Below are 72,089 nucleotides of genomic sequence, written 5' to 3'. Positions count from 1 at the left end.
GCTTTTAATAGCTTCGAAAAGGAAGGTTTATCGTTAGATTTTGAAAACGCTCCTAATCTCCTCGGTTGGTATCCCCGTTTAGCATGGCTAATTTTTGAGTGGAATGGTGGTTTCATTTCTATATTTAGTGTATGGCTCGACTTTGATGTGTAACCTTGGCTTTCTATTTCTTAGGTTGTGGTTTAACCGGTACCTACAAAGGGTAGGTTCTTCAGCTTCTATTTCAAGATCTAGTTCGACATCCGTGTAGGAGGATCGATGGGTAACTATAGGCATAGTTACTTTGTTATCAACCACTTTTCCGTGAGCGGAAAGTGGTGATGGCATTTAGGTCACCTACTATTGTCGCTTTCATACTAGTATTACCGCTTACCTCAAAGGTCGTGGTTTGTTGTTTTAGGTTTGGTATCGCTTTGTCCCGAAACACGCCTTTTGGTTGGGCTTTCTCTTGGGCTAACCGTTGTATGCCCCGATTTATGGATTGTAATATCCGCGCTGGTTTGATTGAGTCATTGATTGAAAAGTTGTTGGGTAACCTCAGATAAAGGCCGATACGGGTCCGGTTGTGTAGGTGTAGTAGTCACAGTGGTGCGACCGAACTATCTCACGCTGATTATTTATGGGTGGTTTTGATAGTTACTATTGTTAACCTAACGATACCTCTATTGGTATTATAATTATTATAATTATTCTGACCTTGTGCTACACCTTGTCGGGTTGCGCTTTGGTTGTTATAATTATTATAATTTCCCCTTGACCTTGTCCCCTGTCCCTGCCTAGGTGGAGCTTGATTATAGTTGTTTGTTTGCCTAACATTTTGGTTATTAAACCCCGAGTTGTAACTTGTTGATTGTTTCCGCCAACTAAAGTCGGGATGTTGTCTCCATGGGGCATTAGGAATAGGATAGTTATTAATGAAGCAAACATTATCTTGCTCTAATTGTTGTTGTTCATAGGCGAGAGGACAATAGAGTCGGGTGCTCGTGACTCAAACAGAAATTACATGGGTTGAGTTGACATTCATGACGGAATAGGCTTTTGTTGAATAGAAATAGCCTCTACTTTCTTAGTTAGAGATTCGATTAAATTTTTAAGTTTTGGGTCGGGTTTCATCTCAAACATACCGGGCTGCCTTAACTATTGAAGAAGAACCAGCGAGCGGATATCTTCACTCCAATTGTTATTAAGCGCTTAGTTTGTTCTTCTAAAATTTATAAGCCTCCGGTGCTCCTTTACATAGGAAACTACCCCATTCATTATGTCAAGGACTTCTTTATGGTGATGTTGAAGTCCTTTGAAAAGGCACGAACTAACGTGTCTTTTGCTAGGTTATGGTGTGGACACTCTATTAGCAGATCGGGTGAAACGATTCCAAGCCCTCGTAAAAATGATTCATGAGGGTTCTCGGAAGAAATGAATATTGGAAAGCATTTCATCCGTTTTAAAGGGTAAAAATGTTCCATAAATAGTCAACAAGTTTAGCCCACGAAGTCCACAGAAGTTAAGCGCTAAGGGCAGTTAACCAAGACGCCGCCTTATCGGGCTAAGGTGAAGGGAAATACCCTCAGTTTAATTTGTTCCGCACGAACCGTAGGATGATGGAATGTTGTAAGGACTTGTTCAATCCGACGCATGTGTTGGTAAGGTTTTTCATGGCCTAAACCATGGAAAACGGGTAACAAATTAAATATGTTTGGGGATTCAAAATCCCCAATCGGTCTACCGTAGAATGATGCAAGATTTAGCGCCATCGCCAAAGCTTTGTAGAAGCCGGGGAGAGAGGAGTCTCTTTCTTCACCCATTATGTCGGTATGGTTGGTGGAATAGTAGTTAGAGGTGTTATGATTGGTATACTCGATATGTTTGTTTGTTGACGGTTAATTACGCTCGTGTTTTTTCCCGACTGCACCTTAATCTCATGCAAGTCTAAGTCTAAACACGAAAATAACCCAAACAATCTTGATATATTAGTATGAACCTCTAACTAGAGATGCGAGGTATGGAAGAAAGGAATACCTGAAAGCGTCCTTGCTTCGCTTATGAATAGCATCTTGTTTACGCGTGTTCAGTGTAAATAACAAGTTAGAACACTGAAAAACTTAAAAAATCGAAGTTCGAAACAAACCTGTAGAAATCCGCAAAATTTTGCTTAGGGCGCAGCGCTCCCAGTCGGGTCACACCTAGTCCAGACATGAGCTGGTCGCTTTGGTAAGAGGGCTGGTCGCTACCAAAGTCGCACTATAGATTAAAGCGCCATTCTTATAGGCCGATCATCGCGACTCCATGTAATTTTTCCCGGAATTTTTTCAACGCTGAAACGAATAACCACAGTATGAATCAAACAAGGGTGTGTGGGTTTAATGGGACTTAAAAATGACTAATTCTACTATGAAAACAATGCTAAAGTGCAACTAAGATGGCAGCTGCACCATTTGATAAATGCTAAAATTGAATAGTCTACCTACGAAATGAACGATGAAACTCAAAACGTAAGTAAACTAAAACTAATCTTGATGATACTATTTGTTTATCAAAGTTTTCTACTCTCAAGTCTATCGAAATAGAGTGGAGTAACGAATTCGTTCCACTCCTAGTGCTCTAGCATGTAATTGTTTTCTAATCTAATTAGTCGGTCTTAAGTCAATGAGAGCTTTACGGGCGTGATATACTACGATACTTCTTATCGAATTTGATTACTTGAATTTAACTACTTAATGCTATGGAAATATGATTATGCTTGAATCTAGATAAAGGATTAGAGGGAATTGAATCCACCTCGAATCCAACTTAATAGCCTAACATAGATTCTTGTATCTCGATTCTTACGCTCTTATGGCAAGAAATCTGAGTTCTAATCCCTAGTGTTCATGGCATTTCTACCGAGTACTAACTAGCATGTGAGGTCGCCCACCCATTCTCATGGCTAATCACTTACCTTCTAGATTGAATAGATTCTACAATGTTTCTACACTATACCACTAAGTTTTCATCAACCCCTCTAATGGAGGTTTTAGCCTTGAGTCATCAAACCATCATTTCCCATTTCATTATAACTACCCATCATATTAAAATTCTAACTTAACTAAATTAACTAACAATGGTTTAATCTATTTAAACTACGGAATGATAATCAACAAGAATTAAAACCAGATCTATAAATTGAAATAACACAATTCAAATTTAAAACAACTATTTTATTTATCTAATCAATCAAGAACAATGATTCAAAACTTAATCTAAAACAAAATTTAAAATGGAACTAAAGCTTAATTTAATTAATGAAAATAGATCTAGAATTATCTATATTATTTTAGGTCTAACTAGCTACCATTAACAAAGAGCTAAACTTTGGTTTTATACTTTCAGATCCAAAAATCGTGCATGGGCTTGAGCCATGTTTTGGGCCGCAGAATCGCCCAAAACCCAATTCTTTCAAATCCAAAAAGGCCTTCAGCTGCAGTTGGCTTCCACAGACTTTTAGTCCACTTCTGCTCCTCTGATTGGGTCAAGGCTTATACCATTAGAAAGCTCTTTTGAGGCGGTCGTTTTGACATAAGGAAGGCCCAATTCGAGGTCCGAGTCCAAAGATACGGGCTTTTGGAAGTTCTCACGACTTGTGTGTTGCTTTCAAATTGGTCGACTTTTCAGCTTTTGACCGGGCTTTAGGAAGGCTTTATCTTCTTGAATCTTGGCCTTTAATCACGGAACTCCTTAGTAACCGAATCTTTTCTCCTTTATCTCACTAAAGTGGCACATTTCTGCACATAATGGACTTTGAAGCCTGAAAATGCATAAAAATACGAATCGAATCGTTAACTCTTAATTATTACTCACATAATCGGTCCAAAACTATTATCATAAAGGTTAAAACTACAGTTTTGGGCTCTTATCAGAGGGTTGATTTTATTTTATTTTTTATTTTGTTTTGTTTTGTAACAGGGTAAAAGGATTTGTGGGTTATGAAAGGCTAAGGAAAGGCTCTCGAGGGGCTTAATTAAGCGAAAATAATTCATAGGTTTGAATTTCTGGCTATATCGATCCAAAGAGGGCCTAAATTCTCGCTTTAGGATATGGAATAGTGATTAAGCAAGTGGACGGTGATTTCTCTATTCGAATATATACTTCTCCCTTGTGTCATTTCTCAAATGTTTTGCTCATATAAGGCTTTAGGCTATATTCTCACAGATTTGTAGAATCAAGTACTCTAGCCTAGATTTCAAAAAACTTACGCTAACAATCATGATACTCATGTAATATATTTATAGATAGATGCAAAGATTATTACCTACATATTAACCTAAGTTTCTAACAATTATTCTAATGCAAAAGCTACGGAGACTTCTAGATTGTTAAGAGCATAGAGAAAGAAAATAATACTAATATTCCTAAGTGTATAGCATAAACTTATTTATTTATATTTTTGAAATTTTTAACTTGAAAACAAATGCATATTATACATATTTATATCCTAATAGATGCCTTAATTACACGTTTCTATGCCCCCAAGAAGCATGCTTTGTCCTCAAAGCATTTAAATAAATAGGGTAGAAAAATACCATGGAAACGCATGAAATTCTTTGACATCCGCAAAACAAGGTTAGAACATACTAATATAGGGAAAATAAAATATCGACGCAACTCTATAAGAGTTCCACCCATTATGGGGCTAATGAATTAATTTGCTTGGGACATAAGCGCATAATAACAAAACTAAAAACTTACCTTATCTCCCCGCTTAAACATCCTCCTCCTCAAGAAAGAGATGAGGTTCCTTCAAGATCCCCACACCATTATAACTTGCCAAGCTTGCCGCCATTTATCATCTACTAATGCTAACCCGTAAGTGTTATTATGTCCGATGGGATGTAATGGGCGCACTAAAAATGAGGTCCGCACCGCCATCCCGCCAAGTCATTATTCTAATGAGCTTAACCACCCAATCAGGGTCTCATGACTTCAACCCTTTTCCAACTGTGAATTGTCCACGTATCACAGGTAAACAACTACGATGATGGCTTACCAAAACAGAGGCATAAGAAGATACTTTTACATGCTTTGGGCTCTCTTAAGACTAGCTTACTAAAACTCTGGGAATGTCATATCGGGCGATGTCCCTCGCCTAAAGCGCAGAAAATGTCACCCGCAGAAAGATCGCTTTGCGTAAATGAACCGCCATTCCCCAAAAAATATTAATCGAGATGAATAACATGGTGGTGCCTTACGCTTAGGGAAAGGCTACCAAGGGCAATGCTATATCACCTCGTCCATTACCAAATACGCCCCATAATACTCATGGAAATATGTATAATCATAAAGGTATGCATTATCGTTCATATATGCCCATGTGTGAACAGATAAGGTATCGGGTAATCCGAAACTAAAGTGACCACATTTTTATATGGTCAATGAATCGCACTCAGCTTAAACGAGATTAGGTAGAACTCCATTTTTGGTCACTTATTCTACTTTCATCTTTTGCTTGGTGACAAGCAAAATTGCTTGGGTGGTTTGATAAGAGCCCAAACTGTAGTTTTAACCCCTTAATAATCATAATATCGATTAAGTGTTTTTATGCATTTCGTGCTTCAAAGTCCATTATGTGCAAAATGTGCCACTTTAGCGAGATAAAGGAGCAAAAAGTCGCTATAACTTCCAATGCCATATCTTTTGGACTCGTGACTCGGATTGAGGCCTACCTTATATCAAAACGACTGCCTCGAAAGAGCTTTGCAATGGTCCAAGCCTTGACCCAATCAGAGGAGCAGAAGTGGACGAAAAGTCTGTGGAAGCCAACTGCAGCTGAAGAGGCCTTTTGGATCGAAGAATAGGGTTTTCAGTTCCCATTCTCCGCCCAAACCATGGCTCCAAGCCCATGCACGATTTTTGGATCTGAATGTGTATAAAACAAAAGCTTCATTCTTTGTTAATGGTAGATTAATGAGTAGAGAATTAGGGGTAGATAGCTTAGAATAGAAAGTAGCCATTAAAATAGCTTCTAGATCTAGATTTAATTGTTTTCTTTAATTAGTTTCAAATCCCTTTATTAGATTAAACCTTTGGATCTTGTTCTTCAAATTAATTAGATCAATAAAGTAGTATTTCTTATCAATTTCGATTTTGTCAAATCCAATTCTAGATCTAATTTCAATTCATGTCCTTATTTCAATTTAGTCATTAAATTAGATTTCATTATTGTTAAATTAAGTAAATTTCAATGCTTTATATTATGTTTAGTTTTAATCTAAAATGGAAATGATTATGAATGATTCAAGGCTAAACCTCCATTAGAGGGGGTTGTGAAGCCTTGATGAAAGCTTGAGTCCCATTATCGTAGAAATTCGTGATTTTCTATTCCACTCTAGAAATGATTAGTTCACCATGAGAATGGGTTTAATTGTTCACATGCTAGTTATGATTGGTAGAAATGCCATGTATAATTAGGATTAGGAATAACCAAATTGTTCATGGCTAGCTCATTCGATTACTTACATTCGTCGTTAGTGGATTGTTTGAGTTAAGGTGGAATCAATCCCCTCTAACTCCTTATCATAGAATCAACGAGCCTTCCCATAATTATTTAGATAACCCACTAGTTGCATCTTGTGGGTAGTTGCATCGTAGTATATAATTCCCTTCTTAAAACTCTCATGTAGACTTAAAAACGACTAGTTAGATTAGAAAACATCCATGCTAGAGCACTAGGAGTGGAACAAACTTATCTACTCCACTATATCTCATAGGATCGAGAGTAGAAATCTTTGATAATTGAAATGAAAAGTATAAGTTTAGTTTACTTTACGGTGAATTCATCGCTCATTTCGTAGAGGTAGACTATTCATTTCACTCTAATCGACACCTTCATACAAGTGAGCCAAAAAACTTTCCCAAACCATGGCTCAATCTAACCAACAAAATTTCTACAATCGGGCTAATAATTTAACCCAACAGTTGGCTCAAGATAAAGCCCAAACCAAAGGTGTGTTGCCGGTCACGCAATACCTAATCCTAAAACAACAAACACAGCCTTTGAGGTAAACCGATAATACTAGTAATTAATATGAAAAATGTAGGTGAGATAAATGCCATCACCACTCTCGCTTCCGCAGAGCAGAGGTTGATAACAAGGTAACTATGCCTATAGTTACCCCACCAAGAGTCCCTACACCTACTATTTTTTTAGATACAGATACCGCAATAGAAACTGAAGAGCCTACCACCGGTAGAGGTACCCGCCATAACACAACCTAAGAAACAGAAAGCCACGGTTAAACATCCAGTGATACCATTGCTAAATATAGACAAAACCACCGCTTCCACAAAAATTAGCCATGTTAACTAGGGATACAAATTATGAGGAGATTAGGACGCTTTTAAGAATCTAACTATAAACCTTCCCTTCCTCGAAGCTATTAAAAGCTACCACACCATGCTAAGTTTCTAAGGAATTGTGTACTACTAGGGCGTAAGACAAATATACCAAAAGACGCTTTTTAATGTAACAATTCCCAACCTTATCCGAACATAATGGAATTGTTAAGTACAAGGACCCCGGTCGCCCCCTATCAGATAATGCACCTTAGGAGATTCCTTATACGACGATCGCTAAGTATTAGACACGGGGCTAGTGTTAACTTACTCCCATTTTATTTGTATAGACAAATAGGTCTAGACAAGATGCAACCCACTAAAATGACGCTTGCAATTAGCCGATCGGTCTATTAAGTATCCTAAGGGTGTAGTCCTAAAATGTGTTCAGGTAAAAGTTCGTGATTTCTACTATCCTATTGATTTTGTAGTCCTCGATACGTATCGCTAACGACTGGGTCCCCATCATTTTAGGGCGCCCTTTCCGGCAACCGCCAATGCGCCATTAATTGCCGTGATGGTTCAATGTCCATGTCTTTTGGCCATCTTGTCATTGAAGTCAATGTTTTAAAACAAGGACACAAGCACCCGATTCGCCTATGGATGGAGAGGTAAGATGATCGAGAGCTTCCCGAGATTATTTCAACAACACGCCCCCCGATAGTCATATGCCCAAAATTCTTTCCTTTGGAAAGTCGACTAACATTTTCATCCCTACACTAATCGATACACATATTATTGATGAGGACCGGGATAGATGACTTTCTCAAAGATGTAGAGGACTACCATAGTAATGTGGATATGACCAATCTAGATGAGGAATTGATGAGTTTTTTTCGAGTAGGTGACAATTCACCCTATCAAGAACTAACTTGCACAACATCCACCTCGATTCCCTCCTTCCACCCTTTCAAAGGAATCTCGAGTTTGCACTCGATCCTTTTGTTTCTCCCCGTTGCTTCATAATTTTTAAATCCTCCTAGAAAATGATACTTGAAGGACAAACTATTTGACACCTTCATTTTCAGAATTGAGACAAATTCCCTACACACACAATGAATGAAGTTCGGTGCTAAAACCACATCCCTCATTGTGTATTGTGCTGTCTTTCTACAACTTATCCATATCCACCATATTCTCCACAACCATTCACTTTTCCACCCTTATTTACTAAAACACCCACTCATTCAAAAATTAAAAAAGGTGCATGATAGGTTACACAATAGGGTTATCCGACTTCGCTTTTCATTCCACTAGGCAAAAGTCAGAGGAAATCTTGGTGCTTTGGATTGTGTTTGGATATGTTTTCTGTGATATTTATTTATGGAATGATCCACAACTATTTCTCGGTTGTTGATATATGATCAACTGCATGTTCATACATATATTTTAGATAAAGTCTCGAAAGTATCCGACTATAAACGACTCAATTTCTGGTTTGGTGCACTTCCTTTCACTTTAATATATTGGTGAGTGCACCATTAAGGTAACCGGCCCTCCCTATGGAGTGTGTGGATGTAAGTACGGATCCTAAGTCCACGGTTCACATAGTTCACGCTTTTCCACTCTTGCATGTTTTTCTCGGATTTTTGAGTCATGTTTCTCTATGGTGTGAATTATGTCTTTATTGCTTATTGTTTTTCCTTCTAAAAAAATAAATAAATAAAAAATAAAAATAAACATAGTAATCTAGGAAGTCTCGGAAATCTGACTTTAAAAGACCCACTGCTAAAAACAAATTTTCTAAGCTTCGTTGTAAAAATTTGTTTGGGGGTGGGGTGTTCGTGTTTCCGTACTAAAAGGTTTTATGTCCCATTAGAGCTGGTTAGGCCGTTTAATTGTATTACGATTCGGATTGACATAATCTATTAATTTAGAGTTCATTCGTTCGCATAACTTACATCATGCACGCATTTTCGTTTTCCACTATCTCGTATGTCACTTGAAGTCGAATAGAGTGTTTTATGGATCATTGATAGGAAATTCTCTCCTGATCATTTCCATATCTCATTCGCAAAAAATCGACCGGTACGGGCAGAATTTTGAATTGAAGTTCGCGAAAAATCGAAAAAAATCAAAAATTTCGATTTTGGGCTTGGGCCCAACCCGCCACGACCACCACTCAGCCATACCTTCTCTTCTCAATGGGGTTCATCGCTTTTCATCTTCCATGCCGCCATTAACAAAGCTCCAAACCTAAACAAAATAAAAATTAAAAAAGAAAATACAATAAACCCACTTCAAAAATCAAATCCTAACCCCAAATCTTCTAAAACCAAACCACCACAACCCCCACCGATTTAAATCACTAAAACCACCGAAATTTACAAATTTTGGTGTCATAGCCGCCACCACTCCACCACCACCACTTGCTCTTTCAGTCGGTCAATTTAAAACCACCACCACCACATCATATTTAAACCCTCACTCCATTCCAAACACTAGATGGCTTAACAACGCCAATTATACCGAGCAAGTTTTCGCGCCGACCACTTCGCTACCGCTTTTACGGTGACGAAAATGGCTAGTAGAGACTGGGTAGTTTGGTATTTCGACCGCCTTCTACCATGAAGACTTGGTCCGACGGTTCTACAACACCGGGAGTTGGAGGGGAGTAGGATTTTGTGATGGTAAGGAAGAAGAGGAGGAGTTGACTATCGATCTGTTGGTTGTTGAGATTCTAGGCATTCCGCCTAGAATCCAAATTTAGATGCCACTTTACAGGAGCCCCAGCTTGATTTGGGTAGAGCCTTTGATGGGCGGATCTGTCATCAATAGGAGCTACAATACAAACTCCCATTGTGTTTGCCAGCATCCTCGGGACCAACCAAATAGCTACCCGATGGATTGGGTCGGAATGTCCTAGGGAAGGACAAGGTCGGTGACATCGGTCGCCCCGCTCTCCACATCTTATGGGTACTCCAAGAGCGTAAGTATGATTTCGTATCTTGGAGTTTTTGCCGGAGCATGATTAGGGGGTCGGAAAGTCTTTGGCACCTCTTCCGTGTTAATCACCAAGATCATGCCGAAGATGAAAGCAACTCACCGGACGATAGGATTTACATTACCCCGCACCGTAACACGCCATTCTATAGGGAGTGTGTCCAACAAGTTTGGAGGAAGGCTGAGGATAGAGAAGAAGAAGAAGAGGATGGTGGAGCTGAGAATGAAGAGGAGGTCGGGGACATCGGGATGCCTCCGGTGATGAGGAAGACTTGACCCGCTTTGATCGCGGATGCCTTCGAGGTGTTGGTCGATGCGTAACGCATGGCTATGCTTCATAGGGGCATGCGTTCACTAAACACTATCCTGCGGCAGACCTCCGGACTCGGCGCAGCTTACTATTCATCACAACTTCGAGATCCGCACCTGTAGAGAGAGGATGAGAGATGGGAACAAAGCGAGGGCTGAGATGGAAGCCCCAGGTTTAGAGCTGATATGCTTGCACGCTTCCCACCTCATACAGACTCAGCTTCGGAGGACATTTAGGCATGAGCGTCGTCGACGGCGACTCCACCGCTGGACCGGACCTTCGAGCCCGTGAGCCACCACTAGAGAGTGCCCCTCCGCCACCAATGGGGAGGGTGTTTAGAGTGTGAGGATTGATAGTGGTTGTTGTTTTATTTATTTTTGTTGTTTTTATTGTAATGTAACTTTTATTTTCGTAATTTGAATTTTGTAGTGAAAGGTACTCTGAATGAAAATTTTAATATAAGGGTTATTTTCAGTATGTGTGGTTGTTTCATATTGATCCCACCTTCCCAACTTGTTTGGGGTGGTTTTATCAATTCAAGCTTTATTTTTATATAACCCTATCAAGTTAGAATTTATTAAGCGGAGTCAAGGTGAAAATATGGTTGTTTAGGCAGAATATGATTAAGTATCATTGTAGGATAAAATCTAGATTAAATAGGTACATTCAATCATATAATCAACCTAAAAGATAATGGGTTTGAATTAGAATCAAGAAAATGAGTTGTTTCCGCTTTCGGTTTGGAAATTTTAGGATCTCCTGAAACCGCCGTAATTAGTTTTGGCAACTTTCCCCCCATTTTAGCAACTTAAAACCTATATAAACTTGATACAATCTATCCTCACAACTCACACTACACCTAAACTCCATCACGCCTTTCACACCCCGCGATTCCCACGCTTCGCCTCCATTTTTGCAAATCAGCAATTTCCGGGCCTACGCTTCCCCGAGGAGCTTCGCTCTACACTTCCGACAGAAATTTTACTCGGTAGCGCCCAAAGGCGCGACTCAGCTTAAAACACCGAATTCCAAAATACAAAGAGCGACTTCGCCCTAGTTGATAGCCTTTGACTTCCGTGGACCGAAAATTTTCCAGTTTTTCGCCGTAGTACCGGTTGTTTTGCAGCTGTTCCAGAGCGTAGTTTTGAGATGACATCTCCTATAATAATACCGAACAGTCTTTCAAGATTTGTTCCAAAGCACTACTTACGGTGCTTGGTTTCATGCAGGTGATCGATATACGTTGGCCGAACCTCTTATGGTAAGACCGGGCCAACTTTATTCTCCAAAGACTTGCATCTTATTTTTATAATAACTGCATTTTCTTTTTGAGACCGGATGGAGAACAAGTGTTCTCCATCAACATTGACAATGAACCAATGGAAATTACCGTGTTCTTGCTAGCATTTGTTCTTGGACTTGTTATGCCCGGGCGAGATACAAGACCCATGGTGCTATTGGGTCGATAATATGCATGTCTACACTTATGAGTCTTTGCACGAGGCTTATGGGGCGCATTTTCCATTGAGGACCAAGGGGACTATAACGTTGCCGCGGGTAGCCTATCCATGAACATAGGAACTGTATGTTTTGGATTATGCTAAACATTTTTAGGGAATGGCGTTTTTCTTACGGAATGACGCCACTTGCAGCTTTTTCCTTGCTTTAGCCAATGGACGGTTCTATGACCTTCCCGAACTTTGATGTCTAGTTTAGCACGAGCCCGTACCATGAGGCATAAGTACCTTCTTATGCCTCTAATTCTAATTCACGATATTATGCTATGTTTCTTTCCTGCTTTTTTGTACACGCTTTCACGGATTGGATTAGGGTAGACACGGTCGCGACCCACCAATAGTATTATTCGATCTTTCCGTGCAATGACTTGGCAAGGGTGCGGATACAACCTCACCAAAGTTGCACCCTACACCCCATCGGACCAAGTGGCACTTAATAGGTTAGCAACCATAGATGATAAATGGCGTGAAGCCCGGCAAAATTATCATAGCATGGCAGACGCCGAAGGAGCCTCATTTCTTTATAGAAGTGGAGGATGACGAAGATGACGAATAATAACAGCGGAGTGGAGGTAAGTTTTAGTTTCGTTGTTAGTGTCCGCATTTATGTCCTAAGCAATTTAATTACATTAACCCCATAATGGGTGGAACTCTTATAGAGTTAAAGTCGGTTTTATTTCCTATATTAGTACGTTCTAACCTTGTTTTGCAGATGTTTCAATTTCACGCGCTTGAATGGTATTTTTACTACCCTCTTTATTTAAATGCTTTGAGGACAAAGCATGCTTTGTTCGGGGGGCATAGAAACACGTGTAATTAAGACATCCAATCTGGAGGATATAAATATATATAATATGCATTTGTTTTCTAGTTAAAATTTCAAAAATTTAAAAATATAAATAAATAAGTTATGCTATACACTTAGGAATATTGGTATTGTTTCTTTCTCCATGCTCTTAACAATCTAGAAGTCTCAATGAGTCAAGCGTCGGAATAATTGTTAGAAACTTAGGTTAATATATAGGTAATAATCTTTACATCTATCTATAAATATATTACATGAGTATCTATGATTGTTAGCAAGAAGTTTAAATCTAGGCTAGAGTACTTTATTCTACAAATCTCGTGAGAATATAGCCTAAAGTCTTATATATGAGTGAAACATTTGAGAAATGACACAAGGGAGAAGTAAAATCCGGATAGAGAATTCACACGTCCACTTGCTTGATCACTAAACCATATCCTAAGCGAGAATTTAGGCCCTCTTTGGATCGATATAGCCAGAAATTCAAACCTATGAATTATTTTCCGCTAGTCGCCTTCAATCGAGCCTTTCATTAGCCCTTCCATAAACCACAATTCCTTTACCCCCTTACAAAAACAAAACAAAATAAAATAAAAAAATTCAGCCTACCCAATGTAGAATAAGTCTGAGAATAGAATGATGAAGAAAGAAGAAGAGAAAACCCGTGTAAAACAAAAATTAGTTAGTGCTTCGTAAAATAAAGAAAATAAGTTTCCATCCAAAGAAAAGAAAAATAAAAATAGAAATAAAATAAAAACTCCAAAAATAGAATAAAAGGGAGTCAAAAGCCAAAGGAAAGAAAAAAAAAATATATATATATGGCTAAGGATGGAAACAAAGTGTAGAAGCAAAAGTAAATAACAAGGTTTTCTCTAGTTACATAATATGAAGACTCTATTATCTCAGACTTGTCCTTTTGAATATCCATTTCCTTCCTTCTTAAACCATCTCCTAATCCCCATAACACCTAATAAAGACCTCTAGCTCAATTAGGAATAGGTTAGTGTGATAGTAAGTGGCAGATGTGTTTGATCGACTCCGGCTTCCTGTGTGTCATTGAGATTGTAAGGTAAAGTGTGCCCACTGTACACTAGAGTAGCGAAACTTGAGTGGAAAAATCAGAGTGTTGTTTCTTGACTATTATTGTGAGAACCTACTTAAGGACGCTATTCCGAGTTCTCAGAAACAAACCTGCTAAACATTTTATAGTACTACTCATTGTGGTATATGTTTATTGTAGATGATAGATTATTATGCATATATTAGCTTAGGTTTCTGACTTGGTTATTCTTATTCAATTGCTAGAGAGATGTATAGATAGTTGAGCATGAATAAGGAAACAATAGTTTTATTTTCTTAGTCGCCAGTATAGATGAAGTTTGTGAGTACCTTCAATCGAAAACTCTCACGAGGCTATAACTCGTCCACTAGGGAATTCCTAGTGGTTTAAGGCCTTGTTCCATATGGTCAATGCAATCGCGACTCAGCTGAAAATGAGAGTAGTTAGAACTCCATTTTTGGTCACTTATTCTAATTTCTCATCTTTGCTTGAGGACAAGCAAAATCTTTGTTTGGGGGTGGTTTGATAAGAGCCCAAACTGTAGTTTTAACCCCTTAATAATCATAATCGTTAGACCAATTATGTGAATAATAAGTAAGAGTTAATACTGATTACGTGTTTTTATGCATTTCGTGCTTCAAAGTCCATTATGTGCGAAATGTGCCACTTTAGCGAGATAAAGGAGCAAAAGTCGTGAGAACTTCCTAATGCCATATCTTTGGACTCAGACCTCGGATTGAGGCCTACCTTATGTCAAAACGACCGGCTCGGAAGGAGCTTCGCAATGGTCCAAGCCTTGACCCAATCAGAGGAGCAGAAGTGGAAGAAAAGTCTGTGGAAGACAACTGCAGCTGAAGAGGCCTTTTTGAACTGAAAGAATTGGGTTTTGGGCCTGATTCTCTGGCCCAAAACATGGCTCCAAGCCCATGCACGATTTTTGGATCTGAATGTATAAAAACAAAAGCTTAGCTCTTTGTTAATGGTAGTTAGGTTAGGTAGATAGTTAGACCTAGATTAGTTAGCCTCCATTAATTAGTTTTAGAACTTAGTTTAATTAGTTTCAATTCATTGTAGTAGATTAAACCTTTGAATCTTGTTCTTCAATTTGATTAGATAAATAAAGTAGTATTCTTTATCAATTTCGATTTTGTCATTTCCAATTCTAGATCTAATTTCAATTCCTGCCTTTATTTCATTTTAGTCATTAAATTAGATTTCATTATTGTTTAAATTAAGTAAATTTCAATGCTTTATATTATGTTTAGATTTAATTTAAATGGAAATGATTGCGAATGATTCAAGGCTAAACCTCCATTAGAGGGGGTTGAGAAACCTTGATGAAAGCTTGATTCCACCATCTGAGATTGTCGTAATTTCCTTTCCACTCTAGAAACGTTTAGTTCACCATGAGAATGGGTTTAATCATTCACATGCTAATTATTAATTGGTAGAAATGCCATGTGTAATTAGGATTAGGAAGAACCAATTGTTCTCAAGTGGCAGCTTCAATTCAGATTATTTAACGACTTGTCGCTAGTGGATTAAGTTGAGTTAAGGTGGAACCAATCCCCCTCTAACTCCTTATCATCGAATCAACGTAGCATTCCCTTAGTTGTCTGATAATCGACTAGTTGCATTTCGTGGGTATTGCATCGTAGTATAATTCCCTTCGTAAAGCTCTCATTGACTTACGACTGATTTCTTAGACTTAGAAAACAATCCATTCTAGGGAACTAGGAGTGGAACGAACTTCCTACTCCACTTAGTGCAATTCGCATTGAGAGTAGAAGATTTGATAATAGAGATAGTAAAAGACTAGTTTTAGTTTACTTACGTTTTGAATTCATCGTTCATTTCGTAGGTAGACTAATCATTTATACAGTTATCAATCTGTGTAGTAGGGAATCGATTGGTATTGGTATTAACCCCAACAAGTGGTATCAGAGCCAGGTTGGATTAGCCTAGGGGTTATCCAAATCTTGGTCGGAAGGTGGTTGACAAAACTCCTGAGAGAAGATTTGAGTTTAAATAGCTTGTAGAAATGGACCATTCTATGAACACTCGCATGACGAGTCTAAATAGGAAGAACTACACCATTTGAAAAGCCAAGATGGAAGACTTACTTTATTGCAAGGACTTGGCACAACCCATTAAGAATAGAGGAGAAAAACCGAAAGCGGTTGCTGGTGGAACAAGCTTAACAGAAAAGCAATTGGGTACATTCGACAGTAGATTGACGACAGTGTATTTCACCATGTATCCCAAGAGACTACAACTTTTGGCTTGTGGAAGAAACTCGAAGACCTTTGTGAGAGGAAGTCGGGCGGAAACAAAGTGTTGCTCGTTAAGAAGTTTACCAACACGAAGTACCAAGAAGGTTTTTCAATGTCTGAGCATCTTAACGGAGTACATAATACCATCAATCAGATGCATTTGATGAAGATTGATTTGGGAGATGAAGTTGAGGCTTTGTTTCTATTAGGCTCTCTACCGAAAAGTTGGGAGACATTAGCAGTCTCTCTACACGGAGCACCCAAGGATGGAATTGTTACCATGGAGATGGCTACCGTATCTTTGTTGAATGAGGAAACTAGAAGGATTTCAAAAGGCAACTCCTCTCACTCAGATATCCTTGTCACAGAGAAACGGGAGAGGTAGATACAGAAAACCATCTCGTTCTAGAGGTGATGATAGAAGTAAATCTAGGGGTGAAGCTAGAACTCCTAAGGCAGAGAGGCAATGTTACTATTATGCCACCAAGGGTCACTTCAGATATGAGTGCAAAACACTGAAGAGGGATGAGAAGAATAACTGTGTACATAAAGACATGGTACAAAGGAACGGAAACAGATGCAGAGATACTACCGCACTAGTCGACGATCTAGTGGGAATTGTGTCAGATTGTGGTATATGTTGTCTTAGTACCTCATACCAAGATACAGAGTGGGTGATAGATTCAGGAGCATCCTATCACGTCACACCGCACAAGGAATTCTTCACTACCTACAGCTGTGGTGAATATGGTGAAATGAAGATGGGTAACAAAGCATGCCTCTCGAAGATTATAGCCATTGAGATGTTCATGTAGAAACCAATGTCGGCTACACCTTGACACTCAAGGAAGTAAGACATGTCCCCGACATACGCTAAGCCTAATTTAATTTTGGGAAGTTAGATGACGATGGCTTTGTAAACTTGTTTGGTAACGGGGTATGGAACCGAAAGCAGGTTCCATTGTAGCAGCCAAAGGAAAGAAAACTTGCTCTCTTTACAAAACACAAAGGTTTGTGTAAAGTAGAAGTGAATCGTAAAGATGAAGCTTCCTCCAAACCGTGGCACAAAGACCGTGGTCATATATGGGCATAAAAGGGATGGAAGTTCTTGCTAAGCAAAAGGCATTACCGACATTAAAGGTACACATTTAAATACATGTACTCACTGTTTGGTAGGAAAGCAACACAGGGTGTCTTTCCAAAGATTCCCGTCTCACAGAAAAGACAATGTCCTTGAACTAGTGCACACAGACTTATGTGGTCCTATAAAAGTGAAGTCCCATGGGGGAGCTTCATACTTCGTGACCTTCATTGATGATGTGTCAAGAAAGATATGGGCATATCGTCTGAAGACCAAGGATGAAGTACTTGACGTGTTTGAGAAATTCCATAGCATGGTGGAAAGAGAGACAGAGAAGTTGTTGAAGTGTATTCGCTCAGATAATAGGGGTGAGTACATTGGGCCATTTGAACAGTATTGCTAGAGTCATGGGATTCATCATGAGCAGACCATTCCCAAGACACCATAACAGAATGGAGTAGCAGAGAGAATGAACCATACCATTGTAGAGAGGATAAGATGCATGTTGTCTCACTCTAACTACCTAAAACCTACTGGGTAGAAGCAATGCGTACAGCCATGCATGTGATCAACCTATTGCCATCAAAGCCTCTAAATAGTGATTATCCAGAGAAAGGATGGTCAGGTAGAGATGTTAATTATTGATACTTAAGGGTATTTGGATGCAGGGCATTTGTGTATATTCTGAAAGATGAGAGATCCAAGCTTGATGACAAAGCCAAGCAGTGTATTTTTCTGGGTTATGGAGATGAAAACTTTGGTTACAAACTCTATGATCCGATTAACAAGAAGGTATTCCGAAGTCGAGATGTTGTGTTCTTGGAAGACCAAACCATAGCAGACTTTGAGGAGGGTGAGAAGCTACAGGCTTTCACTAATGATCTTGTTGCTTCAGCACCAGAAGTTCCTAATGTGGAACGTGTAGAAGGTATTGAGAATGTAGATAACCATGAGTTTGAAGCTCATGGTGAGAATCCTATTGCTCATGATGGGATAGAACCTATTGGTATAGAAGATGCAGATGAAGTGTATAAACCACCACCAAAGCAAGCAGAAGTGCATCTTCCTAAAGTACCAGCAGATGGGGCAAGGAGGTCAAACAGAGAGAGACTAGCTTCAACCAGGTATCCACCACATACGTATGTTTTACTATCTGATGGTGGAGAACCTATGTACTATCAAGAGGCACTTGAAAGTACAGACAAAGAAAAGTGGTTGAAGGTCATGCATGACGAGATGGATTCTTTGCATAAGAATCACACTTATGAGTTAGTTGAGAAACCGCAAGGACGAAAAATTCTCAAGAATAAGTGGACAAAGTCAAGTATGAGGAGAACAATCCTCACCCAAGGCATAAAGCTCGTCTTGTTGTGAAGGGATTCGGTCAAAGGAAAGGGATTGGCTTTGATGAGATTTTCTCTCCTGTAGTGAAGATGACTTCTATCCTGGTGGTATTGGGTATGACCGCAAGTATGAACCTAGAGGTTGAGCAACTAGATATTAAGAAAACTTTTCTTCATGGAGACCTTGAAGAAGATGTCTACATGGACCAGCAAGAGGGGTTTGAGGTCAAAGGCAAGGAGCACCTAGTATGCAAGCTGATAAAGAGCTTGTATGGGTTGAAGCAGGCACCGAGGCAATGGTACAAAAAATTTGATTCCTTTATGGCGAAGCATGAATACAAGAAGTCTGCTTCCAATTATTGTGTGCTTGTTCAGAGATTTCCAGATGGGGATTTCATAGTGCTCTTGTTGTATGTGGATGATATGTCGATAGTTGGCCCAAACATCAACAAGATATCCAAGCTGAAGAAAGACTTGAGTAAGTCATTTGAGATGAAGGATTTGGGTCAAGCAAAGCAGATACTTGGGTTGCAGATCACTCATGACAGAAAGAGTGGGAAGTTGTGGCTTTCTCAATAAAGCTACATTGAGAAGGTGTTGAAAAGATTCAACATGGATCAAGCGAAGCCAGTCAGTTGTCCACTTGGTAGCCAATTTCACATGACCAAAGAGATGTGTCCAAAGGGTGAGCATGAGCAGAGTCAGATGGAAAAGATTCCTTATGCATCCGCAGTGGGCAGCTTGATGTATGTAATGGTGTGTAGAAAACCGGATATTGCTTTCGCCGTTGTTGTTGTAAGCCAATTTCTATCAAATCCGGGGAAGGAGCATTGGGAAGGTGTTAAGTGGATATTGAGATATCTCAAGGGCACTTCCAAATCGTGTTTGTGCTTTGGTGGAAGTAAGCTCTTACTTGAAGGCTACACTGATGCAAACATGGCAGGTGATGCTGACTCGATGAAGTCCACCTCCGGTTATCGGGTTACTTTTGCAGGGGGAGCAGTTTCTTCGCAATCAAAGTTACAAAAGTGTGTTGCCGTCTCCACTACAGAAGCCAAATATATTGCATCCACTGAGTGTTGCAAAGAGATGTTATGGATAAAGAGGTTCTTCGACGAACTAGGGCTAAAGCAGAAACAGTTTGTAGTTCTATATGACAGTCAGAGCGCCATCCATTTGAGTAAGAATTTGAGTTTCCATTCTAGATCCAAGCACATACATGTGCGTTATCATTGGATTAGAGAAGTATTTGAAGATAAGCATTTGTATATCGAGAAGATCCATACAGACAAGAACGGGTCGGATATGATGACCAAAGTATTACCGAAAGATAAGTTTGATGTTTGTTGTGTTACCGCCGGAATGGTAGTAGACTCCTCCTGTTAATTTAGAAATTGCATGGAGGTATCCCCCCTCACTGTTCGGGAAGGGGAGATTGTTGGAGTTATCCCTCACATGAAGAGAGGAGAGAAATCAGTTCAGCTTGTGTGGAAAAGCAAAAGCGCGCCACGTGCCCTCCACAAGCTATTCTGAAGCGTGCCCCAGGCTAAAATGCTTGGATATCATCCAAGGCAAGAGCGCGTCCCGCACCCTCCACAGGTAAATCTTAAGCGCGCCTCGCGCTCAAGCGCCTGGACATCATCCAAGGCAAGAGCGCGCCCCGTGCCCATGCCTATTTTGGCAAGATTCTATTTTTGTGGAACCGCGAGTTTTGCATTATATGTTGGGGTTTTTGGCAAAACCTAACACACGAGAGACAACACAAAAGTCAGAGAAAACCCAATCTTGAAAGCTATCAAGATTGAGATATAACCTTTACAGAGATACAACCCTGTAAAGAGATAGGAGTGATCTAGTAAGGTGAGAGACTACAAGGAGTGATTGTAATCTTCCTTCCGACTTTATATAAGGACTAGCTCTTGTGGAAGTACGCACCATTGGCCGAACCACGGTATATTTTTGTGTTGTGGTTTGCTCTTACTGCTTTACATTATTATCTGTTGTTAATAGTTGTTTAGCGAGTTGGGCATGTTAGTTTGGTTGTATGGATTATTTAGATTGTTGATTAGAGTTTAATTGAGTTCAAATACAAGTTATCTGTGTAGTGGGGAATCGATTGGTATTGGTATTAACCCCAACAGTGATGGGCTTGTTTTCTTGTTTTACTTTTACTTTGATTGTCTAAAATAAGGAAAACAAATGGGTTTTTACAAGTTTGTTCGTTGTAACAGAATACCCAATAACACATTTACTTTTGTCTAGACTTGGTACCACCACATCAAATCTTTTAAAAGTTGGGTAATACACATCGTCTTCAACCTATTCCCAATCGGTTTTGATCGCCTTCAACCTCTCCCTCTTCTCTCCATCGGCTATCAGAGAAGCTCTCTCTCTTATCTCTCGACTCTCGAGCTCTCGACAATGATTTGAAAATGAAAAGATTGGATGGGTTCTTCCCGGATCGCAGTTTGGAGGCTAGAGCATGAAGATGAGCAATTAAACAAAGGGTAAGAGTGGTACTTTCGTCACTTTCACCACTTCAATTCATCATTCAGGAGAAACTTTAAAGCGAATGTTTGAAGTCCAATTTAGTCATTGAACGCTTAAACCATTTAGAAAAAACAAACAACATTTTGTGTTGCTGAATGCTAAAACTTAAGTTTCAGAGGTGCTGAATGCTGAAACTAAAAAAAACAAACAACTCCTAAAGCATAGCTTTTGTTTTTTATAAATTATATGGTCAATAACTCTAAATAAGTATCCCAAGGATGTCCAGAATTAAATGTTTATCAATTCCTAGCCCTCATACCATGGCGATAGTGATTGCTTCATAGACACTTACCAATTTTAGAGCATCATCAACGCGTTGTGATAAAAAAATTGATATACGTCAGCTTTTTGTGTCAGTTTCAATTGCTATAATCTCGTTATGTACCAATGCATTCTTTCTAAATTTTTAGTTTCTATTTAGGATAGGACTAGTTGTACTGTCCCAATTGAAACCAATTTTTTTTTTAAAATGCGTGCATTTTTCTTATAGGTGAGATAAACTAAAGCCCCGTCATTTTAATCACCCAATCAAAAATCATTTTTTCACCCAAATTTGATTATGATTTTTTGTAATGGATCAACATTGTCGAGCTGGATGTAAGAGGACCCTTTTGCGTGGGTCAAAGAGTTCAAATCCTCATGAAAACAAAGATGAACTTATACCATAAAATGATTTCAAATTTCCACCTACAATCAGTATTGCGAATAATCCGACGTTGACTCCTGATCCGGATAACCATGTTTCGTGTTTATAAAATACTGAAGGATTCGATTAACTTTTATTTAAAATTCTGTTTAGAATTTATCGTATACTAAATGCTTGATTAAAGGCCTCAATGTGTTGAAAATGAATACTCCCAAATGGAGATGCGCAATGCCAAGCGTGAAAGACTTTTGGAGACACCTAGAGCAAAGACAAGACAATATGGTGCACATAAGAGAATGAATATATATTCTAAACACCATTTAGTCTTCTAATATTGTGTTCGAGCATTCAGACCAATCGTCCAATCATATTTGCAGTGGCGGAGCGATATGGTGGCACACCGCACACACTTTTCATCTTCCATGTATTGAGATTAGTATAGTATCACACCACTTGACTTTACAATGTTAACGGGTTTAATTGTGGGCTTCAAAGAAAGTGTGGACTCAAACAAAGAAACATACGTTTTGCCGCAGTTTTCCGCTTTTCATCGCTACTGAACGCACTAACAATCTTAAGTTCACGCTCAAAGATAAGATATTTATTACAATTCTTGCAAATTCTCAAAAATTGGTTCAATAAGGCTTTATTGTTTCTGTCTCCACGACTGTTGTTGTGCTTGAATATTTCATAAGTTCTATCCCAAATAACTCGTCTGGGTCCATAATTTGATAACACAACAACACGCTCCATTCCAACAATTGCAACCATATGTGTTTTACACAACAATTCATCTTCAGCAGGGATGAAATACAAACTACATATGTCTCGGACAAGGATGGCGCTCTATATTTTGTGAATTGGTAAGAGAAATATTAGTGAATTGGTACTCCATAATGAAAGAAGAAAAATGAGTGAAGTGGTGAGAATTGAGAGAGGCCAAATTGGCAATATGTGCGACGGAAAAACTTGTCCCGTCCGAGTCACTGCTATAATTATGAGTATTTTGGTTGTGAATTTAACAATTGCTATGATAGAAACGTGGTTGTCACATTGGCAACTGGTTTTAACAGCGCATTGATGATGCTAACTCTTATAACATTGATAGAAAAGAAAAGGGTTAGTTAGACTTAACCCTCCCCCGTTGCAATTAGTAACCCCCCTCTATTTTCAAAAAATATTAGTGATGCCCAAAATAAAAAAATCATCTCGGGGGGGGGGGGGGGGGGTAACTAACCCAAAAGAAAATGCAATTATCACAGCAACCACAGCCAAGAGACAAGAGCAGTAAGTGACGTTGAACGAGCTGTTCTTCGATTCTATTGGATCGGGAAATACGTTGTATACATATACGGATATACCTTGATTTTGAGTATCACTTGCATTTGGGTGGACAAGGTTAATACCATAGTGTATATTTATTGGCACTCAAAAAATAGACTCAATGTCAACGCGATCAACTGACAGAATATGGACCAAAATCCTCACAAATATAGGTAGAATCACCTTGTTCCATTGTTTCTCTCCTAGTACAGATCACACAATTTAACCTTCACAACTCAAGATATCCTACGTCCCCAACAGAATTTCTGGTCAAGCTTCTGGAAAAAGAAAAATACAGAGAAAGAAAAAAATACAGAAAAAGAATAGACAAGAAAAAGAACAAGAACAAGTAATTGCTTGCATTCTCTCATCTTCTGGTGACTATTTCCAGCAATGTGTTGAAATTCTTAGTAGTGCTACCTTCAGGTCCGACAGCACGTCTTGCTATTTGCTTTAGAGCCTCAACCTTCTGCCTCATTTTTTTCCCCTTTTCTTTACACAAGATGATTTCCAAAGCATCCAATGTTCCTTGTTTTGAGAAAACTCCATCACCAGCATTAACACCTATTTCCCATATGTCAGACACGAATCGTCCTATCAACATATGATCTCCAAAAAAGGGACGAAAGATGATCGGTACTCCACCCATGATACTTTCTAACACCGAGTTCCACCCGCAGTGTGTCACGTTCACTCCAACAGCTGAATGGTCTAGTACCTTCCATTGAGGAGTCCATGGGACAACCTTTCCTCTCTTACTAGTCCTTTCTAAGAAGCCTTCTGGCAAATGCACCTTTACACGATCTTTCAGGGACCATAGAAATGGTATACCACTTGCCTCTAGTCCTTCAGCTAACGCAGCTAACTCATGTGGTGGTGGTGTGGCTGATGTTCCAAAGCTAACGTATGCGACTGAAGCAGACTTCTGACTATCTAGCCATGGTAAACAGCCATATGGGTCATTGGCATCAGATTTTGATGGAGATGCCAGTGTCAGAGGCCCCAAGGCAACACACATTTTTGAATTTTGATTTCAAGTCCTCAATGACATGAGGCTCAAGTTCTTCAAACGTGTTAACAACAACAGCGTGGTGGCACGCATCATCTCTAATCCCGCCATATGCAACAACTTAGCGAAGTGTGATTCTGTATTTATACAGATCTCCGTGGTATATCACAAACACTTACAGATGACATTCCTGGAATAAAGCTGAGGACTTCGTTTCTCCCTGCAATAAATATGCGTGGCTCAGTACTACAAACACATTTGTACGTGAAACCACTTAAACTGTACACGGCGAGGATTATAACAAACTTTCTCGCAACTCAATCAATTAATAATAATTTTTCGAAGGGAAGGGCTCCTCAGTAAGCAGATATAGAATTTACTATGTAAACGAACTAATGATTGTTTTAGTGCACTTACAATTTTAGATTTTGGCTAATTTTTTGTTACGATATCTCCTAACTTAATTGTAGATTCTTATGGGGTAACTCCGTAACTACATAACATTCCCAAAAAATATCATAAGAATTTTCCCGAAGCAATCATTAGTTCGTTAAATTTTCACTGACTCTGTTTGGCTTGGTTAGAAAATTTAAAATAATTCGGTGGAGGTAACTTTAACAGTGAGGAGAACAAATCAACATTAATGAGTGTTTATGTGTCAAATTTATGTATGTCCATTTTCTAATATACAGTTATTTTGTTGTTCTGAAAATGATGAAAAACAACAAACCTTTTGATCTCAAGTTTCAGAGTAAGTATTTACGTACCATGAGTGTTTTCACGGATGGCATCGGTGTAGAAGTGGACCGACAATGAAGAAGCACCAGGTGCCCAAACGGGAACCCAGGGTACCCCCAACTCCGCAGCAATAATTCCGGTCATCCATAAAAAACCGTCGTTTGTCACACAGCTGATCTTCTTCTTTGTGTCCAATACCGCCTTCTCTATCGCCTTCCTAAAGTTATCCGGCGTGGCTTTAATGAAAAGATCCATCTCTTCGAAATGATTCCCAGAAAACACGTGGTTTGCAGGCACACCATCATCCACGTCGTATATCTTAATGTTGTCATAGCCAGAACAATCATTGGAAGATTCAAAGAGACTACGGTTGGATTTTGGAGTATTGAAGAATGAGAAGGTCACGTCTGGGGCAGCAATGGCTAACCTACGCGTGATGTTGAAGATTTGAGAGGCATGTGAGCCGAATGGGAAGGCTAATGCTGCCACGTGAGGTTGATTTTCAACCATGGCTACTTTTTGGAGATGGAGGAGAGTGTGCAGACCAGGTGGTGGTTTTAGGTGTTCTTTAGGAGAAGGACAGATTTGTGGCAACTGATGAATTCCTGATCAAATATATAGTTTGAGGATTATTAGGAAGGTACTTGATTGACCCGGTCATTCCTCAAATGTGTTCTGTACTACTTCTGTTTAGTGAACTTAAATAACGGCCTAGAACTTGCCAGTTGCAATACATGCACGTTTCTAGGTTCAAAAAATATAACATCCATCTTGCATCAAACACTCTAACAGACTTTCTGATGTTATATTAAGGAGTTGGGGTGGAAAATGGGCCGGCCCTAAATATTTAAAGCCCTTCAGATATTAAGGCCGGACTAGCCTAGTCCTAAAGTCAAAGATAGAGTCAGCCCTCAGATGTTTTTCTTCTTTTTATTTCATCAGTTTTAAAACTCATTTATATTTACAAAGATTTGCAAACTCAAAGTCCCACCACTTTGAAATTAGAATAACAACCAATCTAGTAATAATCCCTAATAAGTCCTACAATTTAAAATACACGTCCACAATCTAATGAATTGAAGTACATAGTATTTCAAAATTATAGTTAAAATGCACACGACACATTTTGGAAAGAGTTTTCACTGATATCAATTTGTTCTTCCTTGTACTCAAACATCACCAAAATTACATTTAGCATCGAAAAACACAAAAACAAATAAGAGTTTGGAATGAGCTTTTACTAATGTCAACCTATTTTTTATTAGGCTAGTGCTCATTATTCTTCTTGGCGGCTAGATTAGATGGGGAGTTGTGCGTGGTGATCGAGATAGAAACAATTAGGTTTACAAGTTTTTCTTATATAAGATAAGTTATTAGAAGTACATCCTATTGTAAGTGATAAATTACGAAAGACAGTGTTTTTTTAAATGACTACTAAAGGAAGGGCTTTTTGTGTCACTTTTTAAGTGACACAAGAAGTCACTTGTGTCACTTTTGAAACTAATTATGAAGTGACTTAGCAGTCACTGACATATAAAGTTCTACCAAAAGTGACACACCATAATAGGCTAGAAATTGGGCTCTAGACACTTTCTTTAGTGTGTTTTTTGTCTAGAGAAAGACCAATATTATATTTTGATTATACTCCAATTTTAATAACACGTCACTTTTTGGGTGTATTAACTGTTTTTAAAACTTTTTATTTTTCCTTTTTACCCTTTCATTTGTAACTGTCAATTTCTTCCACAAATAAATAATATGAAAATCTAATGTGCACAGACTGTAGGTGTGTGTGTCAATTGAGGCCACTCATCAAACAAGGGTGTGTGTGTATTGCTCCAAGATGTACTGCAATCAAATAATACAATTGTCTTATAAAAAAAAACCATTTGTCCTTTCACAATTTGAATTACATCAAACAAAGCTTAAACATGTTATTCAAAATTATACATTTTAAATTGTTAAAGCTGCATTGAAATTAGTTGTAATCAACATTACTTTTTTCCGTTTTTGAAGTTTATGTTTTCCACATTGTTTTGGTCTCTCCAGAAATTCATCTCACTTTTAATTTGAATTTTGTAGATTTCAGATTAATTTTAGTTATTTTGATTAACCCACTACTTTTTTGGTAACTAATTTAATTCGTAGCTTTTTTTTTGTTGGTAGTTGGCTTTTTAGTTGGGACTAATAAAAGAGGTCAAAATTGTAAAAGTCAATCTAAAATTTGAGACAGATGTCAAATTTCAGTTTTTATGGAGGAAAAACAAAAAAAAAGTTTGTTATTTCCTATGAACTTAAGAAATTTGCGTCTGTGTACTTATACCCAATTTTCTGAATAGGCTATTACTAACAGTCCAAAACCGTTACAAAAAATATTTGTAACGCTTTTTATCCGTAACAGTTTGGGCGTGGATAATCTGTTACAAATATTTGTAACGGCTAAGCGTTACAAAGCATTATTTTGCTAACGATTTTTTCCGTAACTGAAAATATTTGCTAACGGTTTTCTTTGCTCAATTGTATTACTTTTCAGTAACGGTTTTATAAAGTTCGTAACGCTTTTTTTATATTACTCTTTTCTAACATTAGTAACGGTTTTATAAAATTAGTAACGCTTTTTTGTGTTACTCTTTTCTAACATCGGTAACGGTTTTATAAAGTTAGTAACGCTTTTTGTGTTCTTGATTTATAAAATTTGTAACGGTTAATTTTCTTTTTAGTAACGGTTTTGTTGTTTTAAGTAAGTGTTACTCATTGCAAAGCTTAGTTCACGGTTTTCCACCATTACAAAACTATTTCATATGTAAAAAAAAAAAATCCCCCAAAACCACCCTTTTTGGTGACTATTGAACACAAAATAGATTCCCCACTTATTGGGTATTTTACAATCGCCTATAACATAAACAAGAAATTAATCTCACAAGTGCATCCAATCACATAATCTTTTATTAAAATAACATCACCAAAACATCTTTTATAAATAGGACTTGCCATGAATGAAATACACATTGTTTTCCAAATCAATGGGACTTGTCCTTAAACTCAAACTCTCACGTCATTAGTATAGAACTAGCACCTTCAAGAGTTGCAAGCATCGGGGGATGATTTTGGGATGGTATCATCGAAAAAGTCCCTTTCATCCTATACACCAATAGAAATATATAAAATTGAGTCAGTGAGAAAAACAAATATGTATAGATATATACTTATATCCTATTCTTAAGTAGTAGCTCCTTATACTCAAACTCACGGAATTCCACAGGCTAGTAGCAATAGAAGCATAGTATAAACATGAAAGTTTATGTAACTTCCAAAATCCTATAACCTTGTCCGACAAACTTAACGAAAGACATAAAATTTTTGGCAGAGTCTCCTCCATTTTCAACATTTCATATACATAAAATCCTGTCATAACTTGAAAATCAAATAATATATTGATTCGTAAAACTAGCTACTCAAATATATATTGATTCGTAGAACCAGCTACTTAACCATCTCGACCAATGCCAGTTAAGTCAAATAACCAATCTTCAATCAAAAAGGACACTATAAATTATATACCAAAATTAAAATGAAAACAACATATACATCACTTCCACTTATATCAGTGTTACACACCTCTATTAGTTCCAACCCGAGATACCACACTTCAAATATATATACACCATACATTCACACTACTCACATGTAAGAACCCATCTTCCAAAACAAAACTCATGAATAGACAGCATGAAGGAATTTAGACAACTTTTAGAATGGAATAGACTACAAATTGAGGGTTTACCGCATTAAACACCCACACAAAAAAATGAAAAAGTTTTGTTAATTAAGTTAGAGTGTACCTAGAGATCCTCAACACTTCTGGCATGCCCAACAGAAAGAGTAGATTCTACTTTCCATGTTCCACTAGACAAAGGCTCCCACAAATGAATAGCCTTCTTGCAATCCCCTTAAGACATGAAAAAATAAGAAAGAAAATAATAGCAGTGTTAGTTTTGAGTAGATTGTTTTGTGGCATCGTAATTCAAATACACTAGTATACTACATTGCAATGGAGGCATGTGCGGAGTGGGGAAGATTTTTTTTTTCCTGGCTCGCTTAAAGTAACATATTCATATCTAACGATTTTCCACATGCCACTAGTTTCATTGTCACAGTGCATTTGTGGAGAATTTAAAGAAAGAACCTTTCTTAATAATGCCAAGCAAACCATATTACATCAATGGAACACCTAGCATTCTGGAAGAAAGATGATACTGTGAGTCTATGACAACATGGATAGGGACAAGGAAAAAAAATAAAAAATGAAAGGATTGTGTTTTTGCAATTAAAGATGAATGTAATTGAGTTTATGACGAATTGGAAGAGAAGTAGGCTATAATAAGTGCAGGGTAAGGTGAACACCACTATCTGATGAAGTTGGACCACCTTAGATAAATGAAGTTGTAGAATGACAAAAAAACATAAGCCAAAATCCATTTTTGTGACATCCATATAAATCAACCAGGCAGTTCTGAAGCAGGCAAGAATATTCTCCCCATAACTAAGTAATTAATTAAATTAAGCCCGCAGCAAACTAGTACTAGGCTTGTAAATTTGAAACAATTTCTATATATTATAACACAATGTAAGTAACTTATTCTATTTACCTTGACTCTTATGCTGGATCCAGCACTAGTGAGATCTACCAAAGCCACCAAACAAATTTGACAAGGAAACACTAAAGAAAAATACAAACACTCGAGTTCACTCATGACTATGATGACAAGATAATATTTGTCCAAATAATCAAATAATGACATGTAAGAAAAGATCTCTCAAAGTCAGTTTTAACACCATCGATTAGTTTAGTTACCACAATCATTTTACTTGGAAAAAAACCATAGAGATAAACTAACGATAAGAACATGTAAACAGATAATAACCACAAAAATGCATTTCCACAAACAATCCAGAGACTCAAAAGAAGAGTTCGAACTGCATAGTATTCATATATTGGTATCTCATCTGTTTATATCTAAACAAAGTAAGTTCTCCTAAATACTCCTCATTCTCAACACAACCCGCAATCATAATCGCCCACGAGATAGAATCCTTAGCAATCATTTTATCAAAGAGTTCTCATGCCGAATCCAGACTACCACAAGAAACATACATGAATAATAACCTGTTATCTAATAGTAAAGTCATCCCATGACCACTTTTGGTCATGTGAGTGTGAACTTGTTCACCAGTTTCAGCGTCACGTAAATGGGTGCATTCTTTTATAAGATAAACATACACATCATGTGGTATAGATAGTTTTAGGACGTACAGAAAGCGTAAAATGTCTGCGGCTGAAGTCGCTGCCGTGTCATGGATACTATAATAGAGCATACCCATTACATGTCTGATTAAACCAACAAACTGAAATAGAGAACTAACAACTCCCAAAAACAATTAATTTTGATGCCTGATTGTTCTAGTAAAAGTAATAATCATAAGCCCTAAAATCATATCCCTTTGCAGAAAGAACAATCATACTACAAGATAGTAGTTTCGCTCAAAGAAAATGCACAAATGAAAATAAAAAATCGTACCTTTTGCAGCAACTCAAATCTAACTTGGACTGAAACAATCCGAGCAAATCCCTTACTGAAGAATTAATCCAACTGAAGAGAGAGAGAGAGAGAGAGAGAGAGAGAAGTTAATTAATCCAACTGAAAAATTACCAAACCCTATGTAATTAAAAGGAAGAGGAAGGGGAAGGCATACTTACAAGCGGCGACATATCTTATATACTTACAAGATATATAAAATTCTAAGCCTACATCTCGGTTCATTCAAAATTTGACATATATCATACCAAACTATTCAAGGCTTTTATCCTTAGTGTATTCAACATTCTAACAGGCCTACAATTAATAAACCATGTATATGAATATATTAGAGTGACTACTTACTTTCCCCTTGTACACCCGTTCCAAGCAAGTAACTTGCTCAACATAAGTGAAGATTGTGTGTATATCACTTGTTCACTTGTACATTCTTACCTTTGGCTTGGTTCCTTGTTGTCTTACCTTTCGGAACAAGTTCAAGTATTTAACTTAGACCTGTTCAAGTTCAAGTTCAAGCATAATTTGTGGTATATATTACTCGCCTTTGTTTGAAAATACTAAACATGTATGATGCCCAATCAATTAGTACCTTTAAACCAAGTTGTGAACTTACCCAACCAGTAAACATTTCCAAGACACATGGTGCATAACGTATATACAGTAAACAAAACACTTTACTGTATGGTGTAGAAATTAATATATGAAATTAGGGAGTTCCTTCGAATATGCAGGTCTAGTGGGTATCGCACAGTAGCAAATCACAAAGGAATATTGTCAAAGTGCAAAGACTTCATATATAAGTCGTAGCAGTGAAGCATTGTTCATGCATGTTCAAAACCTATGCAAACTGATGGTCATATTATCAAAGTATGCCTTCAATAATACCCTCCCTATCCTATGCAGCCATGGCGACACATCACTCGACCATTGACCACACCAATCACATGGGTGGTGAGATCTTGTATGATAGCATCATCATCACTACACCAGAATGGCCATTTTGTAACAGGGCAAAATTTTCATTTGTAACGCTTATATCCGTTACTTGCTTTCTAACGGATATAAACGTTAGGCATTTCGGTATCCGTTACTGTACATCTATTTTCCCCTTGTTTATTTATTTGCCAAGGATTTATTTATTTTCTAATTTTGGCTAACAATTATATCCGTTAGAAAGGGCGTAAGTGAAAATAAAACACACTTAAAAGAAATTAAATAAGTCCAAAATCCGAGAAGGGGTCGATCACATCTCTCAAGCTCAAGCTCAAGCCCATCTGCCTACATGAGTTCACTCTCTTCCTCTCAAGCAATGAAGTCTAGGGTTTCCAGATCTATCGGTTGAATAGGAAGACAGCCAATTTTCTTCTATGGTTTAGGGAGAACAAATCAGACGAACCAGATCGAGGAAAGAGCATGAAGGAAGAAGATGAATCAGGTAAATCCCTTTTCAGTCTGATTTCTCTCTCCTCTAATTTGTTTGCGCACAAAATTCTAATTATATATCTTTTTAGGTTTTTCAATTTGGGAATTACAGGAGCATATATACCTAATTGTGTATGAGCCCTTAGCTTAAAGGAGGTATCTTTGGCATTTGAGGTACAATTTTTTCTTCTCTTCCATCTGCCCTTTTTATTTTGTTTGCAAGAGGAACTATTGTCTTCCTTTCTTTAGTAAAAAGACGAAAAATTATTGCCTAGACTTGAAGAAGAACAACACGTATAAGAAATAAATTTCTAACTGTTTGTGTTGAAGGGTGGGTTTTTTGTGCTGTGCCACGATAGGGTTCTCAAAACCCAACTGGGAAATCTTCAACTTACTTAAATATATACATGGTTTAATTAACTAAGAGTATGAAAGAATAGTTGTGAAAGTAATTGTTTATCCTTAGAGCACAATTGTCTATTAATAAAAGCATTAAAACATTTTGGTATAGGTGGGTTTTATATCCTTATCTTCATAGTTACAACATTACTATTAGTTGACCCTATTAGTTAACCTTGACTAGGTGAATTTGAGAATAGAGACCAAGACAAGTGTGTCATTGGACACTTTCAGGAGTCTACCTTTTCATTGGAATGAAGAAATAAAATTTTGGTGTCAAAGTTTTCTTTGTTGTATTATTTCTCATTGTAAGAATCTCTTGCTTCTTAATATATTTCTATTGGAGTATAAAAACTATATATACATAACTTGCTAGATTTAATTAGTTCACCGTGGAGCAAACTTAATTTTCTCAAGCAACTATCTTATATGTTTGTGAGGTTCTCGATGAATCTAATCATAGTGGCAAGTAAATGATTGTTAGAGTTGGACTTAGTATTTTTACATATTTCAGTTGTCGATAGGACACTTGTTGGTTCTTTTGGAAATCAGAGAATTTATGCTTGAACATTCGCACGTAGTATGTAAATCTAATGAAACATGTATTAGATACCTATTGCTAGATGAGCTTGTGTGGCATAGATACAAAATACATTTAGACTTTATACATTTGTTAAATACGCTTTTTAGATTTTTACGATATGTACACTAAATTTAAGTTTGAAATGTGTCACCATGGTGTTCTAACGTGGTGGCTCTAAAACTTTCCACGACAAATGGGATGGAGTTACGGACTTCATTTTATGTATTGCTAGGAACATCACTTGTGTATGATTAATTTGTTCTACATATCACTATGTTTTGAGGTTCTTTTAGTAGTGTTTAAAGTCATTTCATCAGAATATTAGTAAACTCGCTTGTCCCGTAAATGAGACATGACTCATTAATCTTGATTTCAGTAATTGTTGTGTATTCCATAAGTGATTGATTGCTAGTTACTGCACAAATGCATATATTCTGTAAATGAGACTTCCTTGTGATCCTAATTTGAGTATATACTATGTAGGAGGCGTACCTACTTTATAAGGTGAGTCTCGTGTTTATTTCAAATTCAAGTGATACACACTTACTGCTTTTGCTTTTGGACTTAGAACCATGAAGTATATCTTTATGTTTTCATTCAATACAAGTTGGAACATATTATTAAAGTTGCATCTGCTCTCATTATTTTTATGTTGTTTTTTGTTTTGTTTTTTAGAGGGGTTAGGATGTTAGGTGCTTATGGCGTGCACTACCACACCATTTCTCTTGCGTTTTTCCAACTTCACACATGCTTACTATAACAAGTGTTACTTAAAATCTTGAATTAATATTTAATAATGTTTTCATAGTTATTTTGGGATATGCTAACATTTATATCCGTTAGAAAAGGAAACAAATATGCATAATAAATTGGAAAATAAAAAAATATCACGATCGGGCAAATTTGGTAACGCGGTCACATTTCCCCTTTCTTTTTTCTTATTTTTTTCGGCTAACACTTACAAAAGGAATTATCTCGCCTCTTTTTTCATACGGCAGGAAACAAAAAAAAAACTCTCTGAAGAACCCTAGCTTCTCTACGCCCATCTTCTCCAATTTCTCTGACGAACCAGGTCAATCTTGGAGCAATTAGTAGTCAGCCGGGAAAGAGATGACGAGATGCTTGGAGCAATTAGTAGTCAGCCGGGGGATGTGTAAGCCCCTGGTTAGTTTTTTTTCCCTTCTTCTTTCCATTAGCTATTTTAATTTGAAGTTTTTACTTTTATTTGCCACTAATGATTGTGTAATTGTTTGATGCATGCGAGGTTCATAATGTTGGAACTCCATTGTTGCTACTTGTGATTACGCAACATAATCGGGTACATACTATCCTTCTATCTGTTTTTTTTTTATTATTATTTTGGCTTTTCTAGTATATGAAAGCAGATGCGAAACTAGTACATGCCCTCCTTCCGGTTTTCGTATCGCGAGATCAGATCAAAGAATGAACCAATGAACACGCTGAGAAGAAACATGTACAAGCTTAATATCTTGTTCTTATGGCTTATTTTACAACTTCCTTTATTGTACGTGTTACTTCCCCGATCAGTGTTTGATATTTTGGTTATGTAATCATCTTATAATGGTGTTCGCTCGATACAACAATAAGGAAGATGCTTGCCACACTAGATGATCCTTTCACTTTCGCTTTCTTGAGCGAGAAAAGTTTAAGAGTTTGCGGGTACATTTACTTTTCTTATCTATCCAAGATTCGCTAGGCGTGCTTGGATTATGTATGACTTTGGTTATGAAATCCCCATCAATTGTTTACGCCTTTATTCCCGGTATATGTTGTTATTTTCTTTGAAGGCGTCGGTACTCAAGGTGCTCTTACCGGTGTAGAGTTGTCCATGGGCTTGTTATATATCTTCTTCTCCGAACCCCCCGCAAGTAGGGTGGCATTGCAAAGATCCGTAAGCTTAATGATATATTCCTTAGAAACAAATCTTAGCTTCCATGCATGTGTTGTGTATGTATACATGAACTTTAACAGACATGTTGTCTTAGAACCATAGTTTTTTTTTTCATATTCATTTTAATTTTCTTGTACTTTTCCATTTTTGTTTTACAAATTCAGGTTAAAGAAAGGAGTCATTGTGTATATCTGTGATAGTCGTGGTGTTCGAGATATATATGAAGCAGATGGCAGTGATGCAATTGCAACATCTGAACCTCTAGCAGTTCTGGTATGTTTTCTTATAGAGATCTGGCTATTGCATTCTCCAATATTAGGAAGTTCATCTTGCTTGGGAATTGCTGTCTCAGTCACTCCTCCAGCACCAGCTCCCCACAAGCTTCACATGGTCTGATCCCGCCCGTTTTTAAGTAGTTCATGCTTCTTTCCAGTTCATGGTAAGAGTTGGACTTCTGTCGTAGATCAAGCTGGTAATGAGATCATCAACATCCAGTTGAGGTATAAACATAGAGGTATAAACATAGTGAAAGAGTCGGAATTGCATTTGGGGGTAAGATTCTAAATGGTGATTTCTTTATAGATGGCGAGCAAAGTCGTTATGCTTCAGGAACAGATATGGGGGGCACAAAGGGTTATGGTCTACATTGATGGGAAGGACCCGCGAAATTGCCGTGTTATCCATCCGTTGATATGGGAAAAGGCGTGAAGCTTGTGACTGAATGCACAAAGATCTCCAGTAAATTTAGCCTTATTTAATCCAAGTAGATTTTAATTTTAGCTTATTGCTTTACACAGTCACTGAACCAAAGGTACCAGGATTTTCGAGCATGTGGTTCACCGGGTTCAGCTAGTCATTTGTTTACCACGCCACCCACGTTATCAATACCCGAAAAGTTTTGTTTCGAATTTGCTTTTTAACAAACACATTGTCCTTTACTAAGATAACTGTAGCTCCTAGGGGGTTCACTTTTACTGGTTTTCGTAGTATCTCCATCGACATTATATCTACCTTCCTCTCTTAACTATAGATTCTTTTACTTGCTTAGAGCTCACATTTAGTCTCGACTTTGTCTCAGGCTGACCATGTTGTGCCTGCATTTTAGACCCATGTGGACACACTTTCACAGGATAGGAGTGTGTTAGGTTACTGTAGGTCAGCATGTCGGAGGCATTGTAAAAGTTGGACACTGGATCAGGTTGTGTCATGTTTATGTTTATATTGTTCACGAGTCATTTCTCCATAGTTCAGTTTGAATTCGTCATAGTTACCACCTTGTAGATATGTATGTGAGAGTTTCTGTCATATCCTAGTACTTGACTCTTATATGTTCTTCTAAAATCGTGTAGAAATGAACAATGCATGTAATTTATTGATCTCTAAGTGTCCAGGAACTGTTTTTCTTTGAGTAGAAATGAATAGTTCACGACTCATATTTCATATATGCAGCCTACGACTTTGTAATTAAATATAAATTGCATCTTACTCTTCAGATATACCACACATATAACTGAATACTTTTGGAATTTAAGTATGGACATTCTATTGATAGTACTGGCTCATTATTCTTGATACTGACATAAGCTTTTGTGGTGTGACAGTTTATTGGTGCATCTCTGCAACCATATATGCTAATAGTCACGGATCTGATGAAAGGTGGTTCACTTAAAAGTATCTCAGGACATCGTCCCAAGCCGTCCGGATTTGCCCCCTCTCTAAACTTTGCATTAGATATTGCTCGAGTGATGGAATGCTTACATTCTAATGGCATCATTCACCGTGACTAAGCCCGGTAAAGTTCTTTCCCTGATTTTGAGGTAAACAAATTTAAAACTTTCATAGTTTATCCGCGTATTGCTTCGCCTTCTATTTCGACTTGAATTTTAAATATAATAATCAAATATGGCTCAAGTTTATGCAAGTGAGTAATTCTACCGCTAAATGATTGTTGTTTTTCTACGTAATGTGTCATAATGTAAGACCAAACAAAGGTTAAAATTTGATGGCCCCCGGCATGTCTATCGAAGCAATGTCTCATCGAGATTGGTACTTACAGATGGATGGCCCCTGAGGTGTCTCCTCTGCCGACTACTTGTTTGCTTTTGAAAATTGAAATAAATATGCTGTCACAAAGCATATTATGCTCAACCTTATCTATTTTAATCAGTTGTGCAGCACAACCCCACTTCTACGTGGAGAGAAGAAACACTATGATCATAAGGTTGACATCTACAGCTTTTCCATAGTTTTGAGGGAACTGCTCACTAATCTTACACCGTTTAAGGGGATGACCAGCATTCAAGCTGCATATGCTGTAGCTTCTAGGGTATGCACTTTTGTCTTGTTTCCAGAGAAACTCATTGCAAGAGATATGGGAAATGATTTATTGAGTTACAGATCTGTTGTCATTGTAAGAGATCTTTATGAAAATGTGAGAGAGTAACAAGTATATGATGATGAGTATGGCTGGAAATGGAGGAATGAATGGTAGTAATATTGGGAATGTTAGAAATGGAGGGGCAGCTTCAATTAGTGCAGCAGCTACTGCTATTGACCATACTAGATTTCCTCGCCGAAGAGAACGGGTAATTGTTTTATGTTTGCATTATGTTAAATGTTTTGTGTTTACTTAGATCTAGTGGAGAATGGAGAGTAATGAGGTTGGTATTTATAATAATTTTAATAGTGAAGGTTATAATGTTAAAGGGTGAGCTGAAATTCAGATGACTTTGAGCTTTTCGTGATCTATGTAGAATTCGAAGAAGCGTCGATGGCGAAGGAGAGGGGGTCCAAGAATCAATTTGCTTCTCCATAGTCTCCTGACTTAGTCCATTCACGTCCACCACTCTTGAAGGCTTTGGGAGCTCCTTTTTCTGCCCAGCCTTGGTGAAAATTTTGTACTCATCATATCATTGCATATAAATATGAGAAGTCAGTCACATAGTTCTGCTTCTACTCATTTGACATTATTTGACCAAATTTGTATTGGATATTATTTGACCAAATTTGTATTGGATATTATTTGACTCGGAATTTTTTTTTTAGTGGCTACAATTTACTAACGGATATATCCGTTACAAACAATAGTTAGTAAACAAGTGACCACATCCATTACTAACGGTTATATCCGTGACAAACAAATTATTTTCCCGCTAGAAATTGAAGCGCCAACTTGACTAACACTTATATCCGTTACAAATGCCAAATTTATCGGACCATGGGTTGTTGGCTATCTGTTACAAATAATTTTAGTAACGGATATAACCGTTACTAATATTATTATCAGTAACGGTTATATCCGTTACAAAAGTTGGCCTAACTGAGAGTGACGCCCCAGAACTAACGGATATAACCGTTAGTAAAAATATTGGTAACGGATATAACCGTTAGTAAACGTCTTTTCTGGTGTAGTGCATTATAAGTAGGGTTGTTTCTTTTTCTGGGGTTGGTGGCCTAAAATACTATTAATCAGGTAATAAAAATACAAAAGAACGAAATAAGAAACTAGTACTTCCAGTTAAGCAACACAACATCCAATGTGTATACAATATTTCAATCCAGCCACCATAACAAACTTGACAACAAGGAAACACAGAAAAAAAATAGACAAACATTATAGTTCACTCATAACAATGATGACATATATTTAATTTGTCCAAATGAAGACCAAGTCAAAAGAAATTTTCACAAAAGTAACTGTAGTGAAACTTGCACACTGCCACATAATTGCAATGCTAAGAAAATAATCAAGCAATTGAATATAGCCAGGGAACTTGAAACTATAATTAACCGACAGAGTTTAAAGGGTACCTCAAAAGCATTAGGGACTTGTATCATTGATTCTTATCATTATTGGCTATTGAGTCATAATAAGTATAGTAGTTTATACATGAAGATTCTCAAAAGTCTCAATTGCAAGACAATACTACTTAATAGATGTACTATTAGTTGATCGATAGACCTTAGTCGCCAGAACGTGAAACGGGAGCGAGAAAGCGGCTAACTTGGGAAGCTCTCTAATCCAAAGAGCGTATACGCATAGGATATTTTGAATAATTTTACAATAAATTCAATAATACATACTATATTACTATGGTAATATTATATTACTATGGTAATATAGACAAATGTTAAGAATAGACAAATGTTATTAAATTGGCAAAAACGCCTACCACCCAAAATTCCAAAGCCCATCATTGATGCATGGTACCACTAGCTTGGCATAAAAATTAGTAAGTCAAAATGTCAAACAGGAAGAAAGAATAGTCTCAGAGTTACAGTGTATAGAAAAGTTGATAACAAGAAGCGCATCAAAAAAACTAAATCCCAAACTTAGAAGCTTAAAATCAGCCCACAAGAACAAATCATGTAAAGGACACTTCATGGCAGTTTGGTCTGATGAACATTCTGAACGTGTTGTTTTCCGACAAATGAGAAAGGCTATTGCACTAATCTCATTGATTAACAAGTCTGACTAACTGTAGCATGTAAAGATTCAAGGGAATCTAAAACTGGTTTCAATGTTGGGGTTGTTTAGTTCAAAGAATTAATTTTTCATTACTTTCGGATTAAGGCGTGACTATGACTGAATATTGATAGTTAATTAATTAAAAGCATGTGAAAACAAGAACACAATTATAAGTCATTAAGCTTTTAATGAAAAAACAGAGTTTTCAGAGAAGCATGTTGAGAATTTAAGACATGAACACATGTACAAGTCATTAATCAATAAAAAACATGTACAAATAAGAACAATAATCAGACCATAAGATGGTAGCTTCAGTCGAAGAACACACAAACCAAAAGTAAAAATTGTACCTTTTGCAGCAACTCAAACCGAACTTGGACTGAATCAGACCAAGCAAACCCTACATCATAGTGGAGTAAAATCGCGAGAGAGAAGTAAGTGTGACTGACCAATTAGAAAACCCTAGGTAATTGAACGGAAGAGGAAGGCGTACTTACAACGGTGGCAACAAACATTAGTGAGAGATTGAAAGAGATTTGAGAGGTGTTTGATGGAGATTTGAGAGAGATTTATTCAAGAGAGAATCAATGAAAGAGAGTTTCTTTCCTTGAGGAGAGTTGTGAATTAGCGAAAAAACTTCACTAGAGCTCGAGTTTTTTCCTGTTTGCTAAATTCCCAAATTTCTCTTTTTTTTATTTTTTTTTAATCGCTCACACTTTAGCAACATATATATTCATGAGAAAATAACCAAGGCCGTTACAAATTAATTCAATTTTAATAAAAATCATTGTAACAGTTTATCATCATTCCTCACGGTAATAAAATGTGAGGAACTCTCTCACAAGAAAAAACTGCGTTACTAATTAAAAAAAGTAAGCGTTACTGATTTCTAGTTTTGGTGTAGTAGCCTTACTAAATGTGTCACTTTTTGTTAATAAAATGACACTTAAGAGTAGCCTCTTGTATCACTTTTAAGAAAGAGTGTCATAGTGCTTGTCAAAAGTGACACTAGTTGTATCCCTTTTGGACCAGAGTGGGACATAATTTTGTAAAAAGTGACACATTAAGTATACTAGCTGTGTCACTTTTGAACCAGAGCGAGACATAAGTACATCAAAAGTGACACATTAAGTATACTAGCTGTGTCACTTTTGGACCAGACGTGACACAAGTATGTCAAAAGCGACACATAAGCTCCCCACTTCTTGTGTCGCTTTTGGGAATCAACTCAATGTAACTTGTATGAAAAAGAAAGCGACACATAAGAGTGGTCTGTCACTTTTAATAGATATTATGTCACTTTTTCCAAAAGTGAGACAAATGAAAATAAATTTTTTTTAAAACATTTTCTCATTTTTGTATTCGATCGTATACATTTCTCAACTTGTATCCTATACGTCATAACCAAAATCCCATTAACCTGCTTTATGACATAAACAACATCCACATACATTTATCAAAACATCACAACCAAAATCACTTTAACTTGCTTTATGATATGGAAATAACATTCACTCAAGAAAAAATAAACAACATTCAAAACAATTAATTTCTATTGATTTCGTGGATCAAACCTAGTATCTATTATCTTGTTTGACTCCCAACAAAATAAGTCATTCCAATACCAAAATAATCACAATAAATTAAAGCAAAACAAAAAAAAAAAAAACTACATGACACTAATGCTATCCTAGCAAAGTCTTAGCTTGTTGTGCGCACTTCCAACACCAAAAAACCTAGCTGCCATCTATTCATTTGTTAATCGATCCATGCACCTGCATCATATCATGAAGTTATCATTCCATTATGACTAGTATATAAAATTAAAAAGCAAGTGAATCAAGAAGGGTATATTGCACAAGTAAGAAAAAAAATCGATAAGAAAAGTAAATATACATAAAGAAAGGGAAAATATGGAAGCCTACTTAACCAAATTAACTACTCAGATAAATTGTTGGATAAAGTCGATGAATTCAAGACGAACTTCATCTATTTCAACTTCGCTTCCAAATCCTCGTGATATTTCTTTGATATTTTATTAGGAAGATTGAAGTACATAGTGGGAGTGGTATATTGTCCACCTGCCCTGACTCGACCACTAGGCTCTGGAGTTCCTAATGCCATAGTATGTCATTATTTCCTTCCATTGCCAACCTCCTTTCCTTATTTTTCAGCTCCTCTTCCAAAAATAGATAAGAATCCAATATTTCTATCAGTACAAAGGCAGTACAAAGGAACCCAATGGGAAACTGCAGTAGAGATGGTTTTGAATATGATGGAAGGATAAAAAAGCAACACAGACAAAGGCAATACAAAGGAACCCACTATTTTTGTTGTTGGTAGTAGCAGCAACATGCATGGGAGATACAAAATAGGTTATGGTGATCACAAAAAAATCATGCGAGGCAGTTAAATAGAAGCCACTACTAAAGGAAGTGCTTTTTGTGTCACTTTTTAAGTGACACAAGAAGTCACTTGTGTCACTTTTGAAACTAATTCTGAAGTGACCTATAAGCCCCCGACACATAAAGTTCTACCAGAAGTGACACAAAAGCCTTCCTAAATGTGTCACTTTTAAGAAAGAGTGTCATAGTGTTTGTCAAAAGTGACACTAGTTGTATCAGTTTTGGACCAGAGTGGAATATAATTTCGTCAAAAGTGACACATTAAGTATACTAGTTGTGTCACTTTTGGACCAGAGTGAGACATAAGTACGTCAAAAGTGACACATTAAGTATACTAGTTGTGTCACCGGTTGGACCGTGAGTGAGACATAAGTGCGTCAAAAAGTGACACATTAAGTATACTAGTTGTGTCATGTTTGGACCAGAGTGAGACATAAAGCACGTCAAAAGTGACACATTAAGTATACTAATTGTGTCACTTTTGACCGTGAGTGAAACACAAGTACATCAAAAGCAACACAAATGCCCCTTACTTCTTGTGTCACTTTTAGAAATCAACTCCATGTAACTTCATTATGAAAAAAAAAAAAGACACATAAGAGTGGTTAGTTGTGTCACTTTTAATATATATTATGTCACTTTTTCCAAAAGCGAGACAAATGAAAATAAATCTTTTTTAAAACTTTTTCTCATTTTTGTATTCGATCGTATTCATTTCTCAACCTACATCCTATACGTCATAACCAAAATCCCATTAACCTGCTTTATGACAGAAACAACATTCACATACATTTATCAACACATCACAACCAAAATCACTTTAACCTGCTTTATGATATGGAAACAATAGCCACTCGAGAAGAAAGAAACAACATTCAAAACAATTAATTTCTATTGATTTCATCGATCAAACTAAGTATTTATCATCTAGTTTGACTCCCAACAAAATAAGTCATTCCAATACCAAAAAAAAAAAAAAACATAGTGCCAATAGTATCCTAGCAATATCTTAGCTTGTTGTGCGCACTTCCAATACCAAAAAACCTAGCTGCTATCTATTCATCTGTTAATCGATCCATGCATCCGCATCACAAAGTCCTCATTCCACAATGACTACAAAAAATAAAAGAGCAAGTGAATCAAGAAGGGTACGATATATTACAAAAGTAGGAAAAAAAAATCAATAAGAACAGTATAGTTAGCAAAAGAGTCCAACAGTCTTCATAGGAATTTCATATAAAGAACGAAGTTGACCAAAGCAGCATATTTGTCACCTTTCACCTCAACACAGGCAATCCAGGGAACTAGTTTATCCCACTATTAGAAAAGATTGATTAATGCATGGTGTCACCATAGCGTGTGTGCTCCACATAGTATCGTGTCAAGCATGTCAATTATTCATGAACAATCATGCCTTTAAAGTACTAATATCGAATTCTCCAAGAGAAGAATTGAGAAGTTCCACCAAAATCATCAAATCTTAACTTTCCATCCTAAAAGCATCAAATAGATTCACATTCAAAAATCTGGCAGTAGCATAGTGATTGTAATTATTATTATTTTTGTAAAGAAAGAATGCATTCAAAATAAATTAGTGAACAGAGACAATTACCTCATAATCTGACTCTGGAATTCCTAGATTCTCCCCTGTTTTTGCATTGGACATTTCATCAAACTACACAAATGCATTTCCTCCTACACAGGCATCAAGCATGACTACCTCAGAACTATACTCCAAAAGAGGTGCATGGTCTTCATCATTGGACTTGTGTCTAACTGGGAATTAACTCTAAACAAAATGCAATCAAATGTGATGATAGTAATAATGTGGACAATCAAAATTCACCACCCATTTCTCATGTAAAAATAGAAAATAGGCATACTGTTAGGGAGTTGGAAACAATCCGCTCCATCTTCAATTCATCTCAAGTTACAGTAGCTCAAGCCTTATATTTGTTCATTATGCTGAGACAAGTCAAGCATAAAGACTACAACAAGTTTTATAACCAAAATTTACATAAACGTGTCGAATGGTCAATGCAAATGGAGGCAACTTATATTGCGGCTCAAAGTTTCAAACCGTAAACTCAAACCTTACTTGTATTCAATTAAAATCAACCATTCACAACTTCGATTTGCTTTTATAAAAGTCCTTCAGTATAGCAAAGATGATGATATTGAAAAATTGAGTGGTCTAAACTAGCTAGAAAAAAAAACATTAATCAAGTGCATTCAAGATCGAAGCAAAACTAGTCGGTTCAGAATGTGAGAAGTTGGAAAAGCGCAAGCGAAATGGTGTGGTAGTGCACACCATAAGCACCTAACCATTCCATCACAAAAAAAAATAAAAAATAAGAGCAGATGCAACTTTAATAGTAGGTTCCAATAAACTTGTATTGAATGAAAACATAAAGATATACTTCATAGTTCCAAGTGCAAAAGCAAAAATAGCAACTGTGTATAAAAAGAAAGATAAAGTGAAGTGTTAAACTATTCGAGTCCAGGTTGCCAAACTGTGAGACGTGACCCAATAAACTTCTATGCCTATCAACAAATTCGTTCTCTATACTACAACATACAAACAGCTTTAGTGACATATACAAGTTTACTTAACAAGGAACATCAATCATACAAGAAGTGAGTCAAGTGACAGAAGGTGTAGTTTTATTATTGATTTAGCAAACAGTTACAATAAAAAAGTGACTTCAATAAAGGGACGCGCGGTTAGCTCAAATCTAGGCTTCTGGAGAGGACCACATTTAATGTAACATGTTCATGCACGCGCTTAAAAACCGGTTTCAACCTTTCAATAAGTCCACTGAAGAAAACATATAAATTTTTTGTCCACTTAAGCACCTAAGCTTAAAGGCACTTTTATTATTACTCTATAAAAATTCAAAAGTATGGACGTATGATGTTTGCTTCTTCTCTTTTCTTTTGTTTCACCACAAGTTATTGGTTCTTAGTTACACACCCCAAATGATAATTTTAGCTCTGTAAATAATTATGAAATTACATTCCGTGATTCTTGATACAATATGAATGAAGAAAATAGGAATGTTAAAACATACAATTTTTCTTGATACAAATAGGATTGCTAAAAGCTACACTTGAAGCAATAAGTGTAATTCAGCTAGTCCTTGGTGCGTGCATAATACCACACGACTCTCATTATTAACACTTCGTTAAGGAAATGCATGCACTTATATATTACTATATATCAATATGAAAAGTTAGTTATAATCTTATGAGGCTCAAGGAAATAAATCGGAAACTTACAGGCAGCAGAAGTCTGCATAACTATAATTTATGCAGCAAGCCAGCGAGAGTAGTTAATGTGTGAAATTGAGACTTCAGACAGTGCAGAGTGCACAAGGTAACTTAGCTCGTATAACTTGAATTTGATATAAGCACTTGCGAAGTCCACTTTATAAAGTAGGTACGCCTTCCTACATAGTATATACTAAGATTAGCATGTGTTAACACCATGGAAAGCCATTACATCCTTATGAGGGCAGATCACAAGGAAGTCTCCTTTACATAATACATATATGCATTTGTGCAAGAACTAACTAGCAACCAATAAGACTGAAACTTGAATGAATACCAAAAGCAAAATTTTGTCTGACATTTTATCAAATAGATATCACGCGACTTGCCTAGCTAGTCAATGCCTTGCATAGTATGCAACACATGAGATCAGTAACATTTATCAGCTCCTTCTCTCCCTCCCTTAAAGCATTCAAGCCTGTATTAGAGGGAATTCTACTGATCTGAAACTAACAAGACAGAAGATACCCTCATTTTTTTTTAATTCCATCATTTTCTACTGAAATAAGATCAGTAACAAGTATAACTCATACAAGAAAACCCCCATCTTTCTCAATTGTTAAAAAATTAACTAAAATGTTGATCTTGTACCGATTTCCTAATCCAAGTCAGACAAAATTAAATCAAACTCATAATATTTGCTAAGGCATGGACTATTACATTCGTTTTATGTACCTTACCCATCATATATATGAGGCGAAATAAAAAGGGATACCTCAGGGGCATTGACTTAACTATGCATTCCTCAATGAAAACTTGATTAAAGTAGCATATACATAACAATGGTAAGTAAAGCATACCAGGTTGGGCTTGGAAGTAGAAGGAGGTTTGTGAGAGTAGGAAGTTGAACCAGGTAACGGATCTTTTATTGGGGAAGTACCTGTTTTTGTTTGGATCAAAGTAGAACCCGGGAAATTCTTGTAAGACAGACACACCAAAAATAAGTTTTCTTTCAACATAACAAAAGATTAAACAAAAAACAGACTAGTACCTTGTTGTGGCATCTTTCAAACTTTGGCGCGATGTTTGTAGAGAGAAGAGAGAGAGTTTTTTTTTAAGTGTTTGGAATTCTGGTAAACGGTTAGTTATTACCTGCATTACCTTTTCGGTTTCAAAGGCGAAGCTCGGATATCTCGGTTTGATCCAATTAGGGCTGAAACCGTTTTTGATATATCATAATATGTCCGTCCGATATCAAGCCACTCTGATCGGTATTTCCCCACCTTAACTAATAGAAAATTAATAGAGGGAGAACCGATTGAGGAGCTTACCAAATTGATCTTTCACTTTTGAGCTACCCACAATTAAATTGCCGAAAGATGGATCTCATCACAGCACCCGAAAAGCAGGGAAGGGAAAGGCTTACCTCACATGCCCGACCCTAACTGAGTGAATTGAGGGTGTTGAGAAGGAGGAGAATATTCCACTTTGCACTAGTTGGGCAATTAAAAAACTTCCGGTGCAGATTGGAGTTTGGGGAGTTAGTGTGTGGGAAGAAGACGGGGTAACAGAGAGAGAGAACTCGTGCCCTTATTTTATTTGAGGAATCGTGGATTTCTATCCTTACTAGGATGATGATGGGCGCTTTAAAGCCCGTGAGCTCTAGGAAACATTTGTGTGTGTCGCTTTTTGTTCAAATTCAAAATACGGTAAAAAGTTGACGTGTAGTTTTATCTGTAAGTGACACATTAAATTTTTCTACTCGTGGCCCATCTGACCAAAGTGACACATTAAATATCTCTAAACGTGCCGCTTCTGACCAAAGTGACACATAAACCTGATTTCAATTGTGTCACTTTCTTAACGAGTGTCACAACTAGCCAAATGTTCTAAACAAGTGACACATAAGATTTTGGTGTGTCACTTTTTTTCAATAAGTGACACGAGGCTTAAAAAAAAAGTGACACAAAAAGCCCTTCTTTTAGTAGTGAGCATTGATAACTTACCTAAAGAACTAATCTCCTATATTTTACTTTGTTCTCCTGTTAAAGAACTTGTTCGGTTCAAGTGTGTAAGCAAGTCATGGCACAACATAATCACTAATCCTATTCTTACCAAGGAGATTCTGCTGCTGAAACCTTGATTACTGCTGAAACTATCTGACAATTTCAATGGCTACCTATCTGACAATTTCAAGCCAAATAAATATCTGAGACCAAACATTCAACATTCCGGATTGTTCTTAAAAATTTACCAAGAATAACTTACTTCCTTTCTGTGGAACTACCAAAAAGTCACCATCAGCACTGCAAAAGGCAAAGTTTTCCATTGATTTGTTAGCAGTGTACCTACATGAAAACAAGGTTTGTCAGAAAAGGCAGCGGTTTCTACAGTTCCAGTAGTTTGGCATGCTGTGGCAAGCTACTAAAAACATGATTATCTAGATGGAAATAGTTATTACTTTGACATGTTTCAAAACAAGTCACTAGACATCTTCCTGTATTTGTATTATGTTTCCGACTGCCATCAAGTGTGAAAACTTGCTTGGTGGTGGATTACATCTTCTACATTTTCTATGCAAGTCGCAAGACCAATAAAAAAGATGTTAGTTTCTCTCTTGTTTGTTATATTTTCATAGACGTCAAACTTAGCATCATGATCTATTTCTATTCTCTAAGCATCATTAGACTCCGCAGATACGCAGAACACATCTATCATCTCAGCAGGGCTATTTTTAAAACAGACGTCAATAGTCACACAAGTCTAGGATCCCCGCTTTCCTAAATCACATATTATAAGAAAGAGAGACCATGACAATACGAATGCAACTAGCAAAAAAAAACGATTTATAATGAAAAAATGAAGAATAGAAGCATTCAACAATTCTGGTGAATCAAGTAAGTTTCAACTACCAAACAAATAGAACAACCACTTACATGTGATTAGCATATCCATGTCGAAGAAAAGAGCTTCCAGCCCCACACATTGTGAAGAGTCCATCAATGAAATCAGTCGGTGAATCAGGAATCTCTACTGGTTTCCAACGCAATTGAGTTGGGTTAGCAAAACTATTAGTCTGGTTGAATTCACTAACAAGTTTCTCATGGCTTGGGACACGAGGTTTAAATGGCTCATGTGTCACTGACGGCTTGATCCGGTATAACCAACTGCCAATAATTTATTCTTATCAACTAATCTATAAAAATAACATAATAATAATGAAAGAATCAAAATATTTTATTCCTTCATCCTTCCTAATCCTATAGTTTAAAGAAGTCTAGTTTAAATAAGTCAAAAAGATTCATAAAAAGAAACAAAAAGAAATATAGAGCTGCTTAAACTAATGACTAAATATGTAGACCAGGGTTATTTGAAATGATTGAATGTTTTATAATAAACAACTAAGAGTGCCAAGATCCCATTACTAAAACCAATAGTTGGAAATCCCTTCAAGACTCCCAATTTAACATTATCAAATTCAAAGTTGTCTTTCTTCAAACAAACTCTTGTAACTAACAAAAATGAAAGGGTTAGTTAGACTTACCCCCATTACTAGTTGCAATTAGTGTTACCCCCCTCATTTTCAAAAATATTAGTGATTAGTGATACCCCATTGCAAGATCCAACGGCTACGAGATGATTTTTTTTTCTGAATGAACAAAACCAAGTTTAATAAGAAAGAATGAACAAAACCCACTATCCAATTTAGCTAAAAAATTACAAAAAATAAATAAAGAAAGAAACTCACTTTATCACTTGTATCCAAACTAAACTACCTCAATATAAAAAATCAAAAAATTATTATTAAATAGTAATAAAGCCCAAGACCCAATTGAATTCAACCATTGAAAAAAGGTGATCATCTCACTATATATAAACTGCCAATAAAAAAAGAAAAGAAACAAGCTAGAAAAGATACCTTAATTATACTTTTATACTGGGTTAGAAAAGAAGTAAAGTAAATGCTGCTCAACATACAAACTATAACGACGAATAGAAGGGAGTAGAAAGGGTTTCATAATTCACTTGGACAAAAAACAACAGACAAGTTCCCAAGCTAAGTTATGGCAAGAGGTAAACCAGTACTTGCTCAATGAAATTAAATAAAAACGAAAAAAAAAATATTACCTTTATTTTCTTGCTCTCTCTCTCGACAGCTGGAAAGGGAACTGGGACGGAGAATGAGGGATGGATGAGAGACGGCTGGGTGGGAGAGCGTGTGTGGTGTTAGAACGCCGGTGATAATTAGTTGGGAGGAAGAACGGTAAGGTCTCTTCAGCGTTTTTGCGAGACAGAGTTTTTCTTCTATTTTTTTTTTTTTTTAATTCCTTTTTTTTTTGCTAGAAGTGTTCTTTTCCTTTTAGGTTTAGTAAGTTAATTCTTTTTGGCCCAAATCACGACTTTCAATTTAGGTGGCATAAGCAATTACTAGTGTTGCTTATATATTTTAATAATTTGTTAATTTTGTTTTCGATTTTTTTACACCCAGAAGTGACACAACAATGCAAACCACTAGTGTCACATTCAAATAATGGGACACAAAAAATAAAATTACTTGTGTCACTTTTCCTAGAAGCAACATATCAGCCCTCATTCTATAAAAAAGTGACACATCAAAACTCTATGTATCACTTTTTTCTAGTAAGTGACATGAGACAAAAAAAAAATAAGTGACACAAAAAACCCTTATTTTAGTAGTAATTAACAAGGAGTTGGACAATTATGGTATGTGCATTTATAGTGAAATTATAACTAGGGCTTGGTTAAGGCCGGGCTAATGAAGGCTGAATTATGGTCGAGCCTATGTTTCAGAACTTTAGCCCTGGTCCTCCCTTAGAAGGCATTAGCACTGGCATGGCCCGCCTGCCCTAAACTCTGTGAGGGCTTTATATAGGGCTTAGGGCTGGGTTTGGGTCGTTAGGGCCAAATTCCCACCCCTATAAGGAGGCACAAGTATGAGTTTTCTATGTGTAGATCTACTACAGCTAGCTTAGGCCAGACAAGATAATAAGTAATATTTGGAATTGAACAATCATACTCTACACCACACAGGAGCACCAATATACGTCTGAAACTAATATATACTATATATACGTCTGACATTGACTACTCTTGACTGATAATTGCGTCGAACTGATTTCACATGTTGTGATAGGATCACCATTATGTTGGAAAAATGGTTAAGTTATCATGTATTTCTTTGTCTTAGGAATACGTAAATATTGGAATAGTCCAAACCATTTAGTATGAATGAGAAAATTGTCTCTATTATTACCCACTTGATGAGTAGAAACGTGTCTTATACTTTAGGCTTGGGCTTGGGCATACGGTGTATATGTGAAGTTACTTTCTTTTGGAAAGTAGTTTATGTAATTACTATAACTGAATTTGGCCTTTTGCTTGAATGGTCCTGTCTTTTCAAACAATTGTCTTTTCGAAAAAGGTGCACCTCTTCCAAAAGGCACATTCTCTTCTATAAAACTCGACTGCATATTTTGTTTAAAGTAGAATCTTTAAAAAAAAATCCTATGCATTAATTTTTCGTGCATTCTCTCTCTACAAGTTTTTCCATTTTTCGAGTACAAATACAATGTTGCGATCGTTGGTTCTTTGGAATTGAAGTGCTACATTCTTTAGAATGAAATCCGTTCAATTTTGGGAGGTAATTGCTTATCAACCTTGTGCACCGAGAGGGAGCAAATTTGTCTTAAGGACATAGTATGATACGCTAGGCTTAGATTGATATTTGGTAATTTCATTTATTTATTAAACAAAAAGAGGTTTGTTTACATTACGATATGCTCGTTATATTTTGATTTTCTTGTTCACTAAACAATAGGTATATTTTGGAATAAGTTTTCTACACATTCATCACTACAACTCTCATAGAGGAAACTTGTATTATATATCATACAGGAAGGAGATGATTTATTACGCTACGGAGATGAGTTTGTATGTTCCTTCCAAGATCCGTATATCTGCTTCGGTCCCATAGCAACGGGTGGTAGAAGTGCCCCAATCTGAGGAAAAAAAAAAAAAGGGTTGTCAATTATGAGGAGTTGAGCCGCTAATGCAAAGAAGACCTCTAATTACAAGTGTTGCAATCTAAAGTATGTAGATTGTGCAATTGCAATTGCAAAGTAGACTGTGAAACTAGACTCTGCATCTTGACGATGTACAATAAATTTTTGTGTATGTGTAACTCTTAAGTCATATGATAGGACGTCTTGTTATGATCTTGGTTAAGTATTTGATTATACGTTCCTTGCAGACAACGAGGGTTTTCAAGGAATATTGGTCAATTGCTTAAATTAGAGCCAACACCATGCCTAGGGTTTAAATCTTAGGAGGGGCAACCTAGAGGCTGGATTAAAATATCTTGTAAAATAAAATGTCAACTCATTGAATACTGATAGGTGAGTGGTGCCGTCAAAAGAGAAAGAACTCAGGTTTTCAAGGAATAATATTGGTCCATTTCTTAACACGACACTACAAAGTAGTTGATTTGTGCATATACAAAAAGTTCAAAAGAAAAAAAAGATCAACGCAAAGTAGACTATGTCATTCAAAAGAAAAGCTCAATACAAAGTCGATTGTGATTCACTTGATGCAAAGGTTTTTGTAACATATGGATCTCAGTGGTATGCTTAACATATTTTTTAACACAAATCACCAAAAATAAGGACCTTATTAGCTAGTTCCATATGGTTTGTCAGATTCATTGATTGGTCATTTTTGTGTCTAACGAAGTTGAAATAAAATCTGCTCTAGCTTATTCACCACAATTGGTACGTGGTAAGTATATTGTGGATAAAAAATCCCTACTATGTATGATGATGAGAAGTTCCCAGGAGGGTATACTCTAATCCACTTGGTGTTAAGTAAGAGTGTATGTAGAGCCATACTTAGCTTGTTCCCCATCCTCTACGATACTAATTGACTGACTTGTGGGTTTAGTTTTGAGATGATTATCCCCCAATCTAGATGTCCCCAATCCAAATGTGAATGTAGGGTGAACCTGCCACTCTTTGATTTAACATTATATTCGATACAAATAAAATAGGCTTTAGGATTTTAGTTTTTGGCATGTGTGATAATATGGTCGTCATATTTAGGTCATGGCCCATCTTTAATTGGGTTATTAGGCTTTGGCCTATTGACTGATTGTTGACCGTGTTGACCATTACTTCTCCCATCCAAAGTATCCAAATGGCCCCTTTTGCCCTCATGTGGTAACCACACAACCAATTTTGATCTAAGAACATAAACACAGTAACTGGAGAACTGGATTGGCCACCAGAAAAGTGGGATGAGTCATCAAGTTGAAAGTACTTATTTTAGGCCTTGTGCTATCAAATTATTGTTTCGACCAAATATGATCAAAATACTAAGTGGTGACAAAATATATGAATAACGTAGAAAAGTAGTGAGAAAAGTGATGGTGATCGAGAAAATGATGAGAGTGTACATTTAGGTTTCTTACGTACCCAAATATTATATGAGATCAAGTCTCAAGAACGTAGTTCTTTATGAAAAATAGTTTAGTATTTATATGTGTAGAGTAGATATTTTTTGTAGCTCAAGTAATTGTAATTGAATATATATATGCCTTTTAACTAAAAATTATCTCTTTGATAAGAAATGAATCTGGACATAAATTAATGTACGTAAGTGGCAAATCATGTGGCTAGGGTTCAACCTTAGACACACGAGTTAATGGGCATGTACATTGATCCATAATATTGTAAATTTAGGCCTTAGCCCTTATCAGATCGATTAAGCGAATAAAGATGACACCCTTACCAATGGGTGTTTGCCACGTAGGTGGGGGTCGATATATCGCCCTTTTTGGCATCTTGAACAAAGTTAATATGACAAACAAGATAAAAGAAAAGTAAAAAAAGAAAATGTAATAGAAAAAGAATGAGCAGAATGAATAACAAGATGTTGTATGAATGCAAATGAAAAAATATGTATGTTTAAACATAATTTCGATCAATGTGCATTAATCAATGGGAACAAATTAAATAATTAGGGAGGCTGAATATGATTCTTGAGGGCAAATATAGTGAACACAGCCAACTGCGATGATCATCAATTGAGGAGATACAAAAACTATTGGTTCTTGAGAAATTTGAGGTGGACAAATTAATGATTTTGAAACGAACATTGGCAAAAAAATTGATGATGTCAATGATGATACCACGAGGAACTAGAATTTAAGTTTCGAATCGGTTACGTTAAGAGAGAAGCAGTTGCGGGTAGACGAAAAAAAAGTTAATACTATTTTTATTGTTTATATACAAGGGGTCTTAGATCCGGTAGTAAAGCAACAAAAATCTTATAAGGCCATTGATAAAAACGCTAATTGTACGTTTATTGGTTTTATACTTAGTTTCTTAAGTCTGAGGTCCACAGTCCGAAGTCTGAAGTCCAAAGACAAAAGTCCAAAGTCCAAAGTCCAAAGTCCGTATAGTTGTACGTTTTAGTCAAGTTACCTTACTCACGTGGGTTTGGTAGGATACGTCGAGTAAGGGATCGTCCAAACCTTAGGGCTCGGAAAAGGTTCACAACGAGAATTACAACTTTTGGTGAGTAGGATTTTAGGTTTTTTTAGTTGGTTCAATTAAATTAACGGCAATGCAAATAATGTAAATTACTACGGTGATTTAGACAAAGATAGAGAAACAAGAAGAAGGTTAATCATACTCATGCAAAAATTATTTTTTCAACAGTTTATATTACCACATCACTACATCTCTAATTCGTCTCATGTTCGGAGACGGCCGTCATATTGATCCCTAGCGCCAAGCCCACATCTCTGAGCCAAGCATCGCACTAGCATAAGGAGTTGAACTAATATTTCATCTCGGAATATCATTTCAGCTCTGGCTCGATTCCACATCACCGGACAAATTGGAGAGAGTGTCGACACCATAAGTCGCGCCAAGACATTTTAGTTACGCCATACGAGACTATTCTAGAGCATCGGCACTCCAAATTTTATGCAGTCTCGGTCATTTTAGGACCGGATATCTAATCTATGCCTAATTCCTAAGTAGTGATTCTAGAATATTAAAGAGTCAATCCGATTCTCACACGAAAGCAAGATAACCCTCCCGAGGGGGAGATTAGCTCATGGTCATTGAAGGAATAATAAAACTTCTTTGTATACATTAAGTAAATAAATGCAGATGCGAATTAAACTAGAAAAGAAATTACTGTTATTAAAGGTAAAATGACTTACAGTATTTAAGCTGCTGGAATGAAAATGACGGAATGTAAGTGCTGAAATAAAACTAACTAATTGCTAAGCGGATACTAGAGCATGAAAATGCTGAAGGAGAATATCTGAAGACCCCCCTTACATATATATATAGGCTAATGTCTCGTGAAGGATTAATTGGCTTTTGTTTGTTTGCTAATTGAAACGTTCAAAACTTTGAAAATCAAAGTTTTGTCTTTACCTATTTGTATTGTCTTTTACCTTATTAAGGTTTCGTCCTTTAGCCAATTTTAATTCAAACCACCTGCTTTGAATTGGTACGTGTCTTCTCCCATTGCAAGGTGGCACTAAATTGTGACCATCACTTGCCACCTGCATATGCTGACTCGTCATGCCTTTTGGGCCCGTAGAGTGGGTCCACTTAGTATGTCTAGTGGCGGCGCCGATTTTGACGTTTTTATAACTTTCTGTCTTTGCCTAGAGTTTGTCATACTCGGTCGCTCTGGCGGTTCAACGCTTGACGTCGGCACCCAGATTTATCAGATGTGAGCTTCGGAAGTTTGCTGCTTCTTTATATGTGGACCGTTTTGCACTGGTTTTGTTCTTTTGGAAACTTTGGCTCTAGTCAGGCTTTGTTGGGCTGCACTAGGGTTGAGTGGGAAACTTCAAATATTCCATGTATTAACAGCTTCGATGCATGTTTTATCATTATATTCATTTTAAATCGCGAAACCTGCAAAAGTGCGAAAATATAATTATTACATGATTATTAAACACATAATCGACCAAAATGCTATGTGTCTCGAGGGGTTTAATATTACAGTTTTGGGTGCTTATCACACCACCCCCAAATGATTTTTGCTTGTCCTCAAGCAAAAAGGAGACATTAAAATGATAAGTGGTAAAAATGTGTTGTCTAAGCTAAATCTCATTTCACAGAGCGGTTGCATTGACCATATGCAACAAGGCCTTGAACTACTAGGAATTCCCTAGTGGACCGAGTTATAGCCTCGTGAGAGTTTTCCGTGAGAAGATACTCACAAACTTCGTTTATACTACAAATCGACTTCAAGAACAAAGGCTTGTTTCCTTAATTAATCTTAGGTATATCTAGACATCTCACTGGCGGGAAACAAGGATTTAATTCTTTCAATTTCAAGTTAATATACATACAATAATCAAAACATCTACACGTATGAGCATGCATGCAAAGGATCTTACAATGAAATGTCTGAGCAGGGCCGTTTGGATCCTTTGGATAAGCGTTTTTAAATAGGTTCTCACGGTATATGTCGAAACACAATTTCTCTCTTATTTTTCCACTCAAGTTTTGCTATCTCCATTGTCGTACGTGGGCACATGTTTCCTCACATACTCAATGACAATCAAAGGAACCGAGGTCGAGAAGTCACAATTACTACTTATTATCACACTATCCTACTCCTAATTGAGCTAGAGGTCTTTATTAGGTGTTATGGGGCTTAGGAGGTAGTGTAGAAGAAACTGGAATGAAAAATTTAAAAATGATAAGTATGAGAGAATAAAGTCTTCGAGATATTTATATTAGAGAATCCTTATTTTCTTTCCTGCTTCTAACATGGGTTTCCCTACTTGGATTTTTCAAGCTTTTGTATTCCCTTTTGATTTAATTTTTGGGGGGAATTCTAACCTTGATATTTCTTTTGATTTTTGGAAACATATTTATATTTTTCTTTTTCTTTTTCTTTTCTTCTGAAACAGGTAACTGATTTTGATTTGTGACAAAGTTTTTCTCTTCATTTTTCTGCACTTCATCCTATTTCTCATACTCATCATCTAGGTAAGCTTATTTATTTGTGGTTAATAGATGGGTAATGATTTTTTTGGTGAAGTAGAAAGGATTAATAAAAGGTTCAGTGGAGGGATTAGCGGTAAATTTTTTTTTTACAGGTGTGAATTTTTGGCTATATCGATCCAAAGAAGGCCTAAATTCTCGCCAAGGATTTGGGTAGTAATCAAGTAAGTAGACATGTGAACTTCTCTATTCAGAAGAACTACTCCTCTGTGTCATTACTCATATATCACACATTTTGAGGCTTTTGGTTAGATTCTTACAGGATATGGAAAATAAGTTGTCTAGCTATGGGTCCTAGAAACTTACTGTTGTATACATTTAATGATAGTCAGTGCATGAATGCTCATGAAAAGATGTAAAAACTATTGCATACGTATTAAATTAAGTTTCTAAGAACAAGTCCTAATTCTGATGCTAGGGTGAGATTTCTAAATATTTTTCATCATAGAAAGGGAAACGAGAATTTGTCACTAAATACGTTTATTTAGACATCAAGTAAACTATATACACCTATGCATGCCTAATTTTTGCAAAAAGTTCTCACCACCCCCAAATAGTAGGACACTGTGTCCTCAAAGTGTTAAGAGGAAGAAAGAGTATACCTGAGAGGTTTTGAGCAAAAATATAGCTGACATCTTCCACAGAAATTTATTGTAACACACTATATTATACATCATAAAAGTAGAAGCACACTGTTAGAGTAGCACACTGTTAGGTTATTTATTTATTTCACATCAAAACGTAAAACAAATATGTACATGCATCAAGTCACATTGCCCCAACCTTGAACTGGGGGATAGTCCATCCTTGCCTCGTCCCTGTAGAAATGTCATTTATTTGCATCACGCCAATCTATCATAGCTTTCTAGACTTCGCTCCACTTCCTCTTCTTTGCATTGTCTAGATAAGCTATCATTTTATCATCATTAGGGAAAGAACGAACTTTCTTTAGATACCTTGCAGGGCGTCGCCATGTCCAAAATCGCAAAGAACAAATTATCTTGTTTGTTGGACACATAGAGTCGACCTTTACCCAGTCTTGAAAGGTGGCCACAAATTGTGGGAAGTACGTCCTCACTATCCTGCATGCTCTAACTGGCAGGGTGATATAGTGCTGCTGAAAAGACCGAGCCTTCTTAAGATTCTCAATTACTAGGTCTGTAATGTCAAAGGTGGTATGTTGCTGGGCCAATGCATGGAATGTCTTACACGCTGACTTTGATGTAGTGGAAAAATGCCAATCCCCCATGATGTTCAGAAGAATAATTAACATGGCAGTTGCAACATTCATGGTCATACTGGCTAGTGGAATAGTGAAGTCTGGCCATCGGCCAGCTTCGGCACGTTCACTGACGTGGGCAATGCCATCGCCATACCGGGCAGCAAAATCTTCCCTAGAATAGCCATTAAAGTCATTCTCTATCATGTATTGAATGGGGAGGTCTGGCTGAATAGGAGGAAGGTCTAGAGCCATAGCAACTGTTAGCTCGTAAAAAGAGTGTCGGGTGTTACCAATACGGATTGTAAATCCATTAAAAAGGAAACCCCGCGATAGCAGGTAGATCTTCCATGTGATCGTAAAATAAGTTGCCAAACACAGGGGAATATGTTTTGCTCACGGGTGTAGAATAAGGGAGTTCAACCAACTTGTGTGATGAAATCTCTTAAGAGATGTCCATCGCGAGGAGAATTCAAAGAATCGAATGGAAGGATTGTTCGGAATTATCTTTGGGGCTGCCATAGTAGAAGGCGTGCAAAGAAAGATGCCACTGTAGACAAATATTAATAAATATTAGAATAAGATGAGAATGATTAAGTAAAAACAAATTACCATAGGAAAATTTCACTATAATTAAAACTAAAAAGAAAATGACAAAGAACATAAAATTGAAAAATTTAAATGGTGTCATGGGCCCAAGTAACGGGCGAGGATCCTTTTGTGGGAGGTATCCATTTATAAGATTTTCTATGTCGTCAATCCGTTACCTTTGACCGTTGCAACATTTTGCTTTTTCGCCAGTAAATCTACATTGGTTCTCCATTATGAGAGTGTGATTTGCCAAGAACCGGTTGTGGGCGTGCAAGAATTGTGCTTGTTCCTCTTAAGTTTATTGTCTAGGTCCCCGGAATTTAAGAAGACTTGTGATGATAATGTTCTGACGTTTGAATAATGTCATCAGTCCTTGTTGAATTAAATGAAGGCCTTCCATGGGATTAAATCGTTGCATAATGTATTTTCAGTGAAGATGTTGTCGGCGGAACAATCTTCGTCCGGTTTCTACGACCGACATGGTTCTTTGCGTCGGGGTTCTAGAATCCGTTCCTACATCTTGAGTGAATGGTAAGAATGTTAGGCTGTTGAAAAGGTGTATGAGGAGAAGTACTAGAAAAACCCAACGTATCATGATAAGTGTCACAATGGTTGGTAAAGGAGTTGCCTTTTTCTAAACGTGCGATCCGTTCAGAAATTTAATAATGCAAAAATCATTGCGGTTACTTTGTAAGACCCAGAGTAGATGGAGGAGGGGTTTGGTTATTTCGAAAGTCTTAGACGTGTCGAGCACATTATGAGCTACCCATTGGATCACAGATAATTGGTTCTTTTGCAAAGATCGCTAATAAACATTACGGTTTTTCCAATTGTATTCGCCGTAAAGGATAGTTGCAAACATCAGATGCCTGATATTGTCAAAAAGTGAATCCTGAAGGTGTACTCCTTGGTTTGTAATAGGAATTTGAAGTACCTCAGAGATGATTTCCATAGTCAATTCACGCATTTCGCATCCGTTAAATACCGGACAAAAGAATAGCCCGTTTTGGAAATAACCGCTTTTATAGAACAACAAGACCAATTCTCTGGAATAAAATGCCTGCTTATGATGTAAAAGAGGGTACCATCCTCGACGTAATATTTCTTTGTCAAAAAAGGGATGAAAAAGACTATTTTGGAAATTTTCCATAAAATTTTGCTTTCGAGCGCGAAACTTGAATGAGGGCCATTAAGGATGGAGTGGTGAAGGATTTTTTTTTTTTTTTTTTTTTTAAATAGCTTAAGTAGAAGGGACAAGGAAAATGTAGATATACTATCACAATAAGATATAAGAGCGTCTGGCGGTATGGAAACACAACATAATGATATGGGAAATGAAATACAAACCTAAATATTTTTTTTTTTTTTCCCAAATTAAAAAAGCTAGGGTTAAAAGCAGACCCTCACCACATTGATTTAAGCTGTTTTGGTACATAGATTTGTCCACTTGCATCATCATTTACAATACATTGTAATCTATGATCTAAAGGGGGAACAAAATGTACAACAAAACTAGATGCGTCATGAAGAGAAGCTAGATAGTCCGCAGCTCGGTTCACTTCTCTATAAACATGAGAGAAGGATATAAAAGTGAATCTTTCTCTTTTCCTCTCTATCGCTTTAAGCATGTCGAGACAGAACCAAGGAGGTTTCTCTACCTTGTTGATTGCATGCACGGCTCTCAATAAGTCAGACTCGACCTCCACTTCCTTGTAACCTTCATCGAGATATCTTTGCAAGCATATGTCGATAGCTTTGATTTCCTGAAACAGTACCGACGACAAGCCTCCACTGCCACTGAACCCAGCTACCACTTGTCCCTCTTTGTCTCTAATAGCCCCACCTTGTCCCGCACCATTACTGCTCAGTGCTCCGTCTGTGTTTGCTTTCACTCGGTTGCCACTTGGAGGGCTCCAAACATATTCGGTTTGCCTTTAAATTGTATTTGGGTTCAATGTTGAGTCGCTGAAATAGATTCCTTCATACCGGTCATTATCACCTATTTTGGTCTTAGGACTTGCAAATAATTCCTTGTGTCTCGACCAGTTTCTCAGATATATCCTCCTTGCTGGTTTGGAAGAGTGCTAAAATCTCGTCCATTCCTTTCCTCCAAATATAGGCGGTGGCAGTAGAAAAAAACCTTGTATACCTTTCCCACATCTGCCTCTTTGCATAGCCGCATAATCGACGACCACTCCCTGTTTGCTGTTCTGCTATCTGTGATAATACCAAGAAGTCACTTGACTCTAGAGATGATCTCCTTGGAATCTGAGGACATTCAAAAAATAGATGTCCTGAGAATTCCCAGCTGTTATTACATAAACAACAAGATGAAGAGAGTAGGATTTTCCTTTGCACCAATCTGTCTTAAGTCAGGAGACTTTGCGAAAACAGCTGCCATATAGTGAATGAGTGTCTAGGTAGCACCCACTTACCCCATGCCAGCTTATGCCATCTTTTCTTGTCCTTGACTGGTGAGAGAGCCTGATATGCAGCAGTGAGGTAAACAGCCCCTCGGGTGAGGCGTCCACACTCTGATCAATGCGAGATGGTTATTGATGTCCACTGCTCTAATAACCTCCCTTAAGGTGTGAGGGCTGCATCAGGGTTGACCCTGGCCATTCCACTCTCCATTGGAGATGATGATACTCGCCTTTGCATTCAAAGGAAAGTCCCATTCTGCGCTTGTTTGTTTCTTCCCGATCGAGGTGATCTTGCACACCAAAATGTCATGCCAAAACAGAGTTTCTTCCCTTTTGCGATGGTGTATTTGACAAATTTCTTGGCTGTGTTTCTATTGTTCAAGATACCATGCGTCCACGAAACAACTCTAGGAACTTGCATAGTCCAAAAGTAGTTGGATTTGATGTGTTGCTTCCAAATCCAATCTACCGGATGGAATCTACTTTCGGACTAGTTTGAAAATCAGCCCACAATTGCACCCACATTCCATCTAAGGGCATTCATCACTCCCAATCCACCTTCTTCCTGTGGTTGACAAACTGTACTCCAGCTTCCCTAGTGCAGCCCTCTCACCCGTTATTTGTACCTAGTCCGTAGGAATTTTTGCACGAATACTTTCCACTTGCTTTGAGCGATCTTGGGAAGAATGAAGGTTCTTACCAATATGTGTGGAAGGACAACAAGATGGACTTTATTAATCGTAGTCTACCCGATGCGATAATACCCGTGCTTTCGGTTAGTAATCTTCTCGGGTAACCTTCTCATCGAGGGTTGACATTCCTTGATGCCTAGTCGAGCAGAGATAAGTGGAAGTCTAAGTTATTTCACTGGAGGTTTAATCAAGTCAACCTCTAAGATGGTGGCCAAAGCAATTGCTTCTTGATCATTAAGTCCTCCCACTAGAATTGATGTCTTGTGCTTGTTGATCTGTAATCCAGTTGCACTTCCGAAGATATCCAGACATTCTTTCATGGCTTGTATGGATGCAGTCTCTCCCTTGCAGAACATAAGAACGTCATCAGCAAAGGCTAGGTGGGAGATTTTCGCCTTCTTACATTTGGAATGGTACTGGATAGCTCTACTGTTGAGCTTTTCCTTAATCACACAACTGAGAATCTCCATAACTAGCCCAAAATCATACGGAGATAAAGGGGTCTCCTTGTGACTCCTCTACCTCCATAAAATATCCTTCCCGGTGCACCATTTATCATGGCCGTAAGAAGGAGAGGAAATGCACATGTCAATCCATCGATACATGTTGTTCGGAAAACCAAAGGTCCCGATCATTGCCTTTATAGACTCCCCAACCATATCATATGCCTTTCGTATGTCCAACTTAATGGTACATCGAGGAGTGTCGCGCTTCTGTCATATCCTCGAAGAAGCTCGTGAGATAGAAGAATATTATCTGAATGGATCTCGCCAGAATGAAAGCTGATTGGTTAGGGATCGCACTAACTCATCAATTACTATCTTAATCCTATTTGCAAAAACCTTTAGAAATACATTTGTATATAGTATTACACAAGGCTATCGGTCTAAAGTCTTCAACTTTTGTGGGGTTGTTGACTTTCACCGGATAAAGACATAAGAAAGTGGGATTAATTCCTCTAGGAAATTTGGCGAATTTGAAAGCATTAAGAATAGCAAGAGAGAAATCATGACCGACTACTTCCCGGCACTTCTTAAAAGAAAATAGGGGGTGAACCCGTCCGCCCCCTCGGCTGTGTTCTCTTTCATCTTAAAGAGAGCAGTTTTATATAACGCAATAACCTGCTTCCATGATGGCCTTCATGTGGTGGAGATTGTATTTCGGACTTACTTGGTCAAGAAGCTCTCTTCACTTATCTCCTCTTCCGGTTCCCCCGCGAAGCCGATTAATAATACTCGATGATAGTCTTGATCACCTCTGCCTGTCTTGTGATAGCAGTTCCTTGAGAATTCTGGATAGCCCATATCCCGTTCTAGCCTTCTTTTCTTCAATGGATTTAAAAAAAAATGCTATACATTTGTCTCCTTCTAGCATCCATTCACTGTCTTGCTTGCATTTAATCTCCGAAATTTCAATACCTGCTAATGCACTATATCTTTGTAGAGCTTCATGTTCCTTCTGTCCCAAAAAAGGGTCCAAAGGCTTAGATTGGAGCTGCCTTTGAATATCATATAGAGTTCTGGCCTGCTGAACTCTTCCGTGGATGTTAGAAAAGTTATTCCTTGCCCACTCGGCTTCAACCTTTCCTTGAGCTTTAGTTTTGCATCGGCACATACATGGGATTGGAGACAATACTACTCGTCCACTTCTTGGAGGATAGTGTGGAACTAGCGACTAATCAAGCCAAAAGTTCTTGAACACGAAGGTGTAAGCCCTCCTCTCAAAAATCATTCCAAAAGAGAAGAATCGTGTGAGTGGTCGAGGGCCTCCATGGGCAGAAATTCTGCCATGGAATTTGCAAAAACATCTTCCTGAGACTATTAACCATACATCCGGTCAAGTTTGGTCATTATTACGCCTTTTCCTCCACCTTATTGTTCCATGTGTAAAAAACCATTGAATCTCGGATCGGATAATTACGTTTTTGTCGCGGGCCGGTCCAATAAATTCTTCTGCTTCTCTAGGGTGCATTGGACTCCCACCCATTCTTTCTTCGCTTTGGTGATGTTATTAAAGTCTCTGTTTGCATACACCAAGGCAAATTCACTGAACTTTTGATGATCATTAAGTCTCTCCATAGCTGCGATCACGAGATTTTTGGTGTTTTACGCATACCTTTGTAGTTAAAGGAACTCTTCATTAAGTAGGTTTGAATCTCCCTTTGAATGAGATATCTTGATCCGATTCCGATATCTTATTCATTCCATCGATTATAGGGTCCCGGCATATCCAAATCGCCGGAAAGGATCCTTATTGTAGTTATTCATATGCTCCCATAGCGGATGACAAGTGGTCCTAATGAGATCATATTTATCTTGCCTAACTTTGGTTTTGAGCAAAGCAAAAACACTAAGCTTCTTCTCTACTCGACCTTGTTTATTTCTCTGGCCTTCGAACCTCGTTTGCACCTCTCACATTCGAGAACACATAGGTGTCCTCATCGATGATTCCTGCTTTTGAGCCTCGAGGTTCCCTGTTCTTCTTGCCCTTTTTGTTTACTCCTTCGGTTCGAGTCCTACGTTTACTAACAACGGGCCCTCTTCTACCACATTGTTTCCCGATCTTGTTGTAACTCCATTTAGAATTTCTACACTCTCCGAGTAAATGTGGTTCAACCACTGCCACATCTTCAATCTAAATACGATCATGGAAATGCTCCATCTCGACTTCGAAGTTTTCAACTCCTCGAGAGTCTATCACATCGGTCGGCCGGATGGAATCTACGATTCGTGTTGTATAAAGCTCTATATTATATGTCCATGCATGAATCCAATGGTGGTTGATGTGAGTTAATTCATAGCGATAATGTCTAGATTCACTCCCTCCCTTCTACTTCCACTGTTGGACATCATACTCATACTAGAGGACTCATGGTGTCGGTCCTAGTTTCACCACTCACCTTCACAGATCTTGAGTGGTCCACTGCCCATTCTGATTCTCCTCGTCTTGTTGCTGCCTTTCAGGAACTGCGCTATTAGAGGCTGGTGTAGACCTAGGTCTCCACTCCTATGCTCTCTTATTTCTCTTTAGTCTCCTTTTTTGGTTCTTTGACATTCTTACCCTGTCCTCCTGAGTTTCCTGCTCTACTGGTCCTTTACCTCTGTCATTTGTTGATTTTACATTCTCTATAGTAGCTTGTGCCACTGATTCATTTCCTTTTGCAGCACTCCTACACTCAACAACTAGGTGTCCTACTAACTTGTAGTGGTTGCAAAACTTAGGAATTGGTCCAAACTGAATTTTCTGCCAGAATTCAATCCCTAGTTCAGGCACTTCCACAAATATTTGGTCCGGAATTGGATTGGCTAGGTCGATATCAACCAGCACACTAGCATAGTAGCCCTTATTCCTTTCCAGAGGAAGTTCAGTCGACCGCAATTGGACAACCAAGTCCCTCTTCCCCATACTCATGAATATTTCCACTTCCCGATTACTCAAAAGGCAAACCTAGGGAATTTAACCAAACAAAATCCAGAGATGTTTGTCGATGATTTTCGATATTAAAATTCGTCCATTTAGTGAATCTAACCCGGTTGGCTCTGCAAATACCAAGGACCACCAAAGAAAATCCTATTATAGTCCTCCTCATTAGAGAATCTGAACAAAACATATCCTTTCCCCAAGGTGAGAGCTTGAATGTTGCGGATATCCCCATTCGATCTTTGACTACCGATCACGGTGTCTAGGTTCAGAGTTTTAGCTTCCAGCCCTAGCAATTAAAGCAAACTTGCGGGGGCTTCAATACCTTTTCCACCCTTGAACTCGAGAAAGTTTAATAGCCGGTTTATCACCTATGCGCGTAGGGAGAGGAAGAGCTGTGATGTCTACTGTTTGTTTCATCCTACCTCGAGCTATTTCAGCATATGAGTCCTTGTTAGACATGGCACTATTCCTAAATGCGCACCTTCTCTTGATGTTTCCACTCCGACAACCTCAGAAGGCCTTGTAAACCTCACTTGATGTCTGTCACTACTAAGACCAATTGGAACCGAAGCCATAGATCTCAGAGGTCCCGTAAAACGAGGGAGAAACTTCTTTTTTTTTTTCCTTACGCTAACTCACATCAGATCTAGTGGAGGGTTTTACCAACAAAAGAAAGAAAAGATGTTAACAAAAGGAGATTTGCTTCCACTTATTGAACACTCACCGTTGGCGGTGATGGATTTTACCAAAAGTGGAAACAAAAGGCGCCTAAACTTGATAAGAAACTTTTGAAGAAGGGTTTTATTTCCTATTCCCGGTAGAAAGAGGGGTACATGATCGAGAGCCACTTATGTTATCTCACTCACCGGTCTCTCCTAAAGTTGTCCCCATTGATTTTTTTTGTTGTTAGGTTTAATACTATTATTAAGCTTTGGGTAATGACAAACCTAAATATTAGATAGAACTATATGCCACATTAACAACATTACTATAATGAAACAAACGAGCATGAAGACTTGAGTAGCATATTCAATTTGTCGCTGCTCAAATTTTTCTAGTGCATCCATGAAGCTTGAAATTTGGGAGCCCGACTAAAACGCGATTTTAGAATAAGAAGTGTAGAGGGAAGAATATGAAATGAGTGAATGTGGAGGAAGTGTTGAACTTATTTATAAAAAGAAAATTGTCGTTTTCTGACCGTTTTTTGTGCGTTTTCATGACCGTTTAATAAAACATTAGTTTAAGGTAAAATTTGTTGTTAAGTGTGACATCTAAAATATATATGTATATATATTTATATATATCTATATAAATTATTATTACTAATATTATTATATATGTTCCTACATATATAATATAATATTAGATATAACTAATATATCCAGGCATAAATTTTTAGGAAATAACCTACTATTAAGCTGGAAATGTAAACACGTAAATCAAATATCTGACATAAATATTATACAAGACTGGAAAAATAAACTAGCTACCGATGATCCTCGGGAGCCGCAGAAGAATCCTCGAGGGCTCTGAAAGAAACTAGGAGTCCCCGCTGACGCCGTAAGGCAAGACGAAGCTCTCGCGGAGGCTAACTGCCCCGGATATCACCTAGAGTATCCATCACCGGAAGCCTAAATGCTGCCCGCCATGAACATTCACCGGAACTTGTTCTCGAGAAAAGCATATGGTCCTGAAAATGTAGTCATGGAAGCTCTCATTTTCCTCAACGGAATTCACCCATGTTTGTCGCCATCGACATCGTGGCGAGTGGTCATATCCGTCTTAACTAGCCCAAAGCGCGTTTCATTGATACCGGCGAGTGTACATGTCTCTCAAACCACCGCTCACAAAGATCGTAAAGGCATCTATGGGTTGGGCCATCTTACATGGCGCCTCATCAAAGTACGATTGGGTGAGATGAGCTCACACGCTAGCGTGCTTTCGGCAGCCCTAGGTGCTGTGGTTCCCCAGGGTCCAAATGCATTTCTGAAGACAAGCATATTCTCATATTGTTGGTATAGTTTAGTAAGCGGGGTGGCGACGAAAACCCAAGGTAATCATAACTTGCTTTTACCGAACAGCAGCAAGAGGGCTAATCTAAGAGTGTCATGTGTAATAATATCAAAAGAAAGGTAACAATGCAAAAGTTACCCTTTGCCTCTGAGATCCCGTGAGAAGGTGGAGGAAGGTCTTGTTGATGTATGAGGGCTTCGAGGTGCCAATGATGTTTTGTCCCACCATTGAGTCACAAAAGTAACCGGTTCCGCTGCGACCCGCGAATACGCTGCGATTTTCCATCTATGTTATACTCTCCCTCGATTAGGCGTGTCGAGCATTAGGGTCATAAGTCCGTGGGTACCCTGACCGCCGTCGAAGTCGAACGCGGTCGCACTGACAGGGAATGCCCGTGGATCCCAGAGAGCAAAACAGGTGTGTGACTTCGGCTAGGGCACACCCTCAACTGTAACCCCAAAAATTGCCATTAAAGCTCCCATTGTCATAGAATTTCATCACCAAATCCTTGAATAAAGCCCTCCATTAGCATATAACAAGTGCTCCCATCCTCTAAAGTGAATTTAATTATCAAAGAATGGAGCAAACATCCCCGTTTTCAAATAAATTTCCAAAAATTTTCTCCACCCAAATCGCTTTTAATTCGGGCCATCATCGGGTCTTGGGGAGGGTGGCTATTGATTAATGACGAGGGGAGAAATGGGACTTACCGCTTGGCGGAAGGGAATTGGAGTTAAAGAATCTCAGCCCGAGACACCCGGATTTAAGCGTGGGCCTCTGCGTCTCTTGAGACTTAAACGAAGGGGGGCAAGATCCGTAAATTGAAGACGAAGTGGGTGATGGTGACCCCGTGATGGTTGGCTTTGTCGGGGTTTAAGGGCCGAGATTTTGATATTTTTGGTTGGGCCAAAAATTTCCCAAACCCAAATCAAGCCAAAAACCCGATTTAAGCCTAAAAACTAAACGCTTTTACCCACAACTCGTTTGGACTCGAATTGGATGAATGAGATATCTAAATGATCGACCTGCTAAAATGCTATCTAATTGTATGAGTCATTCTTAAAGGTCACAAGAGTTTTTGAAAAGAAGGAGAGTGTTTTATTTATAAACAAAGGTTTTATTTATATACAAGGAGATATACGTGAAAGAACACCGATGTCCATAAAGAGTCACCATCTTAAATCATGCAACAACTGCCATGTCGGGTTATGGAGCAAACCTAATCTAGCCAGACTGTGGCTTTACCTTTATGTATTAGGGAGACGGATGGTACCATCTCGGACCGTGGCGCATCACGATCTAATAAAATTGCCCTTTATTACATAACGACTATCCTCAAACCGCCCCAAAGGGGAACTCAAAGTAAATCCAATTCAGGGGTTGGTCTGGTGGAATCCATTGCCCGTTTGTGGTTCCAAATGCATGACATTTGAGGTTGGACACGCATCTCATGTGCAAAACTTAATGCAAAGGGGAAAAGGCAACAATATAAACATATCTACAAGGTGAAGTCTTTTAACGTCGGATCCTCAAGATGAGTCGAAGTCATTTAACGTCGATTCTCCAAGACGAATCGAAGTCTTTTAACGCCGATTCTCAAGATCGAATCCCAACCTATAGAGAAACGCCACGTAATTTTAATCCCTATAGTGTCTTAAATGATGTTCGATATATGCCGAGTTGGCATCCGATAAGTTGAGACTAGTCCTTTCTTGATGGGGTTGACAGTTTTCTCGAAATATACTTTATCTTTTGTTGGAGACTTTCAAAACCGGCCACCTCGCTTGTGGGTGATATGGAGTAGCAACCTTTTGAGTAACTCCATATTTCTTCATTAAAAACCAAAAATTTTATTACAAAAATATAAACCCCATCACTGATGATAGCTTTAGGGACACCAAAACAGAGAAAATGTTTTCTTTAACAAATTTCAATACGGGGTCATTTTTTGCGACATCGCGAAGCTCTAATCCATTTGGACACATATTCACAACAACTAAAAATGTATAGAAACGGTGAAATAGGGAAAGGTCCCATTAAATCAATGCCCCAAACATAAAAATTTCCTACAATCAAGATAGATTTAGGGGCATCATATTTCGTTTGTAATGTCGACCCACAGGTGTCGACAAATCGCATGCAAACCATGCAATGCTCGCGTGCATCGCGAAAAAGGGTAAGCTAGTAAAAACCACATTGTAATGCCTTGCCGCTAATTTTCTTTCCACTAAAATGACAGATAGAGAAAGTGAATTGGGAATAGGGAAGAGGGAGAAGGGTCACGATAGTGGTCAAGTTTGTCGGTGGAATGGAGTGACTAAAGTTGATACAATTATTGTCGAGCAACCGGGAGACATTCTTTGCATGGGACGATAGAGGATGTTACGTGTTGGACCCAGAAGCCCGCATGTCACCGCTGCATATGAAGAGAGAGGATGCCAAACCGGGTGAGACAAAAATCGAGGGGTCTCGTGCCCGGCACGCTGGAGGAGGTTCGAGAAGAGGTTGCCCGATTGAAATTTGGGATAATAAAAGAGGTGGAGTTCGCGGATTGGTTGTCCAACATAGTCGGGTACCAAAAGGGGAAAGTGCGTATGTGGGTGGATTGGAATCGACGTCAACCGGGAATGCCTAAAGGACAGCTATCCCATGCCACGCCAGACGAAGCGGTAGTGGGCGGAGACGGCTGGTTCGAAATATTTCTTTCATGGATGCCACCGATGGGTATAATCAAAGTTGGCGATGTATGAGCGCACTTCAAGAGAAGACATCATTTGTGGTGGAGGGCGTTTTATACCGCTACAGGAGAATGCCGTTTGGTTTGAAAAATGCGGGGGCTACCTTCCGATTGATTGGGGGAAAGAATGTTCGCGAAAGCAAAGATTCGAGGGGAATCGAGATTTATATAGACGACATGGGAGAAGAGCAGAGACGAGGAGGAGCGGCGCGAGGGGTTAACGAGAAACATTCGATATTGCGAAAGCACAATTTGAAACCTGAATCCAGGAGAAGTGTACCGGGGTGACCCAGGGGAAGTTTTGGGCTATATTGTTACCCATAGGGGAATCAAGGCTAATCCCGGCAGATAAGATCCGGTAGAGATGCCATCTCCGGAGAATGTGAAAGAAGTCTAAATTAGCGTGGGAAGGTAGCGCGACTGAATAGATTCATTTCCAAGTCATCCGATAAAATGCACGGCCGTATCGATTATTAAAGCACACCGGACTTTCATGGACCGGAGTGTGAGGAAGCATTCGAGCTTGAAGAAATACTTGGGCAAAGCACCTTGCTATCGCGTCCGAGGTAGGGAAAATCAGATTTGTACACAGGAGCCACGGAGTATCGCGGTTAGTTCCGTTCTAGTCGCGGGTGGTGGACAAAATAGAAAAGCCGGTGTATTTTGAGTAAGACTTAATCAGTAGAGGCAGAGACGAGGTATACCAAACGATGAGAGGTAATGGCGTTGGTTTTTCCACCTCAAACCGGAAGCCCTACTTTGAAGCATGTGTGGTGGTGGTGGTAACGAATCTGCCCCCGAAAAGGGCACCGAAGGCAGAAAATTGGTGGGATGTTGAAGTGGCGGTGATGCCGAAGTTCCTATGAGGATACAATATCAGTAAGGACCGCGGAAAAAGGCGGGGCGATGGCGTAGTTTCTGCAGAGTTTCCGGTGAGAGGATCCCAATTTGGGGAGAGGAGCAAATCATGGAACGAACGAAGGGGAGCCCGATATCCTGGAGACCCTTGGGATAAGATGAATGGGTGGAGGTCTTCGCCGGACGGATCGGCAACGGATACCCGGCATAGGGGTGGTTTTGGTTACGTCAATAATAGCGCGTAATAGAACAAACCATGAAATTGGGAAAGGGCGCCAAGTAATGAGGCGAGCTGGCGGCGTGATTGCGGGACTTCGGAATGGTGAAGATCCGGGGAGTTCGGGGAGTCGATAGTATATTCGATTCAAACTTAGTGGTGCAAAGCGAATGGAGTGGTTCACGTGAGATGTCCCCGGATGGCGGGGTATTTGGATGTAGGCGCGTAAAAGATCCCGGTTCACAAGCCGTTTCTTCATTTGGGCGGGAGAGAAACAGGCATCGACGCCTACGGCATATGTAGCACCGCCAAGGGTTAGAGGAAAGAACTATGGCGCGTGGGAAGGCTGGAGAGGCCGAAAGTTACCGAGGGGAGGTGGTAGAGGTTTGTCGTAGCGGAAGAGGAGGGAGTTGGATGGGTCCATTAAAGCGCTTCTCAGCGCGGAGGATGAGGAGGTGACGGATAAAAAGAAAGAAGGAGACTAGAGCAAACCTCGGAGATATCGTTCTAATCGAGGAGAGCTATATCGAAAACTTCAATGGACCATCGTTAAAATGTTTGGGTCCGGGCAATCTCATGAAGTGTCGCAGAATTACATGAGGGGATTGCGGAGTCACTCGGCCGAGAACGACGGGCCCATCATCTGGCGACCACGAGGGATATTTCGGCCCCATATGAAAGATGCTGTGGAATTTGCAAAGAAATGTGGCAAATGCCAGAGATTTGCCCACTGATATTCGCCCCGCCGAGCCCCTTCATAACGCCTCGAGTCCGCGGCCCTTTGCCATGTGGGCAATGGATATAATTAGGGCCCCGCCCATGGCCCGTGTAAAAGGAGATTCATGCTCGGCAGCCGACGGATTATTTCACCAAATGGATCGGGGCCGTGATCCCCGCAACAGTGAAGGAGGCACGCGGATCATAAAGTTTCTATGGGAGAATATCATCTGCCCGGTTTGGATTGCCATACGTGATCATCGGGATCGCCGGATTTTCCGGTTCACGGAGCGAAAAGGTGGCCAAATTCCCGCAAGCCTATAAAGTGAAACGAAGGGTTCTCGGCCCTTTATAATCCCGGGGCAAACGGACAGGTGGAGGCATCCAACAAGATCATCATGAACAACCTTAAGAGGGAAAGGAGGGACAAAGAAAGTGGGCGCGGGTCAATGAACGAATCATGTGTGGGCCTACCGAACCACCCCTCGACACTCCACTCGAGAGACTCCCCTTCTCCCTTGGCCCACTGGGGTAGAGGCCGTGATCCCCTCGGAGATGGTTGCAGCTACAACGCGGATGAAGTCCATGGAAGAGGGATCAAACCGAGAATATTGGACTGACCTGAATTTAGCATAAGAGAGAAGAGACACCGAGGGCACTAAACCGGAGGAGTATCACCGAGATTGCAGTATAGTAAAGCCAAAACCGTAGGGTCAAGCTAAGACGATTCGGGCCGGCTACACGGTGTCTCACCGAGTGGACGCCTAGTACAAGGGAGGAGAAAGATGGGAAGTTGGGCCCAAACTGGGAAGGACCCTATACGGTGGTGGATGTTGAGGGCGGGCACATCTGGTGCGGACACTCGGAAGGCAAGCTGTTGAGAAAACGTGGAATGTGAGGATGTTAAAAAAATTCCACGCTTGAGCGTAAGGGAAATGTAATGCATGAATTTGTGGCTGTATGTAAATATATAATACACCAGCACTTTTGAGAGGAAATCGCCCTTTGTAAAAAATAGGAGACTTAAAATAAACCAAACATGAACACTGCGCCTCCCGAAAGCTGCGAATCCCGCGGAGAAGGGCCGAGGGGACACGAGAGGCACACAGGGGCATAGAAC

At 38.2% G+C, this 72,089-nt stretch overlaps 3 long non-coding RNA genes and 1 pseudogene across 4 annotated transcripts; 1 reads left to right on the top strand and 3 right to left on the bottom strand.

Moving 5' to 3' along the window:
• Positions 1 to 23,460: 23,460 nt before the first annotated feature.
• LOC147509714 (anthocyanidin 3-O-glucosyltransferase 7 pseudogene) lies at positions 23,461 to 25,621 on the bottom strand (annotated as a pseudogene).
• Positions 25,622 to 34,969: 9,348 nt separating this feature from the next.
• On the top strand, positions 34,970 to 35,521 carry LOC147509713 (uncharacterized). The gene is made up of 3 exons (XR_015216624.1): positions 34,970 to 35,149; positions 35,229 to 35,376; positions 35,459 to 35,521. It is a non-coding gene; the product is annotated as an uncharacterized LOC147509713 (long non-coding RNA).
• Positions 35,522 to 42,724: 7,203 nt separating this feature from the next.
• LOC147509712 (uncharacterized) lies at positions 42,725 to 46,152 on the bottom strand. 2 transcript variants are annotated; one of them, XR_015216623.1, is made up of 4 exons: positions 45,880 to 46,152; positions 45,029 to 45,198; positions 43,362 to 43,538; positions 42,725 to 42,862 (listed from the first exon to the last, which is right to left on the bottom strand). It is a non-coding gene; the product is annotated as an uncharacterized LOC147509712 (long non-coding RNA). The 2 variants fall into 2 exon arrangements; XR_015216622.1 differs by having other exon boundaries at positions 45,029 to 46,152.
• Positions 46,153 to 46,200: 48 nt separating this feature from the next.
• LOC147509711 (uncharacterized) lies at positions 46,201 to 48,442 on the bottom strand. Its single transcript, XR_015216621.1, has 3 exons — positions 47,956 to 48,442; positions 46,351 to 47,367; positions 46,201 to 46,232 (listed from the first exon to the last, which is right to left on the bottom strand). It is a non-coding gene; the product is annotated as an uncharacterized LOC147509711 (long non-coding RNA).
• Positions 48,443 to 72,089: the final 23,647 nt, after the last annotated feature.

This window comes from Coptis chinensis, chromosome 3 (assembly GCF_015680905.1).
Source record: "Coptis chinensis isolate HL-2020 chromosome 3, ASM1568090v1, whole genome shotgun sequence".
In the NCBI taxonomy this organism is placed as follows: domain Eukaryota; kingdom Viridiplantae; phylum Streptophyta; class Magnoliopsida; order Ranunculales; family Ranunculaceae; genus Coptis; species Coptis chinensis.
The sequence above is the reverse complement of the archived record's forward strand: the minus strand, read 5'-3'. Positions and strand labels throughout refer to the sequence as shown.